The sequence below is a fragment of the Plutella xylostella genome, chromosome 14 (genome assembly GCF_932276165.1).
Source record: "Plutella xylostella chromosome 14, ilPluXylo3.1, whole genome shotgun sequence".
NCBI lineage: Eukaryota > Metazoa > Arthropoda > Insecta > Lepidoptera > Plutellidae > Plutella > Plutella xylostella.
The window spans coordinates 2,926,745-2,998,833 of NC_063994.1; the positions used below are offsets into that span (position 1 = coordinate 2,926,745).

A 72,089-nucleotide genomic window follows, 5' to 3' on the forward strand; every position below is an offset into this window, starting at 1 on the left:
TAAGTACCTGCACCTAGCTCTCTTGTATATCCCAATGAGCCTTACCCAACTGAGCTACCACGGGTCCTAATGAGACTTTTAGGTCGGACTCGGACCTCTCATTCCATTATTTAGGGGTATAAAGCATGAATAAGTCCCCGTGATATTTTTAATAATATCTAAATTCGATGTTTATATTTTATCTTAACGATTAACTTATCGAGTAACAAAATCGTTAATCGCACGGCATCGTTCCCATCCCTAGTTTTCGAAGTGGGAGAAGGAGCTCACAGAATAATGATTTCTTTGAGTCTCCTCTCTATTTGAAGAGCTAGCTATTACTGTTCCTCGGATTCGTTTGTACTTGTACTTAAAACTCTGCATTATTGTACCATTTAAATTTCCCGACGCCTTTGTAGGTAAATGAAATTTTGGCCCCCCCTGATAATTATTGAACATTTTCTCAAAGGCGAATGACAACTTCTTAAATGTTTTATTGTTTTGATTATTACTTTCATTGCATGAATGTTTCTTTTTAAATTGTATTTAACGTCCCCACTTCACATATTATCTGCGTGGCAAATTGTACTATTGGTAAAAGTAAGTACGTTTTTTTTTGTATGATGAATTTGATGATGAACTAGCGGTACTTAAATATACAATATTTTTTTTTTTATAATTTAGTGCATAGTCATCACCCTGTCATCATAGTACTATGTCCTTTTCACTAATACATAACATGAAAAATACAGCATAAATCATATAGAAAAGTTATTACGGCATATAATTGAGTGTTCTTTGTCGGCCCGGAACGCGTTTGGGGAAAATATCATGTTTTTTTTATCCATAAATTAAGCGAAGGGATGTAATGAGTTTTTCATATATGGGAGTCGGTTTGAAACTCGACTTTATACATTGCGAAATTAAACACATAAATTACATACATGTGAACGCTTTTTCGAAACTTTCTTATTCACAAGTACCTACTTATACTAAGTATATAATATACTCGGTTTATTTTTCCGGCAATAAAGGGACCTAATTCTTTATTTTTGCATGTGATGATTGTGGACGTGACAGACTAGACACAGTGCCTTACCATCAAAACTTAGACACATCTAAACGCTGTCAGTTGGCCAAACGCCTATTAAATGAGTTTTTTTTTTTCTGTTTTCTGTTAAGTGCAAGTAAAATGTTTATTTATTTCATTTTTAAATCAAGTACAATAATAAATAAATACATATTAAGTTCATGCACAGGTGAATTTACGTAAGTGACAAACTGTGCCTTCGGGATTAAAGTGATGAAACCTTTTCAGTAAGTAAACGGATCACAGATACAAAGCTACCTCTATTATTGATACCCTGTAGCCCTGTGGGGTATCACGCCCTTCCCGCATCTGTGATCGACAGGCGACTCACACTCAGATTTATTACAAAACTCTTTTTACTTTGACGGTACGACTTGTTTCGTTAGGTTTGGGATCATGGTGGCCTATCGCGAAGTCAAAACGAAATTACATTTACGAAGTAATAGTGTTAAAAATACAATACCGTTTTGGACCCGATAATCGTTGTTAAAACAAGTTCACGGTAGAGAGACATATTTTTATGATTCCAATTTAGAGACATTGCATAAGCACTTGTTTCTATTAGAAAGTTAGCGTTAAATACTAGGGGTAGTTTTTTTTATTCTGTCACTATGTGGGAAGGTAAAGTTTACCAAGCCTTTTCAAAAAAATCTTTAAATGGAGTACTTAATCGTCACGATTCTTGCATGACTTCGATGCATCGCTTCGTTTTTTATCAAATCTAATTCATTGCTTCGTAATTTTTGTTGCCTCACTAGTTTATTCATCTAACTCCTTTCGTTAATTATTTCATTCATTTTGTGCTCCGTTGCAAATAAGCAGTGTGCGACATTATACATTTCCGATTCCATTCCCTATTGCAACGAGTTGTACTACACAGAGGACGTCCATCTTCGTTTCGTTTCGTTTGAATGTGTCTCTTACGAATGACGGCTGTTTTTATTTGCAATTTACCAACTGCTATCTTTACCAACTCATTCATCTTATTGTGTTCCTTTCAAACGGTGGAAATTTAGTTACACTTTACAGCATTTATGTTAATGGTTAAACATGAGTAAAACAGTTAAAACGAGATCTCAAATGACAAAGTCTATATAGCTAAGTTAACAGGCTGGAGTTAGGTTGATAGAAAATCCAGTGGAATCCTTTGTGAAAAACTCAAAGGTATATTGTTTGCATGACAATATACCTTTGAGATTTGAAAACAAAACTTTCTTTGAGGTTCAGTTCAAACACCATTGGTGGGTATAGCTATAACACATAGTGGGCCGGCCAAATTAGAACCTGGCAAAACCGCATTTCGCATAAACATAATAATACCTATTGTAAAAGTCCTCAAAACGTAGGTATAATTTTGTAATGAAATTTCAACAGGTTTATGTCGGTATAGTTGCGGATTGATGATTATAAAGATAGTTACTCCCAACGGCTAGCAATATGCTTCTTCAATTGGGACTGACATGGGCCACTCCTGCAAGACATTATTATTTTTCTTTTTGCTTCACACTAATATGTAGCATTCTACGAGTATACAATTTATATTTCCAGTCGACCGCCAACTTTATCAAAAACAAAACACGTCCACACAATTTCAGCGCCGAAGAGTAATTTAATTCAGTGAGCGCGCACACAGATTTAAATCACACGCCTGGGACGCGATCGGTTACTTAGCGTCCGCCATTTTCATTACTCTGTGATCGATGGGACTGTTTACTTTGCAAACCATGAATATATTAGTAAAAATGGTTTTTTCACTCGAAAAAAACCTTAGAAATATGTGTTTTAAACTGTTTTTTTTCTTTGAAAATTTAAAGTACCTGTGTTGGCGTGATAAGTAAGACCTCGGCCTCTCAACCAGGGATAAAATCCCACTCGATAAAGACACTAACGCCAATTTTAACGTAACTGACGACGACGGCTTAATGAGATTAGGCATTTACACAACACACGGACAGGCCAGTGTATAACGCAGTTCGGGACTCAGGTGCGTGTGTGGGCTCGGTTTAACTAGATAAATGCACGGGTGTAGAGGTAGATAGTTTGCTTCATTGGTAATTATAATAATGAGCAATGAAAACGTTCCAGAGGGAAACTAATTTAGTTATACTCCTTAACGGGAAAGGCTAGTTTAATGACGCCGTCTGATATTGTATATTTAACAGCGCATCGAAATTTTGAAATTGGAACTTTTAAATAAGAAAATTTTACTGTGGAATAGATTTAGAAGGGAACCCGGGGTAAGACGGGGTCGCGGGGTAAGACGGGTCCACCCACATATATGCAAAACTATACATCTTAGGAATCTGAGTAATGAGCGTGGAAAAACAGTGGCATTTTTGGTAATTGTGTGTTTTTATTTATGGTTTGGTACGCTTTGTTTAAATATGTGCAAAATCACTTTAACATTGAAAGTATTTTTTAATGAATTATTTTTATAAAATATATAACGTGGGCCAAGACAGATAAAATTTTTGGAGGGGCAAGATAGGGTACGGATCTAGCTTGGTTAAGTTTTTTTTTCTTTAACCCGAGTTTTGACATTGAAGAAGGGCTCTAAAAGGGCTACAGGGAAGTTGGCTAAAAGGACAAAGCAGATACTGCCTACAAAGAAGAATAGCAACGAAGATGACTGTTTCTACCTCTACTTAAGAATATCAACCGTCCTACTTTAAATCTAAGGAAAACTGGGTCGGATGTCAAAGGTGCAGGCGTTGGGCTCACACTGCTACAGGTGCTGGTGTTGACGATAAAAACACAGAAATAGCGTTGTTTGTATGTTTTGTGCCCCACATAGTATACTTACCTCATCAGGACCATGAAGAGAACAATATTTGCTGCTATTTGCTGGTTTATATTCGAGTGAGAGGGAAAAATGAGACTCGCGCCGCTAGGTACAACTTGTCGTGTGTTTTTATTTTTACTTTTTTAAATACATATTGCCAACAAGGCAAAGATAAATTATTCATGTTGCCAACACCATCTTACCCCGTACATGGGGCAATATGGTTTATTTCCCATTTTTTACATTTCTTAAAATAAGTAAATTGTAATGATTACTTTTTTGGCAAAAGCTGTGCCAAAGTGTTCGTCATTAAGTTCCTAATGAGCCATAAATAATTGATAACGTTCTGGTTAAAATACAAAAATAAATACCTGTTGTTTTTTTTATTTTCCCTTAGCGACCCCGTCTTACCCCGGGTTCTTTCTACAATATTCAGTTACAAACTAGTGACCATAGCCATACTTGTAAATTGAAAGAAACCTGTGTCAGTTAGGTCCAATCAAGCTAGATATATTTTTTTTAGATGGCAGGTATCACCCGCATCCTACAGCACGAATAGTATAGATTAGGTAGTGAAATTTATGGGGTTATCGCGAAATAAAAATTAAATAACATTTATGAAGTACCTATTAGTGTGAAATTCAAAACATTTTGAATCCGAAATTCGTTGTCATACTAAATCTCTGAAGCGGCCGCTGTTCGGTAAAATTCCCATTGTAATATTTTTTTTCCCGTGACCCATCTGCCCGCTCCGCTGTGTCCGGACTGCATCAGGTGCGCGCGGCCATTACTGCCTATGGCCACGAATATATCCTCTAATGAAAACGCGCGAATAGATACCAATTAAACTAAGATGTGCAGCGGGAAAATACTCACGAAATTTCCATTTTGATTGTATGCACGAATGCATTTTATGTTTATAGTGTTTGTTATTGAGTTAATCAACATAATTATTAAGTCACCATGATCATGATCAGATCATGTATGAGACTGAGCCCATAGTCGCATATATTAGATCGTAACCAGGGATTAGTTGATCAATTATATTATAAGTCATCTCCATTCTTGATAGATGTGTCAAAAGTCTACCAATAATCCCTGGTTAGGTATGCTCTAACCCGCTATGGCGAAATAGGCACTAGAAAATAAAGACATACGTACAACCCACCTAATTACTTCCGTGTTTGGTATAAAGGAAATGGTTACTGCATGCCTTGACAGTGAATCATCATCAGCCTATAGCAGTCCACTGCTGGACGTAGGTCTCTCCCAAAGCTCACCCGATCTCTCTCCGCTCTCCCGATCAGCGGATCCCATAATTGTGTGCGTATAATTAATGTCCTATTAAGACCCGTTTTCACCATTGAAGAATAAGACTTATACTTGTATAAGCAATTTTTTTATTGTGAAATCGGACCTAATTCATATATTAATCTAAATATAGGAATTTTACGAATAATATTCAATGACGCAAGATTATTGAGGGTGGCTTTGCAAAACTAAATTTTAGGAGCTCTATCGAGTGAGGATGCTCCTCGAATATTCATATTGCCTGTGTTATAATATGTCGGCTATTAGGTACTATCAATATAATTATTGTTAAGTATTTGTAGTTCTTACAAACATTTAAAGAAACGATGAATTCTAATTGGGCTGCTGACTGAAGTTTTCGTGTGGACTATGTGTAATTATAAAATATCTAAATGCGTGTACTACGTGTCTAATCTACAATTCGACAAATACGGAACATTATATATTTAAGTTATTAAATAAAATAGTCAGCTTATTGCAGTGGTGGTGCTGTTCTGATTTTTCAAAATGGGTTAAGACGTGTAAGTATTGTTCAGTTTTGAGAGTGACAGTGCAAAATTATTAAAAGGTGATTTTTTCATTTGAGAGAGAGGACTCGATTTTATTAACACGAAATTAATTACACGAACTTAAGAGTTCAATCATTTTTACACCACAAGTATGTCCTTTACAGTACGTGATTATACTTTCGACCCATTCACTTGACTGGCCCAGTTCCCCGAGAAGACCTGCCGAGGCATAATGCGACAGTGGCGCCCTCCGACGCAGCGGAGTGGAGTTGAGCGTACTCGAATATTCATTAGTTGGAGAACTTGATTTAGTAAGCGGTCGCCCTTATTATTACCTCCGAGTTGGCGCATCATTAAAGGATAGTGATGAAAAGTTGGTAATATTCTGATGCGCTGTTAAACGTACTTCAATGTTGCAGACGGCGTCATTAAGCTAGCCTTTTCCGTTTAGGAGTAATTTGGTGCTATATCACTGGAACTTTTTCATTGCTAGCAAGTGTATTTCCTGTATGACAAAAAAAATATTTTTCATAACTACCCTATTGGAGAAACCTTACATAGACTACAGCTCTACCTTATTTCGTAATTTCAGTGAATTTTACTGTCAAGTCACAACGAAGTAACATTTACGAAGTAATTAGATAGTCAATATAGAATCCAAAGTTCGCTACTATAGGGAGTCTGATAGAAAAAAGAACCCTTTAAGAATTTCAAATGCCAAGTATTGTGACTATAGATAATACATTAAAATGCCAGTGTTGAACAAAAGGCTTTGTTGGTATCGGAAAAATCGCAGTCACCCAACATCAGACCCATTTACACCACCATACCATTACCATTTGTGAAAATACGATGTACTTAATAAAAAAACAAACTCTTCACCGTTAATTGATATAAGTTTATAAATTCTTTCCGGAAAAGCTACTTAATACTATTATGTGACCAGAAGATGAGAACAATTTATAATTTGGCAGAGAGGGACAAAACAGTTCAATAATTAAAAATCCTATAAATTTTCTATGAATTAGGTAAGGGGTACCGTCAGTCAGACAACTATATTATGATAGAGCAGTAGTAGTTCCTCAAAGTCCCATTGTAGGCTGTCGTATGTACTAACATGCGACGAATATCTACAAAATGGTCCCCACTCAAAGAGCCCGCCAGTCAAAAGGCAATAGGGAGAATTTTTCTATCTGGAGATGTCTTGGTCTATTTATTTAGAGCTGTTTCGTTAGAGGTGCTGCCTGTTTCCATAACATTTGGATACGAAAGGCTGGAAAGGTGAAACACCGCATCTCTATCTCTACCCACGACTTGAAACATGGGTAAGTATACTATAAGAAACGTATCGATAAGTTTATATTATAAATGGCTTTTACTTAAGTAATTTCTACAAGCCAAACTTATTAGTCGACGTATAAATCTTTCCGTTTGGGTACTTTACTATTTATACGATTTATCAACTACGTATAAAGTATGTTGGTACTAAATGCTATCTACTAAAATGTCTTTGATCAAATAATAAAAAATATTACAGTCGTGATAGGTAGGTATGTTTCAAGCCTTTTTAAATACCTAATGAATATTGTAAATAATAACGTCACTGGTAGAATATTCCACCCTGTATAGGTAGTAAGTATATAGAGGTAGGTCTAATGTATGTTTTTCAAAAAAAAATAATATTTTTATTTATTACCTATTTACTCACAAATTAAGCGAATGGAACCGCACCAACACTCTTTGCATGTACGACTTGAAGTCTTCGGCAAATATGGACACCGCGTATGAAGTCAAACAAAATTACGTATTCCATAAAAATATACCCCTTTCCTTGCACGTGACTGTAGGGTGCCCACACGTGACCCAATAGAATATCTACGGAACGTGTTTCGTATTTATTGACACGATTTTTGGCATAAGGATTTACGAAAAGCGCATGCAATTTTATTCAATTCGCGGCACAGCCAAGACGTTTTGTAAATATTTTAGGGTTGCAGTGAGAAAGTTTATTTCATTGTGCTTAGTTCACCTAGATGTAGGTAACGTATTAGGAAACTTTTAATTTGGATAAAAAAATCATGTAACGTTCTCAGCATTGCGATTCTATAAAGCAATTGTCAAAACTCGATTCTGAATCCGGAGTGAGTTTTCAAATTGGCATTCTGTAATTTCCGTAGACACATCGAATTTCGAGATTTTGACAAATAATGTATGAGATGACATATATAATATCATAACTGTTCGAACGTGAAGTGAAAGGTGAAGGGAAAATGAAGATCGAAGTGAGATGTCTGATGTTACAGAATCGCAATGCTGGTCGAAATTTAACTATGCTATATATAACTACGTTAGCGGTAATTAGCTACGTACATTTATTTTCCATACTTATTCATAAAATAAACTTAGACAGTAGGTACTAAAATTAAAATAGCTTTCAGAATCGGTTGCGTTGTATAACATGAGCATAATCATATACAATGTTCTACTTATAGGTAGCTAGCATAATAAAGGCTTTGTATCACATACGCAGATACCATATTGCCTTGGACAAGCTTATTATTGCCCATCCTATTCAATAAGCCATTGCTTCAGTGGCACAAAGGTAAGCTACTAATAATTGTTTCTGGGTTGAAGGTAATCATGCCTGGAATATCATCATCAGCTAATGAGCTTCTACGTCTAATCTACTCAAACCAATTAGTATGGACAATAAAATTAAGAATAAAGTTTTAAGGTAAAGCAGGCATTATTTTTTTTTATAAAAAAACGTAAGGTTTTTAAATTTTAAACAAATAATAACCTAATTCATAGAAAAGTTCCAATTTCTCACTGGAGTAAATCTATTCGAGTTACTCAACGTCTAATCTACCAATCACAGCAGCGCGTTCCGTGCTCAAGTTCTGTTTAATTTGATTTCATCCAGTATGAAACTGATTATTAAACATAGGGAAAACAGCATTTATTTCTCTCTTTAGATGATTGTCATTAGGTTGAACTTAAAAAACAAAATGCGGACTGTTTTTTGCTTTGTTTTTTTTTTATGTGACACACCATCTTCATCGTTAACTTATTTACATCTACATAATTTTACTAATCCCGCTTATATCTTAGCAACCTCAGCAACCAATTATCCCGGCGACAACCACAACGATGTAGCCGAGACAGCCGGCAATCGGCAGAATCTGAAGTATGCGAACAACGCCCAATATTCGCCGGCGAGTCCACCGGAATTTCAATAGACCATCCTTAGTTAACCGGGGTATACAGGAGGATGCCGAGTAATTATTTTGTGGAAAGGAGTAATGATGAGCTTAGAATTTAAACAACTAAGTAGGTAGGTACTTTATAAGTACTACAAATTTGGTGTATTTGTAAAAGTGATAAAGATATTAAAATAACAATTATGACGATGTTACTTTTAGAAATAAAAGGTATTTCATTGTGGAGTTTTAAAAATTGTACTACATGAGGTTATAACGCTTACTGTTAAACGAATCACAGTCTTTGTACAAAAATATTTTTGCAACATCCTGTATAGGGCTTAAGATGTTATTATCAAATTGTTACATAAACGATGCCGCAGGCTTTATTGGATCAATATTTTGTAATATCATAATTATATGAGTTTATTACAGGCTCTCTTTAGCTTTGAGTCGGATGGCCGCATGTGATATGTCCCCACATATTTTATTATTATTATGTTGTGTCGTTACCGTCTCGGGACCATGGGGTCCCGGGCATTTGGAAGGCGTGCTTGGGGCCGAAGCCAACATGTAGAGGCCCGTTTGACAACATTAATCTATATGAAATGTGACACCAACCGACGATTTTCCCTGTGAAAACTATAGAAGTAAACCCAAGGAAAATCCCCGGTTAGTGCAGGACTATTGTACGAGTAGGATATGGAGAAAACTAATACAGGGTTATGGAATGGGGTGCTAAATGGACTGGGTATCTGGGACTATGGAAGGACTATGGCCCCTGCCTGGACCTATATGTTTCACATACGGATAAAAACGGATAAAAAGGCAGGGGGTTACTCGCACACACATTAAATGGGCCCCCCAAAACAGTCGCTAGCACATTACAGTGACGTAGCAACAAGGGGGCAACATGGCACGAGGTGCTGAGGATGGAGAGGTATACCAAGGCTCTCAGAGCAATCGCGGACGCCGGTCAAGACCCCTACAAGCACTTACTGGATATACTTCCTTCCTCCGAGCATTTCTGCTCTAGCGGTACACCACTCAAGCCAGCCAATAAAGGCAAGCAAGAGGTGGGAGATCCTGTTCCTCGTCAGAGTTCACTCTGGACAACCAATGAAGGCAAGCCAGAGATGAGGAACAGGGGTTCTCCCCGGCATCGGGTGGGTGGGGCTTCTAAATTTTCAGCAATGTCTGCCACAAATGCAACCAAGTTGGTAGTCACAGACTTACCGCGCTGAAAACCATGCTGCTTTATGCTTATCATAGATCTAGTATGATTGGACATAACGGGACAAACTAAAGATTCGAACAATTTGGAAAAACAGCTAAGTATGGAAATAGGCCGATAGTTTCTAACATTTTCCAGTTCGCCTTTCTTATGAACTGGTACAATACGGGTCTCCTTCCACCTGGATGGAAATACGCCAGATTTTAGAGAGGTATTGAAGATAAAGGTTAGTGGATATGTAAGCGCTTCAGCACATCGTTTGAGAAACAAAGGAGGAAGTCCATCTGGACCAGACCCTTTGCCGGGATCAAGTTGTTTGAGAGCTTTGAGAACGGTGGCCTCATTTATTTTGATGTTGTTTAAAATGGCATCCGATATGAAATTTTGTGGAATGGAAACATTAGGAGAAACTTCTAGGTCATCTTAAATTAAGGCCTCTATCTCAAACTTGTTTTAACAACGATTTTGGGATTCAAAATGTATTAAATTTGACACTTATCACTTCCTTTTGACTTCACGATACCCCTCAGGTACCTATGCCTCTTCGATATAATAAAATTAATAGGTATAACTTTGAAGTACCACAGAGATACACAACCACAATAGTTTGTAAAGTATTTATTCCCTATATAGTAAAGTAGTTAGTGGTAGTTGCACAGGTTCCTCTTGATGATGTACTCCTGGATGGGCCCGGACCGGGACAGGAACACCTCCTGGATGACCGTCAGGATCCCGGTCTTGATCTCCGCGAGCACCTGGTCGAGCTCGCCGTCTGGAAGTGGATTACTCATTAGTCTTGTTTGGTTGGTCAAAGTTATGGGAATCCAGGAATGGCGTAAAAGTTTATAGTAGAAGTATTTAAAATTTTATTATCCAAGATAACAAGAATTTGGTACTTAGATGATTTTAATTATATCACGGAAAATCAGCTGGACCAATTTTTATGAAATTTGGCACGTAGGTGGTAATGCTGACACCCTGAATTAATATGGGTTTTTCCCAGAATTCCCACGGGAAAACCTTCAAGACAAAGGCAAGGCTACGGGAAAAGCTAGTTTGGAATATCAAAAATATAATATAAATATAATTATCATGCGACTATTTTTAGTATGGAGTTGTTTGAGATAGAGAAAAAGTAATTACCAGCGTTGTCAAGGCATTCCCTTTCAATGGTGTAATCGATCTCGCTGAGAGAGTGGATGTGGATGGCGTCCTCCCAGGCTGGGTTGTTGATGCCGTGGACGTAGGTCGTGATGTTCAGATCGCCTGTAGAATAGAAGAAATGGATTTGATTAGGTACGATAATTTTGTGATCTTCATACTCCTAAGCCTGGACCACTTTCCACTGATCCACTGCGAGTTTCCGCAGAATATTTTTCCCACCGTGTTATAATAGTTAATATTATTTTAACTTATTTACGCCTCTCAAAAGGAAAATAGGCATCTTACTAGTATCTGTTACACCCTTAGCTGTAGGGCGCCACAGTCAAGGGACACCGTGGTATAGTAGTACCAAGATTTGAACCCACAGCCTCTTGATCAGAGGACTGATCGTATCCATAACGTCACAGCTCTCTCAGACACCTTAGTCAAGGGATATAGTATGTACGGACCTTTGCACTTAGAAAGCAGCGTCGCTCGCCTGTCAAATATCCGTCAGACCAAGTTACCTCAGATTTGACAAGTGAGGGAGTATTAATTTCTTTTACAGTGGTGGTAACATCACTGGTAGTACGAGTCACAGCTCTCACGAACACCTGTCCAGGGATATATTATTTACGGTAACTCGGCTTAAAGGGCTTGGGCTCCTTGTAGTGGTACTTACGGTAGGTCTCGTGGCCGACTCCCTTGAAGTGCTTGGGTTCTTCTCCGGGCTGGTAGTACGAGTAGTGGTAGTGGTTCTCCAGAGTCAGGTTCAGGTACTCCACGGCGAACACGAGCAGGTCCTTCTCGGGGTTGATGCTGAAGAGAGACAGGATATGGTAAATACGGGGTGTTGAAAAAGGTGGTGACTTAGGGAGTCATCGGCACGGTCTCCTTCCAATGCATGAAGGGTTTATGCCAAGTCCATCACGCTAGCCTAGTGCGGGTTGGTGGACGTAGGGAGTGAGTCTGAGCTAATTTTTTAAAGACTTTTCATAATTTACTTCACTTTTTGCCACACATTCTATAAGGGTCTGTTCACAATAACGAAAAAATCTTATCGTAATGATTCAAACATATTTTTCTTACGAGATACAAAGTCTGCACTCCTCTACCAGCTGATATGTTGGAGCCTAAACATAGGATGACAAATGTATTGCAAAAGTGGTATATTAAGTAGCGTTTCTACAACTTATAGCTCAATTCAACTATCTCCACCGTAAGAGTATTTTCATTAAATTCTAGTATTGTCACGGGCTTCGAACCCGTACCGTCGTAAAAAGCGGACGTGTCCTGTTACTGATTCACAACTTCAACTAAATAGGAAGACTCGATAACATTACTCACGTGAACTCGAGAATGTTAACCTGGCGCAAGTTCTTGGTAATAACGTTGGTCTGGATGGCGCTCAGGTTGAAGGCAGGGGCGTCCAACTCGATGGGCTCGGAGACGAAGCTGTCCCTGTCATCGTTAAAGTTGAAGGGCTTGCAGTCGGAGCGCAGCTGCAGGTAGTTCCTCACACAGGGGAGAGAGAGGGTGGGGCAGGGGCGGTACGCGGCCTGGTCGGTGGGGCCGCAAACTGAAATATGCAGATTGAGACTTTTATGAGATATGATGTTGATTAAGTATACTGGTATTGATGATAGAGAGTCCCTGTGTTCTAGGTATGGATGGTTAATAAAATTACAGATAAGAAGCTTATCTAATGTCTACCAATTTTTTTAGATTTTCTTCTATCACCTTTCACGCTAACATTGCATCCAATGGACACATTTTTTAAATGCTGCGTTGATGTTGTTGTCTTGTTCAATGCTCAAATGAATTTTGTTAGTGGATCGCCATTATCATTTGTATCTTGGATGATGATCTTGACAATGATAACTTTGAGATGAACTAGTACAACTACGTCGACTTACCCTCCTCCTCGCCCCTAATCCCGGCGCTCAAAGCTAAGATACTGAACAAAACCAAGAAACCCTTCATTGTGAGGATTTATCTATAACGAATAGCCGTGAGCCAGCCCAGTGTCTGTATTTATACAATTGTTATCGTAATCTTTAAACTTTTATCGAAGGAATGGCATAACACCCAGTATCACTAACATTGTTAGATAATAATTAGGCTTAATTTTTATCAGAATAACCTATAAATCGCCATAAATTAAAGGTTGATCTAATTTCAAGATTATCGTTTCAATGCCGCTACCTTGTTTAAGTGAGCAGCTGGATTCTTTTTGAACGTTGTTTTATAGGTATTTACTTGCTGGACTACTTCTACTGCACTTTTTTGCATATCTGCACTTAGAATCTGAATATTCAACATAGGTAGTTATCCCAAAGTAAAACAACTTGATGATAAAACTAGTTCTGGACATATATGGGTTAAGGAACGGATGATGATATTAGTTTATATACATAAAAAATACAAATGGTTTGCAGTTTTTTTTTTGCTTTCGTCGTTTTTAAGTCACTTTAAAGGTTCAATATATTTATAGGATGTATCGGTGGATTATGGATATGGATTCGCGACTTTCCCATTTTTTTTTATTATAAGTAACTACCTACTTTTACTACTTTAGAAATATCTAAAGTAATCCTTTCCACATGTGCTACTGACGTAGCATCTATAAATAATTCAATATTATTATGATATAATCCATCAATTGGACGTATTTCCCAAGTAACCTACTGAGTAAGCTCATTAATCTACGGGGGATTATTATTTACTTAATGATAAAAAATATATCCTAATCCTGACAAAAATATGGTTAAGAATGTATTTTTAGAAAGTAAGTAAATACTTATTTGTTTTTGTTACATAATTAATCTCCCATTTTGTTTTATTTACACCACGCACGCATTTATTAAATAATGATTTGGTAGTTTACTGTTTTAAACAATTTATTGTAATTGTATAAGAAGAAATTAGTAAATTGATCAGAATTTAGTTTAATATGTACGTAACTACATACATTGTCTTAGGTACACACTGCACTGTTTGAGATCTATGGCAGTCAAAAGAAACATCCTGTATAAAAATTACATAGCGACACCTGCAGATGATTAGAATATAATAAAACTATTAAAGCAGAAACATAGTATTGTGTAATCATTACATAATATATTATAAATGAATTATCTACGATAATTCCTGAACTAGTAGTTGTTGATATTAGGTAGGTATTATTAGAATTTGATAGTCAATATATTATCTGATAACGTTTTTATATATTAGTAGTGTTTCTATAAAAATCTCATTTATTCAGTTCGGTAGTCAAGCTGAATTTATAGACATCAAAATGAAGTCACAGCTATTTTGTTGCGCTTTGTTGCTCTTAAGCTACGCTGCGGCCGACGAGGGTAAGAAATGATGCTATACTTTTGGATTTCTAGTTAATAAATACAAGTTTTGTAGCATTAAATTTGGGATCATTAGTGACTAGTTGTAGAGATAGTTATATTCTATACTAGCAGATACTACAACACACTTTAACATGGTACTAATGTTAGTGATGTCATTTTATTTTCAACTAGCTTCATCCGACAAGATTCATTAGAAAATTCAAAAGGTTTTCCATAAATGTTTCATATGGGACTCGTAAATAACAGTTGGTGATTCATTTCTGAAGTCTTGATGTTCAATATTTTTATATTCCACAAATTTCATTCCAGTTTGCACCCCCGACAGCGAGGGTGTGGAGCCATGCCCCGGCCTGGAGCTGTCCTGCGTCCAGGAATACTTCCAGAGCCAGGTCGACTGTGACATCGCCACCGTGGAGAGCAGCAGCATTGAACTGGGAGCCGTTGACGTCAACCTTCCTTCCTTCCAAATGAAGGCTGAGCTTCTGTCAACCAAATTCGACCAGTTGGACGGCGAAATTGTGGCTTTTACGTAAGTTTTAGCACATTTATAATATATGTACTTATCTAATGCTAAGCACTGATGCTTTATTCTGGAGAAAATATTTTTTGACAGTGTTAGTGCAAATAAATTAGTTGTACCTAGATGATGTGATAGAATTATTGGCATTGGCGATTGAAGAATTTATGATATTGAGAACATTCGAATTGAACATGAATCAGTGTGCGAATCACTGCTTCATCCTTTCGCCAATCAAGAGTTTTCATATCTATACTTATGGCATACTTTTATGTATCTTTCAGCGTGAACAAGCAGGAGAATTTGGCCGTGCTGGCCGTCCAGTTCTCCAACGTCACCACCGACACCGTCGGAGTGTTCGAGTACTACCCCACCGGCAAGGAACCCAGAGTATTCACCCTCACCGGCGAAGAAATCTACCGTGAGTTCCTGTTACGATATACCTGAGAAAAAACTTTTATAATGCTATGATTTTAACAATGGCAACAGTGAATTCAAAAAAAATTTTGGACAGCCTTATAGTGTTTTAAAACTGTTTAGGTACTTAAGTTGAAACATTTATTAATCTATATTTTTCGATTTTATTACAGCTACCCTCACCATCACCACCTACTTCCAGTTGGAATCTACTGTTGACAGCTCAGAGGAATCTTCTGAAGAATCTTCCACCTCATCTCCTTCTGAAGAAGAATCTTCTTCGTCTTCTTCTTCGGAAGAATCTTCTTCTACTGAGGAAGAGTCTTCCTCTGATTCTGAGGAGTCCTCTACTGATGAATCTTCCTCTACTGATGAATCCTCTTCATCCTCCTCTTCCTCTTCTTCTTCCTCCGAAGAAGAAACCGCCAAGCCTCTGCCGCTGTCCACCGCCAGACACTTTGTCTCCTGGGGCTCAGACCCTGCTGTTGAATTCGGTGGCGACTGTCTCGACACTCAAGGTAAATAGTTTTTTTCTCTTCTAAGTAGGTACCTACCTAATATAAAATAGCTCTCACATATTGTAAATGACAACATACATTCTTTGCGGTTAGCTCATAGCCACTACTACTATGTTTTATGATTATGATAATTCGAATAAGGAACCCTATATTTCAGATGATATCAAATATAAAGAGAGAGACCTGTGATGCAATCGGTAATTTTAATGCAAGGAAACAGAGCTGTGGTTAACGCTTAAGCGCTTCCAATCTTCTTAATTAGCCAAGCAGGAATAGCCACCAAAGATTATTTTTTAAAATTTTCATCTAATATTTTTTCATGTTTTATTTCAGACGAGGTTCTGTCCGCCGTTCTGGCTGACTTCCAGGCTAGACTCGAGATCGGTCTGAGGGAGTCCTGGGTGACCCGCGGCACCCCCGTCGCCGAGTACTACATCCAGAACAACATCTGCAAATACAAACAATAAATCGATATAGGATTGACAATAAAATAGTTGATAAATTATAAGCCTATCGGTTTTTTATTTATTACTTATTGGATTCCCCAGCATTATAAATATTCACTTTGGTATCTCGATATGTTGTTAGGTATATTTTTATTATCTACCTACTATTTTTAGGTCAACAATTTCAAATGCATTCTTAAATATTAATAGGTATCAGGCCTAAATGCGATAAATCTTTCAGTTGAAGATTAATGTATTACCGTAAAATATTATCCAAAATATTATATAACGATGATTTTATCAGATAAGGTGTTTATATATGAGCTGTGGGTGCATACAAATCACACTCATTCAGTTCTTGTTCAGGCTGCATTTGTTAATACAGGCATCAAAATGAAGTCGCAATTATTTTGTTGTGCATTGTTATTCTGCTATGCTGCAGCCAACGAGGGTAAGTTTGTTTTTATCATCACGTATCTTTCAACTTTAAAATCGAAATCCCGAGACAAAGGTTGCTTGATAAAAAGATGGGTAGACGCACTACAAAATGATCGTACAAAAGTTCCGTTTTACAAAAAAATATATTAATTTGGTAAGTATCTAAAGTAAAAAAACTGAGATGGGGAAGGCCAATAAAAAGCTATTTTGTCTTACAACTTTACATATTATAGCATAAGTCAAATGAGTAACAGTAGATCTTAAATGGCACTGGCAGACCGCGGTTAAGAGATCTAAATTCTAAACCGACAGAGATAAAGAGACAATTGCAACTTTACACAACATTTTAAAGAACAAGGTCAATAACTACCACCAGTTATTGTTAAACCGACAGATAGAGAAAGATACATAAAATACCTAATAAAATTCTCAAAACCTCTGTTACAGTTTGCACTCCTGACAGTGATGGTGTAGAGCCATGCGACGGTCTGGAGCTGTCCTGCATCCAGGAGTATTTCCAAAAACGCGCGGACTGCCAACCAGCTGTCGTCGACAGTGATGTCCTGAACCTTGGAACCATTTCCATGTCACTGCCATCGTTCCAAATGAAAATCGATCAGCAAAACACCACCTTCGATCAGTTGGACGGTGAAATCTTTGCGTTCACGTAAGTTTTTTGTTGACTCTACAACTACAGGTTTAACAAACTTGACTACTGAACTTATATTAAGTGCTTTTTGAGGATAGGTATGTTTCTTTGGGATAGTGGTTCCCTTTCATGGGCAATGTCTGGTTTCAGTTTTCATCATACACCCTGTATGAAATTATTATTTTCACTTCCAGAGTGAATGAAGCCGAGAATCTAGCGGTATTGGGAGTAAAGTTCTCAAACTTCTCAATGATCTCCAACGCCGTATTCAAGTACTTCCCCACTGGCAAAGAGCCTAGAATCTTCTCCGGAATTAGCGATGAATTCTATGGTAAGTTTTCATATTTTTTTATAAATCACATTTTGATAAAGTTTGTTGTGTTACATCTCCAACTCACTTGCCAAGCTTGATTGCATGATGAAGCGAGATCTTATGATCTCGCTTCATCATGTATTGCTATCAATACAAATAGCATTTCAGCCATGAAGAAGGCCCATGTCCTATACAACTGTTTTTACAGACTATGTTATACGTATAAGTAAACAAAATAATTCGCATCAGATGCAGTGTTTTCAACAATTCATGACATTGCTGTAAATGTAATTAATTATATGTATTTTTTTATTACAGGATCTGTTAAAATTACCACCTACTTCCCCTTGAAAACTGTAGTCGAATCGGAATCTTCAGAGTCATCCTCGGAAGAGGATTCTTCTTCTTCTTCATCATCCTCTTCATCGGAAGAATCTGCTTCTGTTACGGAAGAACCATCTTCGTCTTCGGAAGAATCATCTTCGTCTTCGGAAGAATCATCTTCTACCTCGGAAGAATCATCTTCTACCGACTCTGACTCAGAAGATTCATCTTCTTCATCGTCATCCTCCTCTTCGTCATCTTCTTCAGAAGAATCTTCTTCTACAGAAGAAGTTGTAAAGGGATTGGACCTCGCCTCAGCCAAACACTTCTCCTATATTGCCGAAGAGCCTATCATAGACATAACTGGCGATTGCTTGGACACTGACGGTAATTTATTAGAGGGTCCATTTTACACACTTTTAGAGTAGACATAATTAGCAAAAACCAAAAAAGTACATTTTCAGTGGCAAAATTCAAATATATATTTTATTACTTTATAATCGCCCTAAAAATTTATAAAACTCTGAATTTTATTCACAGATGAGGTCCTAGCGGCTGTGCTGGAGGATTTCAACAACAACATCAACAAGGCCGTCATCGAAGCCTGGAAGTACGTCGGCAAGGCTGTCGCGGAGTACTACATCCAAAACAACATCTGCAACTACAACCTTTAAATTATTACTTATTAGTTGAAGAATAAAGACTTCCTATTGGCTAAGCACTCAAGTTTTTTTTATTTGGTACGGCTTGTGTTAAAAAGATGTAGATGTCGGACTTTTCGTGGCACTATAAATTTACGATCAAAATTCAAGATAAACAAAATTTTTGAAATACTTACCAATTTATAAGTCCTGTAATGCGAAATGGTGTGTTTCAGGACAACACTCGGGAAATTTTTAACACTTTAAATTGTATTAAACTAAAAAAACACACCATGTAGTGGTCGCAACGTCACGACGCTTCGAACCGGATACGACTTTGTCGAAAAACGAATGTTGTAGTAGTGCTTGGTTAGTGAGCATACCGAAAGTCCCGGGTACTATCGCCGACCGGGCAGATATTTTTTTAAAGATATTTGTGTCGTGGGTGTTAATAATTATATCCCTTATCTGTGTAGATATATCAGCTATCCGCTATTTTACAGGATGTGCATAGCTTGGGGTCGGAGGGCCGCCGTCCGTTTGTGAGATGTCGCTGGGGGGTCACTCTTGTATAATGAAAAACTAAGTTTCTGAGCGCTGCTGCGCGAGCCACGACTCTATTTCGTTGCATTAAACGTGCTTTTGCACAACAGCTCTCGTTCGTTCATTTTTTATCGGTTTAATTATGAGTAACCCTTCGACGTCGTCCGATACCTAGGTAAGGCCTGGGTCTCCTATTTTATGCTATATGCGGCGTCTGATGCGGTCTCCCTCACACGCCGACGTTGGCGCGTAGACGAAGTGAACATCGTGACGCGGCCTACGGCGTGACGCTGGACGCGATCTACGGCGAAAAATAGGAGACCCGGGCCTTGGAAAAACGGAAGTGCGAAACCGGGTGAAAGACCGTTATATAAGTATTAATTCATATTCATGAAAGTCCATTCCGAATTAAATAAGGTCCAGCATTAAATAAATTACATGTGCTCAATTTCTTTCTTTATTCTGGGACAAAAAGTAGCCTTTTCGTTAATTCAGGGGGTCACTACATGACAAGTTACATAAAAAAATATCCAGACAGCCGGTAACTGCCGGTAACAGAGTGCTTCTATCAATCAATCCTTACAAGCTTTTACGTTTATTAAGAAGGAAAAATTAATGAATCAATAAAAATAACAGTCCAACTAATGTTTATAGATAGATTTTATTAGTTAAATAGTCGATGATTACTGCAAGAAGTTGCACAGGTTGCGCTTAACGAAGAATTCCTGGATCTGCTGGTTCCTGTAGAGGAACACCTCCCGGGTCACGATGTCGATGTTGGCCCTCACGTCCTTAAGAACTGCGTCCAGGACACCATCTGAAAAACAAATTTTGTTTGCTTAGAAACTGATACTATTGTAGTGATAATAAGTGATAATGAATGGTTATCTGTGCTATATACCTACAACATTTTACTATAAATTTATGATTCAGGCAAATTAAGCAGGCAGGATTTAAGGCTATAGACAGATAGCATGAATCGGGAAGGTTGAGAACAGATTGTTAAGTTATATAATAGCTTCAAGCTCCATTCCTGAGTATCTGTTACCCATACGCTAAGATAAATAACCACCAACCAGTACTAGGCCCGCGTGGTGGACTATGTCTAAAACCCTTCCTTCATAAGAAGGAGACCCGTGCCCCAGCAGTGAGGGCTTGTTGGGTTGTGATGATGAAGATGAATAAAATAAGGATTTAAATCATGTATTCACCATTTTCGTCGACGCACTCTCGCTCGTAGCTCATCTCGACGGTCCCCTCCTGGTAGTGAACGTGGTAGGCGGAGGCCCACTGCGGGTTGTTCACTCCACTGATGTAGGAAGTGATGTACAGGTGAGCTGTAAATAAATTAAAATAAAAACTTTTAAGAACGTAAAGAGGATTGGTGAGAGTTTTGACTATCACGGCCACATTGCAATCAGTACCTTCATGTCGTAATGCAATCATCAGATTATTAAATAGTTGCTACATGTGTAAATAATAGGGCCCTTTTTTCAATTAATTCTAACACTCAACTTAAAACGCCCTCCAGTCCCCTGGACCGATGACTTTAGACAAGTGGCCAATAGCCAGTGGTAGTGGCAGACCAAGGACAGAGTGTTGTGGTGCTGCTTGTAAGAGGCCTATGTCCAGCAGTGGATGACTACGGGCTGTTCATGATGCTGATGACTCAACCCAAACGGCGGTAGAGAATTGGGAGCCAAGACTTTTCCTACTTGATGATGATTGGTTGTGTAAACTTACGGTATCGCTCGGTGCTGTATTCCTGGAAGGTGATTGGCTCCTCAGAGGGCTGGAAGTAGCTGTAGTCGTAGTGGTTCTTCAGGGTCAGGTTCGTGTACTCTACGGTCAACACAATAAGGTCCTTCTCTAGGTTGACGCTGTAAATAAAACATGACATGAATTACATTATGCATAAAGCTTTTAATTAGTATTGATAAAAGAGCGGTGGTAGCTCAGTCGGGTAAGCGCCCGCTTCTCACGCCAGAGATGCGGGTTCGAATCCCGGCGCTGACATGTACCAATGAGTTCTTTTCTGAATTTAAGTACAATGTATACCATCGCTCTTACGGTGAAGGAAAACATCGTGAGGAAACCTGCATATCTAGATTTAGCACATCTAGGTATGTGAACCCACCAACCCGCAGTGGACCAGCGTGGTGGGAAATGGTCCAAGCTTAGGAAGGCAGTTTAGACCTTGGGGATATGCACAAAGGTTCCATTCGAGAGAGCCAGGTGCAGGTACTGACACCCCCACAGAGAATAGAATAGAATAGAATAGTATTGATAAAAATGGGCTGCGGGATTTCCATTACGCCAATCTTCATGACTAATCATGACAAAAGGTTTACTTAAGAGTTTATGGGTTATATTATAAAAAACTGTATGTCTTTTAATCATCACCTTCATCGTATCACGGTATCTCTGTATGTGGCACCGTAGCTCCAATATGTTTGTATCGATACCTAATCGATACTAATAATTGAACAAGTAATTAGGTACTTTAACACTGAGTTGCACTAAGGAACTTTATGCTAATATCGGAATTAAATCTATTGCTTTTTTATTCTTGCTTTGACAGTATACAGATAGAAAGACACAGAAAAAGATTTAATGCAAACATAAGCTTGATGCTCCTTTCTACAACTCGGCATAATACAGTTAAGGATTTCCAATAACTCACGTGAACTCAAAAAGCCTAGCGTTGCTGAAGCCCTCAGTGAGAATGTTGGTCTGGACAGCGCTGAGGTTGAAGTTAGCGGCGTAGAGGTCCACGGGGGAGCCCACGAAGGAGTCCCGGTCCTCGTTGGAGAAGGACTGGCAGGCGGAGCGGACTTGGAGGTAGTTCCTCACACAGGGCAGGCCAACGGTGGGGCAGGGGCGGTACGCCGCCTGGTCCGTGGCTCCGCAGACTGGGGGGGGAAAGGTGGGTTAGAAGGGATGTACAGATTCATAGATAAAAAGATCGGTTAGCAGGTATGAATGGAGAGGAAAAGGTTAAAGGTTACATGGGGATGTACAGATTCATAGTTAGTTGGGTAAAGATGGGTTAGCAGGTAACAGGTATCTAAGATGCACTGATTGATGGGGAAAGTTTGTTATGAAGGTTGGAACTCTCTGTAACAAATGCCACCGTAGCTCGTGTCTAGAGTGACGTACAAATGCTCAATATGGTAATGCAAGCGTTTAGGTGACTGGCGTGTGGAAGAGAACACTATAGTGTATTGCCATAGTAAGCATTCGTAAGTAGAACAACGGACGTGACCTAAGGCGTTTGTCGGCGCGGTATTAATGTGGGGTAGGTCAATTTTTATTTTTGGAGCACGTCAACACCGGAAAAGAAATGACTTAAAACTTACAACCTATGTATACGAAAAAGTTTCCCGTAAATTTAAATGATCCTTACCATCATCTTCTGCGTGAATTCCACAAACTAACCCTAACAATAATAAACCAACAAGGTATAGCGGCGACATCGTAGCTTTCATTTCTGCAAGATATGCTTCGCTAATAAGAACTGATTAAAATTACGTGCATTTATATAATTTCTTGAATCTAAGGCTATCATCGTATGATTGATAATACCTATTGGGCGGGGTAGCAATAATTTAGTGATACTGATCTATCAGGCCTTTGGCAGGCATGATAGATGAATATCGTTAATATGTATAAAAATAAACAATTCAGCGTGGAAACATTAATTACCTAATTCATTATATAATTATGTAATATCACGATATTTTTAGGCTTAAAAATAATTAGGGTTCTCACTAACGATACGTTAGAACTTATTTCAACGCCTACAAACCATTCTACTCTACTAGACCCTCAAGTTCAAGCTTATAAGATCCAGTTAGAATGTCACTCAAGACGGGAATCCGAGACACCAAAATCCCATCCATGCCCTCAGTGCCTGACGATCTTTCTATTCCTGACTATGGCATTTGTCTAATAGGCAACGAGGATATAATAACTTAAAAACCCTGGAATACCATCAGCATTCGTTGGTTACCCTGGACTACACCATCCTATCTTACAGCTTAATACTTCTTCTGTTGGTTTTTTCCGCTACTGATTTTCCTAATCTATAAATTTTCTACGACAATACCTACAATCTAATTAATCTAATTAAAGATGCATTATTAGATTTGAGCCTTTATCGTTAGGCAGCAGTTACAGTGTTACATAAGAAGCAAATCTAAATTACACTTCATGCTGGTTTTTATCTTTACATCTAATCTAGATTCAAGAATTAGTACTGCGGAAAATTACTGCACTAATTTTGCTGTGGACAATAACCAATAATAACATAGTTTCATATATGATGTTACAGCGGCCATATTATATGCCGATCTAAAAACCATGCCACGTTTCGCCGTCGTTTGACATCAAGACATGTCGTTTTTTCAGGGAAAGTAGAGCTATACACATTACACACGCGTGTAAAATGAAACAAGCTTGCATGCTTGCTACTTGCCATGGAAGCTAATAGGGATTTTAGCCAGAGCCAGATATAGAGGAATGCCAGCGTATACGCTTCATACTGAAGTAGAACTTGCAAGAAACTGGTATGCAAGTGTGCCAGCCACGGGCAAGTGTGTATCCACCTTTATATCACACGCATCGATCTTACTTAGTAATAAACAGGTGCCCGAGCGCGGTAGCTAGTCAATCGCAATAGATAAAGTTGCGGAGCGTTATCACGATCACACACACGAACAATAAAAGCCAGCACTGACACCCAGTCGTTTCATAATGACAATCGACAGCGCCAAAATGAAGTCGATTCTTTATACTTTGGTTGTTTTATTCATTACATCTCAAGTCTCGGCCGATGATGTTGGTGGTAAGATTATTATCATTTATTTGTGAATTCAAACCTTAAGGTCAGGAAAGACAGGCTGGATCAAGGGGTTGGATGTAACAGAGCGATTCATTTCTTTGTAAATATTAATTTTATTGTATTTTTTAATAATAGCAACAGTTGCTCTGACGTAATTCAATAAGATCAACCCAAAAACTATCTGTGGTTTACTTTTCTCGCTAAGAATCCCCCTTATTCTTCACATACAAAGTCCATTCTAGAATCTAGAACCAACCCTTTCATTTCAATCGGTCTTGCTTTAGATCCCCCCCCCCCCCTATTCTTACATTCAAAGATCAGATTTAATTTAGTGTCTTGCTTTAGCCCTCTCAAGCCTCTCATTCCATTCAAAGAACCTTCTAGAACCGACCCTTTCATTCCAGTATGCCAGCCCACCGGCAAGCCTTTCAGGCCTTGCGAAGACCTGGATGAGACATGCATCAGGGAATACTTCGAGGAACACGCCGACTGCGCCCCCCACGCCGACGAGCCTTACGAAGAGTTCTTCCTGCCCACTGTCATCCTGTACCTGCCCTACTTCAACATGACCTGCGACCAGCAGAACGGGCTCTTCGGCAACCTGGAGAACCATAAGATTGTGGAGTTCAAGTGAGTTTGGTCTTCTTCTTGAAAAATTGTTTTATCTAAGACGAAGTAGCAAGTATATACGCATAGGTACTCAACTTCAACAGTTTTGATAATCTGAGTTTCAGAATGCGCTGCCTGTCACACTTAAATCATGCTTTGATACCTACATTTTATTAAATGAGAAACTGGGCCTTAATCTTCTATAAAAGGTTGTCTGGTAGAGTATGCTGTAAGCAATAAGGCCGCCTTTTTGTACTGTTGTTATTTTTAAGTTTTATTTTGTATTGTTTCTGTTTTTTGGTGCAAATAAAGTGGATTGTATTGTATTGTAAAGAGTCTCGTGAAATGGGCTAATGAATGTCCTAAAGGCACTGACTATGGTTTTCATCCTGAACATTTTTTGTTCAACGACTTTAGGCGGGTCGTAGAAGAAATTTTTTCAGAATCGTCCCGTATATAGATGTCGATGACGGTTCAATGTTTATCAAGATTTCATTCAAATAATAATTACATTAAATTCCAGAGTGAATCCCGAGAAGAACATCACCATCCTGTCCGTGGAGTACACTCGCATGAGCCTCACCGCCGACCTCAAGTTCCTGTACTACCAGCCCGGCAAGGAGCCCCGCGCGTACAACGCCACCACCGTCGAGACCTACCGTGAGTTAACAATAAAAGCGATGCCGTAAGGTGGACGCTTACCTTAAGGGTGATGGGACACGAGCGTTGCGTTAGCCCTTCAACGCATCACGTGCCTGATTATTTATATCAGAACTATAGATAACCTAACCAAGTTAGAAACCTCCGACACTCAACACTAGAAGTAGCATAACTTTGGCTAAGAATAACTGGGGGTAACATTACCTATGACCCAAAAATAAATCGAATTCAATCGTTTGATAGCTACGCTACTGCAAACAGATACACAGTCACGCTAAACAAGTGAATTTTCCTACCATGTAAAATTCACTCTAATTGTAATTGTTTTGTGTGCAAACAAAATATATTATTATGTTGTTAATACGCAATGCATTAGCTAGCGTTTTCCGTTTAGGAGTATTTTGGTGATTTTTATCCCTTGAACTTTTTCATTGCTCGTGAGTGTAAATATCATTCTATTCTCCATTGCAGCCGGTGTCATCTTGACCACCACCTTCTACAGCGTGGACGACCTCAGCATTGAGAACAGCTTCAGCGTCTCCTACCTGACCGAGTCCATCGAGTACAAGTTCTCCGGAGACTGCCTCACCACCACTGGTAAGTTAGAGAAATTATTTATTAGTTAGTCAAGTGTTAGAAGTGGTACTTAGTGTTTATAAACACGAACTTTGTTGGTCAAGTGACTTTTTAAACTCGAGCACAAAGCGCGATAGAGATAGAAGCGGCGTCGCGGTGGCGGCGACAAAGAAGCGCGCTTACCCAATATTTCATGTGCGAGCCTAGTTTGACGGTCGAATGAAGAAGCATTGTAAATGCCGCATTATTCTCAAGCTACCGCGACGCTGCCTCGACTCCGCTTCGACTTTAGCAGTGAGCGGCACGCATTATCCAACAACTAACGACTGCCTGTTTAATGTAACAGAGTACAGTTGCATGTCGACAAAATCTTACTTATGAGTGCTTAATTATCCCACAATTCTCACTCTTAAGTCTATTAACAGACTTAGGGCCTGTCATCTACATTATCACCTAATAAACAACAATTTTTTCCTTCATTCTCTCCCAGACCCCATCTTGGCGCCGGCCATCGCCGCCTTCGACTCGAACTTCAACCTGGTGCTGCAGGAGGCGTTCCGGTACAAGTCCACGCCGCTCGCCGAGGACTACGTCAGGAGAAACATGTGCGATTTCAACAAGAAGAACTAAACTGTTTTGGTGATAAATTAAATTTTAATGTAATTAATTCAAACGACTGTTTTCTGATTTTGTTTACCCAGTCACGGCATCATTTAGTTTAGTGGTCTTATAATTCAGGATGGCCAATCAAATCATCTTAGTTGTCGAAATCAATATAGTAACATTTGTCTAAGTAGATAATCAGGCGGTTCAGCGGATACTGAATGCAAATGATCGAAAAATACGTCTCGATGATACTGATACAAAACGTGAAACTTACAATATCTGTGTTTTCTCTGCAGCCTTAGCATAATATATAGCAAAACCAGCACTTTTTTTAATTAATTTGAGAGATAACAATCCAAAGTAGTCTAATCTTAACTGTAGGGATTCGTTACATTTACATCCGTTATCTATTTTATGTTCTCTATTTTAACACCAATGTACATTTACATAATGTAACCTACCGCGACTGGCGCGTAAATCTCAAAGATGCATCACTACCCCCAAAACTGATCTAACGGGTCTTTGTCATTGACAATGCCCCATCCTGCATATATCACCTACACACTACACAACCTACACACCGTACTCTGAAAGGATTAACTGGCTATCCATTTGATGCACTGCGCCTATTGTCCAGGCGAGACCGATGTATTTACCTAAGCTAGGGAGGTAGGCTCTACACTACAGCTTCAGTACTTGCATCCCTAAAAGCTTAGATTAACGATATAGAAACTACATGGTGTGACACATACAAAAACAAAGGAAATAACTGACCGCATTTTGGTTACTGCCATACCGTGTTTTAAAGCTCAAGCCAAGCCAAGCCCTATAAGTTCATGCAGTAGATTTACTCAATTGAGAAACTGGGCAACGGGATCTTTGTTTAAATTATGTGAGCAGCTTGAAAACGCAACCAATCTTATCAATTTTATAAGTTAGTTACATCATAGACTAATATTCCAATTTATTAAGAGACTCTTTTCGACCACCACCTAGTTATAAATATACCACAAAAATTTAAATAGCGGAAGTCCGACTGAATTCCTATTAAGTAATTTGCTAATTTGTAAATGTTAATTGACGAACATAGGCATCCCTAGTTCACACGCCACAGCAATGCTACCCTAAGACGCAGCGACATTCTCAATTAAACCTTATGCTACGGTAACTAAGGTGGTAGTCGAGGAGCACGAGTAACTATGTGTATATTTGATCAGTGGTTTACGGAGACTTGGTGACCACAAGATTGACTGACATGAGGGGTGTGCAACATATAGGTATACATGTCGCACATGACAATCCGAACCGTCATATCTTGAAAAACGTAGTTTCGAGATATCGCGTTTTGAAAGTTTGGTGTCTCATAATTTAAAGAATAATAAATAAAATAAATATATTTCTTTTGTGATTGGTAGATTAACTCTTTGGCAATAAAAACATATAGTTCAATTGAGCCTAAGTCATTTCATTTTATATCTACAAGTGTTTTTCTGAGGCGGTCCGAAGATAATACGGTCTTGCCTGTCAAAATTTTCGATTTTCATATTTATGACTGTATAGCCCGTTTTTTTGCTTACATACTTGCTGGTAATTTGTCATATGTCGAGATAATACATACTGTTTATCTACTTTTAGGGAAAATTAAATAATACAAAGCGTTTGATATATTTTTTACTATGGAAAATCGGTCCTTTTATTGATTAAACACGAATTTTAAAAACGAGAAATCTCACTTTTAGTACAATATTTGATATTTTTAGACTTAATTACAAAAAAACAGCATTTAAACCTTTGATTATCTAAATACTATGTACTCTTTCAATGAAATTATTAGGAACTTAATAGAGTGCATAGTTTCTTAAGCCGTAGCGAAGAATGATACAAAAACAATTTTATTATTTATTGCTTTCCATAATAGATAATTACAAACTATGAGAGCAAATTGTGAGTAACATTTCGTCAGAATAACAGGCCCTCACCAAGCGTATAAAGAAGCTGATAGGAAAAGACCTTCGTTGCTACAATACAGTAGTTATAGAAGCAGCTATAGAGCTAAATCGCGGGTGAAAGTATTCGTCCAGCAGCATGGGAGATCGTCAACAACTGTCTACGAAGTATCATACGAAGACACTGGCCGAACACCATCACCAATATCGAGCTATGGAAGGTTACAAACCAAAAGCCTATAGACATAGACGTCCAAGAGCGAAAATGGCGATGGCTGGGCCACACACTGAGAAGACCTGATGATCATATCCCGAAAGTGGCCCTCCAATGGAAACCCCAGGGCGGTTCAAGGCGACCCAGTCGACCAGCTCATACCTGGAAGCGGTCCATATTCAGCGAGGCCCAAGAGAAAGGGAAGACGTGGCCAGAGCTCAACTTGCTGGCCCACGCAGAGAAGTATGGAAGCGCCTGGTGTCAGCCCCAGACTCCTTGGAGGAGTAGCGGGATTGAAGAAGAAGAAGAAGCATGGGAGAACCACCAGACGAAGTTGAAAACTGAGGACAAGATTTGAATAGCCCTTGAGCAGCTATAAATCAAAAATAATCCTGGTGCAGACAGCATGAGCTATGAGCTTCTGAAACCTGGAGGTATTACTAGTCTCGAAGCCTCGGACAGCTCAAGAAGTAGTGCAAGTCGGTTGTATGGTGACCGTTCTAAGGAACTTTAAATAAAAACCGTTCTAAGGAACTATAGACCGAGGCTATATAAGTGAGATTTATGTACGTTCTCAAGGATCATTTAGAACCGTTTCACTAATTAGTTTGCCGAGTTGCAGCCCCCAGAATAGGCTAGATTTCGAAAATTCTTAATCACCATAGATCATCAAACAGTAAGGCTATAAATAGTGCCCGACCGATGGTCAGCGCTGACCGTCGCTTGACGTAGCTATATCTATGCATGCAAGTCTATGAGTGCAGCTACGCTGACGGTACGCGCGTGATTTCGTGTGACTCGTCGGTCCAGCCGTCGGTCTGGCTCGTCGGTCAGCGTACGTCGGTCGCCGACGAGCTATGAGTTTGTAGGGACGCGTGCAGCGCTTCACTGACGGAGCGACCGACCGCGTGACCGACCGCATGGATTCAACACGTATCGCAGTTTGCCGTCAGCGAAGCACTGAATGCATTTTGCCACCGACGCGACGGTAAGCGACATTCAGATGGTACGGTCAGGACGTACCATCGGTCAAGCACTATTTCCAACCTCAGGCAGAATATACAGAAGACCAAAGATTACAATTAAACTTGGTGGCCTTGGTTGACCAAAAGCTTTGGATATTTCATCGAGACGTGGACACTTCTGGAAACCTTGCAGAGATGTGTTGAGGTATCTGTAAAACGCCGCTACTGGCATAGCATCGACTGTGTGCTTGTCTAGGACCACAAATCAAGACTGAATTGCAAAAAGTAGTTCAACAGAGGGATTTAATATCGCCAAAACTGAACAGAAGTGCACTGTAATATGTATTTAAGAAATAAGTCTTATTTAATTGAATGCTTACATTTAACCAAATCCGGTGGTAGTTGCATGGGAAGCCAAAGATCAAAGTTGCTCAGGAATTTGTCTAACTTGAGCAGACTATTAAACTAGGCAGAAGACAAGCATACTATAAGTTGACCTGCATACGGTAAACTTCGTCACACATTCACCTTGAGGCCGTTTCTAAAGTCTGAACTCAAAGGTCTTCAATCAGTGCACCCTGCCAGTGCTGACGTCTGGTTCAGAAACGGCTGTGACTGTTGGACTCCCCAATGGATTAAAGTCGCTTATCGAGCAATAGAAACAGCTATGCTCGGCGTTTCTCTGAAGAACTACATCAGAAATAAGGTAATTCGTAAGAGATCTCAACCAAGCTTTTAAAATCTACCTCAAGCTGAAAAGCCAGTGGGCCAAACATTTAAAGCAAACATCAGACTTCAGAACTGCTATGGGCGTGCTCGCAATGTTGCTGTTGTTGCTCTGGAAGATTCGGAGAACTTGGACAGAGTCACTATTTCTTCGACGGGTTTATACGTAAGTAGGGTCAACCAAATCATCGTCAAAGTCTTTGTCTGAAGTCTTAGGTTCCTTATCTGCAATACCCTTCAGGTTCCAAGCCTTTTGTTCGGAGGAATTGCCGTCAAAACTAGTTTAGCAGCACGTTGATGTAGCTTCATGATCTTACTACAACTCAAATATTCCATGAATAATTACAATAAAAACCGTACAAACCGTATTATTTCTCTTATGACATAGAAAAATAATTGATTTAAACTGGACAAACAGTATTATCTTGACGAATCCCATAGCTAAACCGTCACATAAAAACATACAACATTCAAATTAGTAAAAATTCAATAATAAAACAGGCAAGATAGTATTATCTAGAAATAATACAATAAAAATTCTACGTGCGAAACAAGCAAAATAGTATTATTTACATTATAATACGTTTTGATTCATCACATTGTGCTTATTTCGTAACTATACTTGTCTTAACTTAAGATAAAACGACCGGAGCCCGCGCTTCAGACATGGTCAGCGTATTAAACTAAAATATGACTGTTTGTCCATCGACAATGCGTGTGCATCACAACAGGTAAGACAGTCGTATAGGTCCATATCTCGGCCCAGAAATGAGCTACAGATATGACTGTTTTACCAGATTGTAGAGAATGATCTGTAGAATGCAAAAATGTAATAAATTTTTTTTGCGATTTTTCAAGATATGACGGTTCGGATTGTCATGTGCGATGTATAGGTATAGTTCACATTGTACATATGTGTGTGTCGTCACAGTCAGTTATTATTTACTAATGGCCGGTTGGTTGGACATATACGGTGTACCATAACCGCATAAAGTGCACAAGTTCAACAAATGTGCCAAATTAATCTGACTGTACGTTTTTAGATTTATAATCACATTCATACTTGGTCAAAAAGAAAGCTAAAGATCGCATCCAGTGGCGTGCTTTGGGAGAGGCCTACGTCCAGCAGTGGACTGCTATACGCTGATGATGATTAATTCTTAGTCAGATTATGTGATTCTGAAGGTACTGAGTTCAGTCGTTAAAAAAACACAAATTTAAAAAGGCGCCCTTTTATTATTTACTTACGTGACAAATACCTACACATCGCACTCAATCTGAAGATAGCTCTCAAATTGCTTGTGATGGTGGAGGAGGCGTGACGCACATGAGGTGACGACCTAAAGATAAGTCTAAAGATATACGGCTGCGGGGTCGAGAAGAAAATTTCTTTTACAAGGCAATTTGCATGGCATAAAAATATACCTACATAACAGTGGTGTAAGCGAATAACATTTCCCTTTACAGAGTTTTATAACGTAAATATATAAAAAAAATATTTAACGTTTTGTTTTTTGTATGTCTTAAAATATGATAACAAATTAGGTACTTAAGTATAATATGAATTATGTAATTTAGCTTTTTTACTTGAATGACTGGGGTGTAAAATTAATGCTTACCACTTTATAAACAATATTAAAATTACCTTGTACTTTCTTTACATGGCCAATAAAATTCTCGTCAAAAGAAACTCTGTCAAATTGTATTTACATACAAAATACTCTACGAGTATGTAGGTACAGTGCGCCCTTTGCTCTAGGTAAAACGTGAATAGTAAAATAAGTACCTATTAGACAACTTTATAAAATATTTACATAAGTGATCATAGCTTTTTCGGTTTAAGAATGTTACTTAATAACTCTTTAATTAAGATGAACTGATAACATGTGAACTCTCCAACAAGGAGTGGAAAGTGGTTTTCCCAAAACTGCGTTTCACGCCCTCTTCATGCCAATTCTATATATTATTATAAAAAATAGAATTAGATATAAGGAAGGCATTTGCCCAGCAGTGGGAAAGCAAGAAGTTGCTTTCTAACGGCGTTGAAGACAAAAAAAAATTGCCGTGATACTGCTGAAGTTTTACCTATCCTATCTCTTGAATGTAGCCTTTGGAAAACCGTAAAAAAATGGTGCGGGTAGGCAGCCACTTCAGGCTATGCTTTTACCGCGTAATGCCTTTGAGAAAATTAAATAAACTGCAACGCACTCTTGTGGGGCGCACGCGCGCGTTCCCATTGCCATCTTGCCTTTATATTCCGCTAATATCAAAATCAAAACTCTATTTATTATCCCTTAAGCGTCCGTAGTCGAGCTGGCTTCAGTGATCGTAACTGATCACTGAGGTTAAGCAACAACAGGCACGGTCAGCCATTGAACGGGTGACCGATTTCAAGTGGTTCTTTTCTGGACGCTTCTATACTTCGGACGGCATGTTAAGCCGTGGGTCCCGGTTGCTGCTTCAGCAGTAGTCGTAGTCGTTAAGCCTAATCAGAGGCCTTCGAGCAGCTTAAAACCACTTACCCGACAACTTCTGTGCATTGTACTCGTTCAAAAACGGTGATACAGCTCGATAGGTCACGAGTCATATCGCTGTTGTTCAATGAGTGAAATCATGTATTTTATCCCACAGGGTATTATCCAGACATTGTGAAACAGGCCCTTAAAATAATGTCATGGGAATGTCGTCCCGTACTATGGACACGCGTCGTTATCTCGTGGTACCGGCACGAGGATGTGCAAGGAGGTTTTGCTGCTTCGTTTTTATTTTTGCCGCAAATATTATGATTTCAAACTCCATTTCTTGCTTCGCACCGCATTATCTGTGTGTTTGTAAAAGAATTTTGTACTTGTATGTGTAACTTTATGAATGTAATGCTGGTTTGGAAAGTTCTTGCTACTTTTCTTACCTTTTCAAACCAGGGGCCCTATCGCGAAGTCAAAACAAAAGAACATTTACATAAGTACTTCATTAGTTTCAAATTCAATAAATTCATTTTGCATCCGAAAATCGTTGTCTATACAAATTCGCTATAGGTACATAGGTTCTTACTTCGTACGAGCTTCGCATGGTAATTCCACCCTTTTTAAACTACAGTTTTATTTTTCCAAAACTCCCCTATTTAGATTCCAAACTAACAAAGTAAACTGCCACCCATTGAGCACATCAGAAACACTCTCGAAAACAACAACGCATTCAACCACGTGATGTTTGTATGTGAAGAGCTCTCGGGCTGCAGGCGAACAGCGGAGCACACTTGGATAAACGTGTTTCCCATTGATTGCACTAATTACAGCGCGACTGGATTGCGCTTCAGCTGAAGTAGTTTGTCGCCAATTATTTTTTTGGATCGAAGCCAAACGGCGCAACGCGAGTTCTTAGAAGTTGCGAGTTTTGGCTTGCGTTTTTAATTAATTAATTTGATCTTATTATATCTTTAATAATAATACATATGTATATAAGGTTGTCCGACACCAAGCTACGCTGAGCTATGCATTTAGGAGTTATGTATTAGCTATACGCAGTTATATCTATAAATTAAATTATGTATAACTATCAATTCAATATCTAGTAACAGCTAACAGCCACACTGTGTGTATTCTCAAAAAAGCGATCCAACGATCCAACATTGTGAATCAGTCTTTAAGTTTTTAAAGACATCTATGTAACCAGCGCGAGCTATTTATGTTGGAGCAAAGACGCCAAAATTCATGGGAAATGCTAAAATTACCCCACAATTTAGGCAGTCGGGCAGTGTAATCAAATAGCCAGTCAAATGTTTTAATCAAACGTTGTCAGCGGAATTATTTTCCATAATTCGGGGACAGTTCTGGGGCGATAATAAAAAATGCAAAGACAGAAATAAAATAAGTTTACCTCAGCATTCGTCTCCCTAGATTGCGCGAGTGGCGGTTTTTTTTTCACTTCCATTTTCAGGATTCTTTAGTCAAATATCAACTCTACATAATGTTTAAAGGCATAGTAAGACAAAAAGGAAGTGACTCAGGAAGTCATTTTGAAAATTTTGGTAATTTGTAGAACTAAAACTTTTTTCGATAGTAAAAATTCACATATTCAACAATGTTCCTGTGGATAGATTTTTTGTTTTGCGAATGTCAAGATTTTTCTAATGGTAAATGAATCCACAGCCAAGAAAATAATACTTCATGCTTTTCGTTTTACAAAAAAATATCGACGGAACCATTTCCAGCTGTCTATATTTTATCTTAACCGATTTTATTATTTAAATGAAGTAGAATTTGCTGACTTGCCGGCCCGAGGTGATAATTTTATATTCAAGAGCTATTGGAAAAAAAACGGTCAAGTACGAAACGACTCGCTACGGTTTTGCATTTTTTATATTAGGTACCGTGTGTTTGGATGGTGATGGGAGTTATTTTGATATGAATTTACTCTATTTCATCGCATATCCTTCCACTCTAAGGTTGTCTGGAATAAGTGCTGAATTTGTAATCTGTTTTGTGATAAAATAAAGAATGATGTTAGGTAGGTACATTACATTCAATTAATAATACAGCTTATATTAAACCTACGATCTTTTATCCGCCAATGCATCATCAGTCATTCTTCATTTAAAAAATATTAAGGTAGAGAGTCCATATTTCGCGGTATTCAAAATGGCGTCCTTATTTCGAGTTATATTTATTTTCATGATTATTACTCATTTTAATAGGTGATGTAGTAAATATGTTTAAAATTGCCTAAAATTACTAAAAACTCATGTAATGTGCCGTGAGGGCGACGCCGCCATGTTTTTCATACAAACGCGACCCGGCTTACGTAAGGCCAGCAATATTTAATAATTGTGTTTTTTAATATTTATACGACGTTCAACTTTGTAAATAGTTTATATTTAGTTTATTATATTCTTATACTTACATTAAATTTAAATTTTAACTCTTTTTAAACTAATTTAACCCTTTTAAACTCAAAAACAAAATACCTCGGTATAATGGCCTGATTTTTATACGTTGTTCCTAACTCCGAGGTACCCTCGGTATAAGGAAAAATACTATGTCATGATTTTTAGCTTATAACTTTACAAATAATAACATATGAAGTATATGCTTGATTACATAATAATAATGATAAACGTGACAAGCTTATAACCTAATTCGGCAGTACAAAATATCCTCTAGGAATCTTAATATGACACGATAATTATTGACGCAAAAATCATGGTTACCTAGAAAACCTTAACTTAGTATGTATATTTGAAATGATAAAAAACAGTGTTATTTTATCGCTATTTACGTAAGTGATACATATTTTTACCAATATTTTATGTAAGTATGATTTGAGTAACATATCTATGTTGTTTCTAAATCGATAATTTGATAACTCGAAATATGGATTATTAAAATACTTGCTGAACCCCAAATATGGAGTATGACATTTTACATAGGTAGGTACCTCGGAAATCGGAATATGACTCTACATCACACCTTCGCAGTGTCATCCGATGCCGTCATCAAACCATAAAATCAAGATGAATTAGCGACTTACATACTAAATTTAAAAGGGGTCTGGATAGATATGCCTGACTTTACAAAACTACTACTAGATACTACTTATACTTATTACTCTTTATAAAAGAAGAAAGAAAGAAATTTGTAGACGTAAAACTTTATTTGGGTGAATAAAATAACACACACGACGGTTGAGTTTTTATAACACTTAAATACACAATTGCCTAATTTCATTTCTGTATTTTATTTCCATTATCCTTCTACTTCGTGGTCTGATGGCCGTTGTAATATTGTTATCCCAGAATTCCCAGATAAATGAATGTCCTGTATACTGCATTATTTAAATGTTTGGTTTAGGGGTCTGGTTGATCTTTTCATTTTCTTGTTGTTGTCACTGAAAAATAAAGTAAGTAGGTAAATTGTATGGATAGTTGACAGAATTAAGCTTATCCTTATAAGTAGGTACCCATTTTCACAAAAATTAGTGAGTTTAGAAACGAAAACGCTAGAACAAAAACCTAGGTTAGTAACTAAACTGATGCAAAATTACTGATAAAAACATAAAAATATTTCCATTTTACGTAATTTCCTAAAATAATTCGCACACAAGCTTACCTTATCGATTTTCCAATTGCATATTGCAAATACAAACATAATAATTTAATAAAAGATGTTTGTTTTCTAATGTAAAGACTTAACAAAAATACTTTCAAAGAATAGCGGCAAACTTTTTGGCGGAAAATTGAACATGGCGTTGGCGCCGGCGCGCCTCCAGTCCAGCGCGCATGCGCCATAGAGATGTACCTAGTGCAATGTTCCTTGCTTCCGACCTATGCTTGAATGAAAAAATAATCGATGCTAGATCGATTCCTGGGTAGATACTTTTATTATAATCATATTCGTTTATCATCATCATCATCATCAGGTCCTGGGATCCCTAATCAGGGACATAGGGCTCGAAGTGTAGATTTCCACTTTGACCGGTCCTGTGCCACGCCTTCGACTTCGTGCCAGCTCATGCCGAGGGCGGCTGCCTCCTGCACGACAGTGCGACGCCACGTGGTTTTTGGCCGTCCCCTCTTTCGCTTGCCAGATGCAGCCCACTTTGTCAGGGCGATTTTGGGTGGATGGTCTTCGGATCTCCGCAGCGTATGGCCAATCCAGCTCCACTTCTTAAGCCGGATTTCCGAGTCAATTCTCCTCTGGTTGGTCAGTCTCCATAACTCCGTATTCGAGATGGTTCGCGGCCAGAATACCTTTAGTATCTGTCTAAGGCATTTGTTGACAAACACTTGTAGCCTTCTTGTTAGGTCATCTCTTACGAACCACGTTTCGCAACCATATAAGAGTACTGACTTGACGTTTGACTCGAAAATCCGAACTTTAGTGCGGCGAGCGATGACGGAGGAGTCCCAGACGGGCTTGAGCTGCGCAAAGGCTGACCGGGCCTTGTTGATGCGGGCGTCGATGTCGGCCTCGGTTCCGCCGTGTGGGTCCACGACGCTGCCGAGGTACGTGAATTTGTTCACTCTCTCCACGGCCTCCCCGTTTACATGCACGGCGCTATCATCCGACGTGTTGAGGCGCATCTCTTTAGTTTTGGAGCAGTTTATGCGTAGTCCATCCTTTTCTGCTTCTCTGGCGAGGTCGTCAATTTTGGACTGCAGGTGTTGGCGTTTAGTCGATAGCAGACAAAGATCGTCTGCAAAGTCGATGTCCTCTAATTGCTGTTCCTGTGTCCATGGCAGACCTCTCTGCGATTCGCATGTGGCTCTACGCATTACGTCGTCTAGAACCGTTATAAAGAGGAGGGGTGATAGTAAACAGCCTTGTTTGACGCCCGCGGTGACAGGTATAGGTTCAGTGAGCTCGCCACAGTGCAGAACTCTGCATGAGGAACCTGTGTATAGGCATCGTATCATCGATATGATTTTCTCCGGGATACCTTTCCTCTTTAAGATTTTCCAGATGCTAGACCACTTCACTCTGTCGAACGCTTTTTCAAAGTCTACGAAGAGAGTAAACACTTCGCACTGCATTTCGCTGCACTGTTCCAGAACTGTACGTAACAGGTTTATTTGGTCAGTACACGATCGACCTGCCCTGAAACCAGCTTGCTCCTTGCGCAGTCCTTCGTCAATAGGAGCCGCCATACGGTGCAATAGCACCTTGCACAGTATTTTTAGGCATGTCGGCAACAGGTTTATGCCTCTCCAGTTTCCACAGTTAGTCAGGGCCTCAAGTCTGCTATTGGTTATAAAAAATATCAATGCAGATATCCTATAGAGACTCAATAGAGACTCCATTGTGATTGGCCCAAAAACGGTAGTCCCTACGACTCACGGCCAGTCTCGATAAAATATAAATGCTATTGACACAGAGTGATCGTGACGTCATCTTGGCATATTATCAGTGTTGCCGCTTTTGTTAGAATTGTAAAGCCAGCATGCACGGATCGTCCGACTTGGGCTTAATTTGAAGATTTTTCACACTATTTATTTAAAAGTATAACTGTTTTATCTGATTCGATGCTTTTTAAAATCAATAAAAGACGTGTTATGGCATTTAAATATATTTTTCATATATTAAACTGGCTGTATAATTAAGACCATAGGCAAAAAAAAAACTCTATTGTCGTGTCGATTTGTTTGTTACACAGAGTAGGTAATATATATGGTTTTGTTTCTTATGTCAACTTTAACATTGTATCGTTTTGTTTTGTTTCGGTTTTCTCTGTTAGTTGTGGATAAAAAAACATACAGACGAATTCGTTCATTTCCCTGTTGAAAAGTGATCTCTTCGCGAAATTATCGCAAATATGGATTATTTATCGATGAATGTGCAGTTGTGCACGCTTTGAAAGCTGAACTAAGGAAAAGAGGCGCATAAATAAGAGGTCTCAAAGAGCACCTAATTCGGAGGTTAGTTTGTTTACTGTTTACAAACTTATTTTTTACCAAATGTATGCTTGTTTGCTTAGATAACAGGGCCTCAAGTCTGCTATTGGTTATAAAAAATATCAATGCAGATATCCTATAGAGACTCAATAGAGACTCCATTGTGATTGGCCCAAAAACGGTAGTCCCTACGACTCACGGCCAGTCTCGATAAAATATAAATGCTATTGACACAGAGTGATCGTGACGTCATCTTGGCATATTATCAGTGTTGCCGCTTTTGTTAGAATTGTAAAGCCAGCATGCACGGATCGTCCGACTTGGGCTTAATTTGAAGATTTTTCACACTATTTATTTAAAAGTATAACTGTTTTATCTGATTCGATGCTTTTTAAAATCAATAAAAGACGTGTTACGGCATTTAAATATATTTTTCATATATTAAACTGGCTGTATAATTAAGACCATAGGCAAAAAAAAAACTCTATTGTCGTGTCGATTTGTTTGTTACACAGAGTAGGTAATATAATTATTATATGGTTTTGTTTCTTATGTCAACTTTAACATTGTATCGTTTTGTTTTGTTTCGGTTTTCTCTGTTAGTTGTGGATAAAAAAACATACAGACGAATTCGTTCATTTCCCTGTTGAAAAGTGATCTCTTCGCGAAATTATCGCAAATATGGATTATTTATCGATGAATGTGCAGTTGTGCACGCTTTGAAAGCTGAATTAAGGAAAAGAGGCGCATAAATAAGCGGTCTCAAAGAGCACCTAATTCGGAGGTTAGTTTGTTTACTGTTTACAAACTAACCCCCTTATTCATAGAGAAGTTACAATACGTTTTAACTAATAAACTGTTTTGTCCCTCTCCGACAAAGTACAATTTGTTCTTTGACAGAGAGGGACAAAACAGTTTATTAGTTAAAACGTATTGTAACTTTTCTATGAATAAGGGGGTTATTTTTTACCAAATGTATGCTTGTTTGCTTAGATAACAGTTATGTTTTTTCTTTTTACAGACACCAAGACTATGACCGTAACAGTAACTTGGTTGGAAACGTAGAGGACAGCATCATACAACAAAATGATTCAGTGTATACTGTTGAGTGGCCTTCAGAAACTTTGTATAGCAGTGTGAACACTAAAAATTAAACTCCAGATCTAGATATTGTCACCAATGAGTAACTACTTTGGAATTTATGCACAGTGTACGGTGGCCTGCGCCTAAAAGTATACAGGCGGAGTTTTTAAAATAGCGATCCCTGATGATGAAGGGACCAGCTACATCTGTTATAAATCCGGGGACGTGTTGTGTGTGATGTGTGTAGCAGTGGTGTTTATGTGGATGTGCTTGAGCAGCATGTGAGCTTGAGATCGCTATTTTAAAATCTCCGCCTGTATACTTTTAGGCGCAGGCCACCGTACATACCATCGCTCTTACGGTGAATGAAAACATCGTGATAAAACCTGCATATCTAGATTTTCGAACCCACAAACCTGCAGAGGACCAGCGTGGTAGGAAATGGTCCAAGCTTAGGAGTGGAGTTTAGACCTTAAGGCGATATGCACAAAGGCTCCATTCGAGTGAGCTAGGTGCAGGTACTGACACCCTCACAAATAATAGAATACTTAGTATACTATACTACCATTATTTAGTTTCAACTAACAACTCAACCAGCATTCATTGTGTGGATTACTAATGTGTTATATTTTTTGTATAGCAGTGTGTTTAAACGGAAAGGATAAATAAAAGTTAAATCAGTGTGTAACTCTTTTATTTTTATTGTATTTATTAAATGCCTAATCCATATTTACATTATGTTCTTTCTGAAATTGGTTATAATGATTTTCACAAACACGAGATTGTCGGATAATAATTATTTCACAAGCCACTGTTTTAGAACAGTTTTATTAATTGGTAACATATGTCCTCCTTTTCTTTCCGAACATAACGGATCTGCACAACAATGCGGGATAGTAACTCGATATGATGATAGTTATTTTATAATTAATAAGATTCAAGATTTTAAAACTTTATTGAGAACCTGCTCCTTTTTTCGGAGTATGTTAAAAATATGGCTAAGAGAATAATGCAATGAGTATCTGAAACGTATAATAAGTATACCTAAGTATTAGATAGTCTTCTACCATCCAGTTCAGAACAATTTTTTGCCAAATTATAGACGGCTCCAAACCTTCATAGATATACCATCTTTCCTGCGTTCTTTGGCTATCAGGGGAGTTAAATCCGCGGCAATCTCCTTCACCACATGCTTACTGAGGCGAAATGTCCTCACAAACTCCGAGTCCGGCAAACTCACGAGAGGATCGACATTCCGGCTCATGAAGGCGCGATTTCGACGCCGCTCCTTCAACTCCCGCCGACCTCTGTCCACTCTGTCTGCTAATATTAGCATTTCCCACCGCAAATTTAAATTATAATTCCGATCCATTATGACAACATCTGAATAATACGTGTATATTAGGTGTATCTGCTCAATGGCCTCAGAATGGTAATTTTTGACAGATAAACCGTAATGAAGCAACTGACGGAAACGTCAATAAATAGTGGACTACGCAAATTGTCACCCGAGAGACGATATCGGTGTGGCACTTGTCAGTGGACTAGCGTGTTGTTCAATGTATTATGAGTGGCTTCATGGTGGCTTCCATCCAACTTCCATCGAGCTGACACTATGGTCTTAAAAAATACAAGACTGCCAAATGTGTAATTTTGCGCTGTCGACATACAATCGACATACAATTATACTCTAATGCATTTAGTAGACTTGGGGCCCAGTTATGTTTTTTCTTTTTACAGACACCAAGACTATGACCGTAACAGTAACTTGGTTGGAAACGTAGAGGACAGCATCATACAACAAAATGATTCAGTGTATACTGTTGAGTGGCCTTCAGAAACTTTGTATAGCAGTGTGAACACTAAAAATTTAACTCCAGATCTAGATATTGTCACCAATGAGTAACTACTTTGGAATTTATGCACAGTGTACGGTGGCCTGCGCCTAAAAGTATACAGGCGGAGTTTTTAAAATAGCGATCCCTGATGATGAAGGGACCAGCTACATCTGTTATAAATCCAGGGACGTGTTGTGTGTGATGTGTGTAGCAGTGGTGTTTATGTGGATGTGCTTGAGCAGCATGTGAGCTTGAGATCGCTATTTTAAAATCTCCGCCTGTATACTTTTAGGCGCAGGCCACCGTACATACCATCGCTCTTACGGTGAATGAAAACATCGTGATAAAACCTGCATATCTAGATTTTCGAACCCACAAACCTGCAGAGGACCAGCGTGGTAGGAAATGGTCCAAGCTTAGGAGTGGAGTTTAGACCTTAAGGCGATATGCACAAAGGCTCCATTCGAGTGAGCTAGGTGCAGGTACTGACACCCTCACAAATAATAGAATACTTAGTATACTATACTACCATTATTTAGTTTCAACTAACAACTCAACCAGCATTCATTGTGTGGATTACTAATGTGTTATATTTTTTGTATAGCAGTGTGTTTAAACGGAAAGGATAAATAAAAGTTAAATCAGTGTGTAACTCTTTTATTTTTATTGTATTTATTAAATGCCTAATCCATATTTACATTATGTTCTTTCTGAAATTGGTTATAATGATTTTCACAAACACGAGATTGTCGGATAATAATTATTTCACAAGCCACTGTTTTAGAACAGTTTTATTACTTGGTAACATATGTCCTCCTTTTCTTTCCGAACATAACGGATCTGCACAACAATGCGGGATAGTAACTCGATATGATGATAGTTATTTTATAATTAATAAGCTTATAAGATTCAAGATTTTAAAACTTTATTGAGAACCTGCTCCTTTTTTCGGAGTATGTTAAAAATATGGCTAAGAGAATAATGCAATGAGTATCTGAAACGTATAATAAGTATACCTAAGTATTAGATAGTCTTCTACCATCCAGTTCAGAACAATTTTTTGCCAAATTATAGACGGCTCCAAACCTTCATAGATATACCATCTTTCCTGCGTTCTTTGGCTATCAGGGGAGTTAAATCCGCGGCAATCTCCTTCACCACATGCTTACTGAGGCGAAATGTCCTCACAAACTCCGAGTCCGGCAAACTCACGAGAGGATCGACATTCCGGCTCATGAAGGCGCGATTTCGACGCCGCTCCTTCAACTCCCGCCGACCTCTGTCCACTCTGTCTGCTAATATTAGCATTTCCCACCGCAAATTTAAATTATAATTCCGATCCATTATGACAACATCTGAATAATACGTGTATATTAGGTGTATCTGCTCAATGGCCTCAGAATGGTAATTTTTGACAGATAAACCGTAATGAAGCAACTGACGGAAACGTCAATAAATAGTGGACTACGCAAATTGTCACCCGAGAGACGATATCGGTGTGGCACTTGTCAGTGGACTAGCGTGTTGTTCAATGTATTATGAGTGGCTTCCATCCAACTTCCATCGAGCTGACACTATGGTCTTAAAAAATACAAGACTGCCAAATGTGTAATTTTGCGCTGTCGACATACAATCGACATACAATTATACTCTAATGCATTTAGTAGACTTGGGGCCCAGGTCCCCTTTCTTGGGCAGTTTTATAATCAGGCCTTCTTTCCAACTTTCTGGCACCTCTTCTTTCTCCCAGATCTTTTGGAAGAGCGAAAACAGGACATCAGCAGACACATCAGCATTCGCTTTAAAAGCTTCTACTGGAATTCCGTCATTGCCTGGTGCTTTGCCATTCTTCAGTGATTGTATCGCTCTTGCTATTTCAATCTTCGTAGGTGGCCTTGTCTCAATGTTGAGTAGTGCCTGAGATTCCTCTGCCTCGCTTTCAACAGATGAGCCTGGAGCTTTGAAGACTTCGGAGAAGTGCTCGTACCATCTGGATAGCTGGTCCTTAACTGTGACTAGGAGATGTCCATCTCTGCCTCTAATGGGTTTTGTGACTATAGGTCTACTGCATAACTGTTTCGCGGCTCTATACAGTTCTTTCATGTTCCCTGTTGACGCAGCGGTTTGTGCTCTTCGTGATATGCCATCGGCCCAGGAGCGCTTGTCTTTCTTCAGACTGCGTTTGATATCTCTTTCACACAGGAAATATTCGTATGCCAGGGACTCTTTCACATGATAGTCAGTTTCGGCATTTAGACTAGCCTTGATGGACTTTCTTACAGCTATCTTGTTCCAAGTCTCCCTTGACATCCACTCTTTTTTGGAATGTTCCCTGTAGCCCATCAATTCCTGGCAGCAATTCTGAAGTGTGTCCTTGACGTGTTCCCAGTGAGTTTCTAGCGTGGAGTCCTCCACATTGAGCTGATGGTACCTGTTGTGTAATTCGACACTGAATGATCTCCTGTTATCGGCATCCTGTAGCTTTGTGATGTCATAGCGTTTCGAGGGGGCTTTTGCTCTTGTTTGGACCCTTGCTATTTTGAGGTGGATTTTCGCGACTACTAGGTGATGATCACTGTTGACATCTGCTCCTCTTTTGTTCCTTACGTCTTGTAGTGAGTGCCTCCACTTTCGACTGATCATGACATGGTCAATTTGGTTCTCTGTTTTGCGGTCCGGAGAGACCCAGGTGACCTTGTGGCAGTTTTATGTGGGAATATAGACCCACCAATGACGAAGTCGTTCTGACAGCAGAAATCAATCAGCATGTTTCCATTTTCAGTTCTTTGGCCAATGGCATGTTTGCCTAGCCAAGATTCTATACCTTGGTTATCGCTCCCGAGTTGCGCGTTGTAGTCACCAATACATATCACTATGTCTTGTTTCTTGACAGAACGTAATGTTGCTGTAAGCTGGTTGTAGAATGCTTCCTTCTTCTCCAAGTCCGCCTGATTAGTTGGTGCATAGCACTGGATCACGCTAATTTTTCTTATTCTTGAGTCGAACCTTGCAGTGATGATGCGATCGGATACAGGTTTCCAATCCAGGAGGCTTTGTTTGGCTCTTTTGCTCAGTAGGAAGGCTACTCCTGCTTCGTGCTTGTGGTCATTCCCGGAGTACAGCAGTGTCAGATCTCCCACTCGGTCCTCCCCAAACTCCTTTTTTCTCGCTTCCGATATACCCAATATGTCTAGCCCATATTCGTCCATGTATTGTGCAACTTGGTTAACTCGGCTGTCTTCACGCATGGTTCGCACGTTCCAACAGCCTATCAATGTCCGTGTTTTCGCGCCAAAGGTCGTTTTTCTTTGATCGGTCCGTTTTGCTATACTTCGAGTTTCTGTAATAGTTTTGTTTCAGGCATACAGGTTATTAGCCCATAGTACCCTAGTCTGATGGTAGGGCTGCTACCAAAACGTTCAGACACGCCGGTTTAGTCTCAGAGTACCTTCTCCTATCAATCCTTTCTAGGGATATTTAGTCCCTAAGGCTGTTGAGAGCCTCTTCTAGCCGAAGCTAGGTGTATGGTTATCCCGCCATCGCTCGGGCGCCAGAGCCTCGTCAGTTGTCTAGCAGGGAGCACCACGGCTGTGCAGCGTGAGCTACAGAGCCGCCGCCGGCTATTCGTACGAACCACCGGCGCGTGCAGGTGAGGGTGACTGTAGGGTCGGCTAGATGTTGTTACCGTTCTCCCCTTACTCCCCCTATATTCGTTTATGGTAAATACATTAGGTACTCATCGGAAATTAGTACTGATAAGGTGCAATTTGTGCAATTTGTGCTTTTGTAAGTATTCGATACTTTTCCTCATCCCTTACACATCTACTTTTATTACGTATCATCAACTATTAAACATTTAAGTAAGAACATAAAATATCGTGGAAAAAATTTAGACCTTACTTAGATAAAAACAATAGTAAAAAATGTTTAAATCATTCGAGTTCAATAATCGATTATATTCGATTACCGTCACTATTTCATCAATTTACCCCATCTCTACTCTATTATTATTTTTTAATCGCTTGGAAAAGTCCATAGATCATCATAGAAGCATTATGAATATTTTTTCTAGCCAATGTTACCAGTTGCAATAATGAATTATGAAAATGTTACATAAATAATAGAAATTATCACGAAAACCATTATAAATGGAGAGTATTTAATTCTCTTCATTATTTTCAACTACTATTTAGAATAATTAAATTTATTTTGAGTACCTTAAGGTTAAAAAAGTATATCGATATTTTCGATTGTAATTTCCTTACGTTCATGGCCACACTCATGGAGCCACTGACAGGACTAACTCGGAATATGGAACAGGCTACCTCGGTATATGGAAGAAACCATAATCCTACCTCGGTATTAGGGTAAATCGACATGTGTAATAAATTATATTTTTTTAAGTATAATAAATGTGTTATCAATGAATCTGTGTTAAGAAATATAAAATTTAACGTATATTCTTACAGAAGACAATATTTCACATCAATATTGATGGTTACAAATGCTTATTTTTCTTACTTACTTTCAAATGTTGTGATTTACCTCGGAATATGGACCCGTTACCTTACGTATAACCTTACATACATTACAATAATAATAAGGCTTGTTAATTTCGTAGCGGTGTAAAATATGTTTCAGCGACACTATAAATTCTATGAAATAATAATATATATTAGCTACACCTGAAAAAACTACGTGGTAAAAAATCTAAGTTATTGTAAAACAAAATACACCCTTTACGTTTTGTGTTACAAATGACTCGGAATCCGGTGTTGCCATAGAATTAGGTACAGAATTAACCCTAAAAAGATTAAGCAACAATCCTGAAACGGTACCCCTAATAATCTTCAACCTTGTCGTTCATAGGGATGGGATGAACACCCCTGCTCTTATGTGTTGTGTTGATGTTTTATTTGCAAGTAATTTTGCCGCAAAATTACTTGCAAATAAAACATCCGCAGGGTTATTTTAATCCTGCAATAAAAACGGAAAACCTTCTAAAGTCAAGTGGAACTTCGCTGAGAAACATTAGTAATAAATTAATACAATACTAATAAATAAAGTCATGAAAACAAATGATAAATAAAGATTAGCATCCCAAATTACTAATTAGTTATCAATCAGTGAAATCGCAATTCAACTTTCTATTTACCTGTGTATCCGATTACATTTTTAATCGATGGCCGTATTATTCTTATCACCGCTGCAACTCTATAATCATAAGTACGAAGTCCAACATCGGCTTCAAACCAGAGTAATTTTGGTCGTGTATACATATATTTATACGGTCAAAGAACTAAGGTTACCGACATCGCTGTCAAAATATTCAAGCTGAAGTGGCAGTGGGCTGGTCATATCTGCCGAAGAACCGATAACCGTTGAAGTAGACGAGTTCTCGAGTGGAGACCACGATCAGGCAAACGCAGCGTGGGACGCCCTCCTGCCCTGGACTGACGACCTTAGGTAGGTAGCGGGTAGTGGTTGGATGAGGGAGGCGGATGGATGACCGAGTGTTGTGGCGCTCCTTGGGAGAGGCCTATATGTCCAGCAGTAGATGATTATTGGCTGATGATGATGATGATGATGTATACAGTCGTTGGAGCATATGCGCTAACAAGATCGTTACGAGCGTTAGTCGTGAGCTGCAGTGCTCTCTATCGCACCCGTGCCTAGGCAATGAGCGCACTTGCGATAGTAAATGTTTTCCAAAATACCTATTGCGCTCTTAAACTAACCCCTTATTTATAAGGAATGGATAAGGGGTAAGTTTCAATCAATCTCGCTTACATATACCAGCTTAGAAGAAGCACGTCAACGCTCAAGCGAGTTGAGCGCTACATTAAATACGCTCTCGTTCACATCCCTAGTCGTTACATTCTCAAATAGGGTGTCGGGAGAATGCTCAAAAGTTTTAAGTGTTGCCAACATGAAAATGAAATTTAAGCCTCGACAATGCGAGAGACGGTTCGATTTAATTTTAATTATTCGCTAATAGGATAAAGTCAGCCGATGGTCGTGGAGACGCCAAGTTTTGAATTAAAGAGTTTGAGGGTTTAATTCATGTTTTGCCAAAGTAGGCATTTTAGGGGTAAATGATGTCTGCTTAAGATTAACGAGATGGTAACATTTAATGTTTAGTTGTATGTTTTGATAGGTATTCAATAAGGCCCTGTAGAGTGATGTAGCTCAGGAGATGAATGAGTTATACCTACTTTTCCGTCTGAGAGCACACAGTATGGCTTACACCTTACAGGGTGTAGCAAAAGTATCACCAAAAAAAGCTGCTCCCGTCAGTCACGTGACCCAAAATATGGAGTAGCAACATTCAGGGTGTTGCAAATAACGTAGGTTTTGGCTTAGTATACCCTTTTTGCAACTGCCTGTATATTTTTAGCATATTTTCAAAGGTTGTTCGGAATGACCCCTTGACTCACCCTCTTCCGACTGATTATAATAAAATTTCGCTTACTATTTTTGCAACACTCTCTCTGTATAATGTCCCCGGTCTGGGGCCGTGTCTGGTAATTTCTCGCCCGCCGCCGACGCGTCGATGCTACGTCTCTACGAGGTCCGCCGAGCGTTAAATGAATGAACTTTTATAACTTTTGGGGGGGCTTTCTGGTATTCAGTTTTGGATATTATTTGAGTTATAGTTCTCATCTTTATTGTATAGGAAGCTAAGACTTCGTAGTTAGTAAAATATGATGATATTTTATAGGGAAATAGGAAATTAAATAATTATGAAACTTTCAATTTAATCATACATTAAACGGAAAATATACTTAAGTAATAGTAGCTTATTATACTTAGAAAGTATGAAAATGAATTTGAATTCTAATAAGTTTGTTCTCTGTCAGAGAGGGACAAAACAGTTCAATAGCTAAAGCGTTCAGTATTTTTTATGAATAAGGGGCTAGTCTTAAATAAGTTTTGGACACTTTTATGAACTCAAAATCGAATGTAGTCTAACCTTACTGTACATTTTTTTCATAACAAAAATACTAGAATAGCCTCTTACAGAAACCGCCAAGTCCCCTTAATATCGACTTTGAGCCCCATGATGAACCGGCCTTAGTTTAATGACTTTCTGCTAATATCCACGGCAGAACCATTTCACGAAAAAAGTTTGGGGAACCCTGATTAGAAGGGTCCAAGTTTTGCCAATTAAAATTGAGCGTTTTGAAAACGATGTGGCGTTTATATTATCGTTTATGTTCAGTCATAAAATGAATCTGTTCGTATATAAATTACAGCTTTAGCTACTTATATGGTCTTTACCCTTCTATACAAACTATTTATTAGCTAACTAGTAGTTTTAAAAGTAAATATCTGAATTAGCAACAAGTGTTATAAATAATAAAGAAACCCAGTCTTATTTAAAAGTTTTGTTAAATCCACAGACATAAGTTTTTTTCATTACGTCCTAATATTAATTTCTTATGTAGGTATTTCAATATAATTTAGTTCGGAGTTAACAACATGAGTAAGTAAGTACACTCTATTGCGATTTAATGTAGAAGAATAATAATTTTATATTTTATGTATTTGTATATTTTATGTAATTTTATATTTTATGTATATATATACTTGCACCACAACTACCTCACAATCATATAGACTTACTCTCTTCCATCCAAAGGTTGTCTGGTAGAGATTGCTATAAGCAATAAGGCCGCCTTTTAGTACTGTTTTATTTTTAAGTTTTGTTTTTTGTAATTTTTTTTTTCTTGGTGCAAATAAAGTGTTTTGTATTGTATTGTATTGTAATAATTAAATTTTCTATTTTCAAAATTCATTTAACCCTGAAACACTTGCCATTTGATCCCCAGAAAGTTTATTTAACTTCTTATTCACACTGAATATTCCAATTTAGTTCCGAACACCATTTAGAGTTTGGAATATTAAGTTGTTAGTTTCTTATGGAACTGCAACTTTTACCGGCAATATGTGAACTGCAACCATTTAAAAAAAAGTTCTTGTAAATCTGATTCGATTTCTGCTAGCTGAATCAGTACGAATTTCATCAAAAGCTAAATCGTTCAATATTTTATCGTTTTCAGCGTTTTTCAGCGGTTGTAGGTTGTTGCATTCGTATTCTGTAATGATTCATAGTAATTCATTCATTCTACGGCGTAGCATCGTAGCTAGTGCGGCCTGCTACGACGCGACGTAGCAACGTTGTTCACAATCAAACCGTATCTAGATATCTAGCTTTTCTAGTTAAACACTCATGTCATGTGCTTCTATATCCCATACCACGGGGAAAGAGATCTGATACAAACAAAAACCACGTATAATACACCAATGTAATAAGGATTCTGTCAGATGTCTTTTCCCGTGAAATGAGATATAAGTAGAAATTCTGTTCCTTACCTCACTATAGAAAGGCTCTGCGTGCCATACATCAAATTTAAAAGTACAGGCATCAGATGGAGCTAGGTTAACATAATTTTATTCCCAATCTTCGTAATATTAACTGTCTAACGGGGCTTCATTAATAAGATAACGTAAACAAACACACGGCTTAACGTTAGTGAAGTTTTATGAATATTTATCCGACTCAACATAATTCGATGAGCATAACTTACCCGCGTCATTGTAATGTAAACCAAGCCGCTCCGTGTTACCGGGTGTTGCGGAGGTACAGTCGTCCAGTTCCGTACGAGATGATGTACAGGCTGCCACAGAGATAGCTGTCCCCCACGTAATTCAATGCAAGTTTATTTTGCTGAGAATCCCAACTTAAAGGCTTGCACGGTAGAACCACCAACAAGCCAAGCAGCTGAACCTATCGGATTATTTTTGGCTTACGTAGCTACGGAACCATACAAATCTGATATATGCATGCATAATTGTATATACTAAAGTTATAATATTAATGAAAAGTTCAAGATCTCATCTAGTGGCGTGGAAAAGGACCCGAAGTTCAGCAATGTATGACTGAAAATAATTATAGTGGTGAAGAAATGATTTATGATTTATGATATGAAGACACTTTATATATAATTATTAACTTATTATAATTACCTATAATTGTTTATTTCACATTAGTTTTGCATACAAACTGCCAAATAAAATTAAAAATATTAAACTTGTATCAACATTCTTTGTCGCCTACCAGAAGCGCTTCACTTAAAAGAGCATTAAAAGTAATACTTACAAACCATAAAAAAATAAAAAACCGACTTTAAAAATTACTAAAAAGTAAGAAATAATAATGTTGGTGCGGTGACAAAGGAATCTGAAGAAATATGGCACCAACTTCAAAAAAGAACAGTTCCTGCTATTATTATTATTTCTTACTTTTTAGTAATTTTTAAAGTCGGTTTTTTATTTTTTTTAATTATTATTTTATTTTATTGTTTTTAGTTTATTTGCAATTATAAATTGTCACTCAAAAGTAAGATGCAAATGATACCATTACGTCCTACAATACGAATCATTCAAGCCTAAGCACGAGGTAGTTGCTATATACCGTTGAGGAGTTCCCTTGACTGCCTTCCGTTTCCATCATCAGATCAGGTCAAGGTCACCATCATATTTTTTAATTATGAGAACTATATTAACGTTCTAAATTTCATTAGAATCGGTTAATAGGTGCCCAAAATGGAAATTCATACCCTGTTTTTACCCCTTTACCCACCCTTGGGGGTGAAACAAAATTCTGAAAAAAAATTAGGCCACTTGGGAGCTCAACCCAATACATCAAAAAAGAATTTTCAAAATCGGTCCATAAACGGCGGAGTAATCGGTGAACATACATTAAAAATATAAAAAAAAAAACCGGCCAAGTGCGAGTCGGGCTCGCGCACAAAGGGTTCCGTAGTTAAATCAACCTATCTCAAAAACTATAAGAGATACTTTGATCAAACCAAAAATCGTTGAAAGAGTTAATTAGCATGCATCACCTCTATTTTTTTTAGAATTTTATACCCCGTAGTTATAAAAATAGAGGGGGGGGGACATACTTTTTACGACTTTGAGAGCTGATATCTCAAAAACCGTTCACTTTAAGAAAAATGTTTTTTAGAAAACTTTATATCATTTTAAAAGACCTTTCCATTGATACCCCACACGGGTATGTACATCGAAAAAAAAAATTTCATCCCTCAGTTACATGTATGGGGGGCCCCACCCCCAATTCTTTTTTTTACTATTTAGTGTCATATTTTTGTAGCGGTTCATACAACACATATTCCCATCAAATTTCATCACTGTAGTACTTATAGTTTCCGAGTAAATCGGCTGTGACAGACGGACAGACGGACAGACGGACATGACGAAACTATAAGGGTTCCGTTTTTGCCATTTTGGCTACGGAACCCTAAAAAGATCCCGACGAATTGAGAACCTCCTCCTTTTTTTGAAGTCGGTTAAAAATAAGTTTCCCTCTTGATGGGACCCACACTTCTGTACCTCCTGAACCTGTCGAAGCTATGCAAATTCCTGAGACAAGTTGTCACAGGATCCGAGGCGACTAACAACAGCTGTTGAACACAACCCGGCAGACAATGCCGGGACCTGGCGCTTCAGCGTCTGTACAACGCTCTACTGATGGAAGATTATCTCGGAGTATAGAGCGTCTTGCTCTTGACTCTCTGTGGAAAGGGGTCAGTGTTTGGATTGAAGGTATAATATAAAAAAATAGAGGAAGATCAGGCATAGGTATCCCAATGTTGAAGCGTTCGTTGAAATAGGTACTGACTGATTAATTAAGAGAAAAAAATAACGTTTGGTTTTTATTTTGATTAATGGCAAATCTGTTAGAATGGTCTATGTTATAAAATAAAGGTATGTGGTATTGTAACTAATAAGGTAATCCGAATGCTGTTAAAGTTTAAAACGATGAAGAGCGAAACGTATTGACTGCACTGAGTTCCATTTAGTACATTACCTAATACCTACATCTCAATGATAGGCTGTGAATGTGAAATTCAGATTTTGTGTTAGCACTAGCAGTATTTAGATTCGGCTTATTTTTGTTGTTAGCAAAACATAAGCCATTCACGTTTGTAAAAGCAGAATATCAGTACTCAAAAAAGGGGTTAAATAAAAAATATTGTCTATGGTAGCACAGGCACCGTCCGCTCGTCTATTTTCCGGCATTTGCATACCGACCGCGGCGCGCGCCGGACGCTCGCCAAACACGCTCCGGACAAAAACATATTTAATTTTCTATTTAGTTTAATTGCCACCGTATCTCGCTTTTTGTCCACCATGTCTCGCTCCGGATTTATTATAACCTGTTTTTGTGGGACAAGATTGAAACGAAATTTACCTAATTTGTAAGTTTAAAATTCAAACAATCGCTAAATTTTGACATAGCAGCTCACTCAGTAGAAATGTACCTAATGTTATGTTGTACATAGAATAAATTAAAACTTTTCAGGAGGATTATAATGTAAGTATAAACTTAGTTACACAACACAACTTAATAACAAATTAAAATAAAACCGTCTACTCGACAAAACATCCAATTTAAAACAGCATACGCTCACTCTGATAGTACTTTGAGATCCAAAAGACAGCTTAACAAGATTAAATTAAATTAAGACCAAAAATATTTCGCTACACTGCTACCTGGACTGTTTCTAAATAGTTAAGCAGTCTGATCCTCTTAGCGACTCTCTGCTGGGCTCTAGAGGTGCACCGACACGAATACCTGTGATGAATAAATATACAGGTGTTGCAAAAGCGGTATAGTAAGGCGGAAAGGAGAGACTCAACTCTTTGGTCTGAACAACTTTTATTCTTAAGAAAAATCGAATTTCTTTTCACGGGCCAACTAACTTTCAAGGTGATGAAAATAGTTTTATAGCGAATTTAATATAGGTACTTATTCTTGGAGAAAACAGCGATTAGTGAAAATTCATGAGCCTTTTTGAGCACGAGCACATTTAAACTACCTACATACAAACCAAATCATCGGCCAATAATCATCCACTCCTGGCATAGGCCTCTCCCAAGGAGCGCCACAACATTCGGTCCTGGGCCTTCCTCATCCAACCAATACCGGCTACCCGCCTAAGATCGTCAGTCCAGCGGACAGGAGGGCGTCCCACGCTGATATACCGAATAGGCCAACGATATTTACAGACGTTTGGTTTCGTCACAGTACATCCCTACTCCTCATTATACTAATCGAATTTAAAGAACCGTCGAAAAAGATAATTATTTCAATTATGTCGGACTCTTGTCGGCATTGGAAGGCTCTTTTTAATTTCACTTCTTCAGTAACATATCATTAATTTAGTAATTTAGACATTGCTTAGATTTGTTTTTACTGTAAGTGCTATCTACCTTCTTTGTTAATATTACACTTTTTGTAGCCGGTACACCGGCCATCCACGACACAGGCCGAGCCTAGTGTGGAAGCTATAAAAATTCGTAAATTTGCTGACACACATACCTACTTCCAATATAATTTCATACCAAATAATGTACTTACTAATTTAAATTATTCTAAGGTGTTTAATTTTTTTTTTCACGATGAGTCCCGATGTTATTAACACCAATAATCACCATCAGCCCGTTATCGTCCACAGCTTGATATGATACATGCATGCATCTCCCTATGAGCGCCACACAGACCTACGGACAGGCTATTATTTGCTGTTAAATTTCAATATTTGTTGGACATACCAAACTGCTAACCGTGGACCGCGAACAAGTTCTGACCAACTGCAGTCGCCTCAACACGTTAGACCGCGTAAGCGACTTCAATTATCTCGGATCTCTCATCACTAACGATGGAAATTGCGATAGAGAAATCAAAAGACGAATTCAGATTGCTAAAAGCGCCATGACCAAACTTGAGAAATATCACCAAGCGTACCAAAGTGAGACTCGTCCACGCACTTGTCTTCCCTATTTTCTTGTACGGCTCCGAAACATGGACAATCAAGGCCAATCTAAAAACAAGAATCGATGCATTTGAGATGTGGATCTGGCGCAAGATGTTGCGCATACCATGGACAGCCTTCAGACGGAATGAATCAATCCTGAATGAGCTCAAAATCTCTGTGCGCCTGTCTGATATCTGCCGATCCCGCATGCTGAAATTTCTTGGGCATATCGCACGTAATGGCCCAGAATCCCTTGAAAAACACATTTTGATGGGTAAAATGGAAGGGAAAAGACGAAGGGGTCGTGCTCCTGCAAGATGGTGTGACCAAACCCAATCATATCTGCAACTCCGCCTGCACGAAGCTCTACACACTGCTGCAGACAGGAGCACTTGGAGGACACTGTCCCGGCCCAACCACAATGCTGTCATTGACTGATGATGGTCACGATCCCCATTCATTGGGGTACCGACTTTAATGATGGACATAAGTTGTTCAAATACCCTGTAAGTTCTGTCGACAGCAAATGCACTTTTTATACCTTGGCAAACTAACAAACCGAGTATTCACTCTTTCAAATACAATAATAATATAATACCTATGTGGGGACATCTCACACACGGCCATCCGACCCCAAGCTAGGCAGAGCCTGTGTTATGGGTATCGGAGAGCAGATATATGTATCTACACAAATACAGGTTGACAGGTTGTTTAGTTTGACAAAGCACAAAATTTTTATCGCATTCAACTTTACGAACTATCTAGTAGTTTCGACCAAACTGTACTGTACTAATTAGCTAAAATCTAGTTCGAATTTATCTTGCATCTTGCACGACTATAGGTAGTAGGTATAATATATATTAAGTATTCGGTTGGTCCTTATTTACTTCACCTGAACATAACGAACAAGCATAGACTAAAAGCAGTGACATCAAAACTAATTAAGAAGTTTGGTGTTTCGGTACTGTCGGATTCAAGATAGATAACACATTTTTCATACACGTACCTTCTTCTTCTTCTTCTTTCGTGTCAGTGAAATGCGATTTTACGTACCTTTATAAAAGGGTATAGTTCGCTGAGTTTATCATAATAATAAGTAGGTGTATGTTCTTTAATATACGAGTATTATAATTGTTTTTCTATTCGAAACTTACTAACTTAAAAGCTACAGCTTAATTTCGGATTATTTCTTAAAATATTATTAAACTCAACTTTATTACGTGATAAGAGTTTCCTGTAACTACAAAATTTTCTAGATATTCTAAAATAAAACATGTTTATCTATGTTTTTTTTTAACTTAACAAAAACTTAAACATCCATCCACAACCACATGAGCCTCCTCCAATACTGGTAGGTTGTAGGCATGATCTCCACGCCTGGCAGACAGGTTGGAGATATCACTGAAAATAACAGGACATCCTGGAGCTGACTGTACCAGCTCCAACAAGGTTTCGTTAAGGAAATGCTTACTTTTGCCCAAACTTTGCTGTTAACATTTCATAAGACACGGCATAACGTTAGTTACGAAGCGAAAGTTTTTTTAACCGCCTTCGTAAAAATTAGGCCTTCTCAATTTTACTTTCTTTGATTTGTCGATTTTGATGATTCATTTTTATTTGAAAGCTGGTGTTTGCTGTGTAGTACCTACATTGGGTATAATAATTATAATTATAATATTTCATATAGGTAAATTTATTTATATGAAATATTAAACTTATAATATTTACAAAACAATACTTATATGTAAGTAAACAGTCTTGCTTAAAAAGTCATCCCCTGTTGCACTTCTCAAATAAAACCGTTCTCCAAGCAAAAATACAATCAAATTCATCCGCCAAATAAAAAGTACAAGGACGCCATTTTAAAAACCCAAAAGGCAAAGACAAAGTAGACGGTGGAAACTCTTTTATCTAGAGTCAATCGATTCAGGGGGTTACTCTATACTGGCGAAAAACGAACGAACAAGAGCTGTCGTGCATTCACCACCTTCAATAAATAATACGTGATATGGTCGTGGCTCGCGCAGCAGCGCACCAAAACTTGGTTTTTCGTCATATACAGGGTGTTGCAAAAAGGGTATACTAAGCCGAAACCTATATGTGCAGCATGGTATATCTAAGCCCGAAACTGAAATCAAAATTTCAAAATTCGAATAAAAAAAAATATCATAGAAACTATGTCTGTCACATAAGCGGTGGTAGCTCAGTCGGGTAAGCGCCCGCTTCTCACGCCAGAGATGCGGGTTCGAATCCCGGCGCTGACATGTACCAATGAGTTCTTTTCTGAATTTAAGTACAATGTATACCATCGCTCTTACGGTGAAGGAAAACATACCTGCATATCTAGCACATTTAGATATGTATACCAACATTACCAACCCGCAGTGGAACAGCGTGGTGGGAAAATGGTCCAAGCTTAGGAAGGCAGTTTAGACCTTGGGGATATGCACAAAGGTTTCATTCGAGAGAGCCAGGTGCAGGTACTGTTACCCCCACAGAGAATAGAATAGAATAGAATAGAAATGTCTGTCACGTGACTTTTTTACTATGGAGAATGTTTTTTTTTTTCGCGAATTTTGGTTTCAGTTTCGGCACGACAGCTCTCATAGATATACCATGCTGCACATTTAGGTTTCGGCTTGGTATACCCTTTTTGCAACACCCTGTAGAGTGACCCCAGTAGCTCCGTCTGCCGACTGCCGACTCATCGCAACGTCAGGCCCGCCCTTTCCATGTCTGTGTAGTATCGCTACTTTTACAAACGACCCGTCCGAAATACTCACGTAAGTACATAGTGACAAGGACCATACTATTACCGATCGATTTTCAATTTGTAAGTAAGTACTTTTAGGTTTTTCCACGACGATGTAAAAAGGGCATTATAGATGCAAAGGTTACTGACTAATCACGAACGTCCCGGGTTCATTTCTCGACCGGGATGTCTTTCGAAACACTCGACGCGGAAATTTTCTCATGATTGTCTTGTCAAAAAGTAAATCTGCTACCGTATAGTGCCACAAACTTATCTGTTCCGGTGACAGCTCACATAAATGTCTAATATTTCATAATTCTATAAGATTTTATGTTTGCTCGTATTGTTAATTCGCTCTTGCGGTGTTAATAAACCCATCTGATCTTTTATAATATACAATTCATTAGTAAGTAATGAGATATGGATCAATTTAGTTCGCTCTCACCGGAACAGATAAGTTTGTGGCACTGTACAATAATATAACATTAATAAATAACAACCCATCAAAAATTGCTGCATTGGTAAAAATGGGTTAGTTACTTTTTCTTGCACGATAGGTACCTACTCTTTTCCTTTTACTCTCTACTGGAGATTTAAAAGTAAAAAAAAACAACTTTCGCAATTGTATTATCAAATATAGATAATACAATTAACCAACATCCGTAACATTCTCGTATTGCATACGTAATTTCAGAGTATTTTTCATATCAGCATTTCTGTTGTTAATAAAACTACCGGAACGCACAAAGGCAATCAACAGCGACAACGTATAAAAACTCGATTTAGAAACGCTCCGCCACAAACTAACTGTAAATTCCACGACTAAGCATGAAGCCCCAATGGTGCGATGCGCTCCTTTGCGTCGCGTCGTTGTCGCAAAGGAACGGTCATATAAGGGCGAGGCTCCATTAGTGCGTTGCGTCAGCGACGTCGCTACCATAAATTTTTGAGACGTTTGGACGATCGTTCCTTTGAGGCGACGCAGCGACCGGGCCTCGCACTTACATGGCAGCAACGACGCAACGTACGAATGGAGCCTCGCCCTAACTGCATCTACTACTGGCGCTGCTGTAGATATAATTTTACAAGCCCACAGCCACATAAATTGCCAACAAAACACAATCACAGACGCACAAAAACCACGAGAGGTGTTTAAACAACCTGATATTGTCCGTTCACTGTAGCTGTACCTCACTGAGGTATAATGTAGGCTTCCTGTCCACCAGAGCTAGCGGAGTGCTGTGCGAGGTAAAAATCAACCAAATTTTTATGCAATAGTTATTATGCTAGCTGTTCCCGCGAGCTTCGCTTCGCCCTACAATGTTTTCCCGTGGGAATTCCGCGATTAAAAGCCTATGTTCTTTCTCAGGGTCTAGACCATCTGTATACCAAATTTCATTCAAATCCGTTTAGTAGTTTTGGCGTGAAAGAGTAACAGAAAGACAGACAGACAGACTCAGTTACTTTCGCATTTATAATATTAGTTAGGATATTAAATCAATGAATCACTGGACAATCATTGCCTCGCACACCGCTTCGCTACCTCGCTCTCCTCTGGGTAAAAATTAAAATTTACTGCTAGACATACACATTTAAAAAAACATCATAAGTGCATATAAACACTCACACCTTGTACTAATGTACTCCCTTGCGGGGTAGGCAGAGGTGCATTGCTGCACCCACTTTTCACCAGTGTTTATGTTAGTCCCAATGTAATAGGGGGCAGGCCTATTTCCATTTTACGGGCACATCCAAGACCCGAGAACAAATATTTGTGTTTAAACAAATATCTGCCCCAGCCGGGAATCGAATCCGGGACCTTCGGCTCAGTAGTCGGGTTCACTAACCACTACGCCATTCGGTCGTCGGTGTGTTTTTTGTTTCTTGTGACTATGAATAATACGAGCCGCCCTCGGCATGAGCTGGCACGAAGTCGAAGGCGTGGCACAGGACCGGTCAGAGTGGAAATATACACTTCGAGCCCTATGTCCCTGATTAGGGATCCCAGGACCTGATGATGATGATGATGATGAATAATACGTGTTTTTGACGTACAGTGTCCTGTATTTGCATATTTATTTGCTTTCATCACATTAGTGCATATTTAAAAAGATATTACTGAGCCTAAGAAATATATTAATTTATCTACAAAATTACCCCTCTATCCTCTCCTGACAACGCAGCAGTGACTGGACAGTTCAGTCCGCATTTTGTATTAATGGTGTGTCCACAGAGTCCCGCGCCGTATCTATTCATCATTTAATTTACAACGGTCCACTGCTGGACTGCTACTGCGCCAACGTAAAACTTGGTAGCTGCTTTTTAAAAACTACACACACACACGAGCTATGAAAAGGTTCCAGTGACATTATGGAAGTTTTTAAGTGTCCGTGAATTAATCATAATTAAAAATGATTACGCGTCGTTATTGTAAATATGTATGTACTTATGCTTATTAAGCATAAACATTGCTGAAATGTTAAAACTACTAAACGTTTAAATGTACCCATAATATATAACATGCTTAATAAGTTTGTAAATGCAAAAGCCAGTGTGTAAAAAAACAATAAGGAATTAATACCTACGGTGGCTTTTAATTATTATAACAACAGGAACAAATCTCAAGATTTGAGTCTTCTAACTAAGCTATAAGTTACTAGAGTAACTCTAAGCTCACTGCCAAAGATGAGTAAGGCTAAAAAGCATTTTTGTGCAACAGTACAGGATTATATTGACTGTTATTGATAAATGGACACATACTTATACATACGCTAGTAAAAAAAAATACTCTATGTCGTACCTATATAAATGTAAACGTTTTCGGAATTCGACTTATTTTTTTGCTATTATTTTATAATCCATCTACCGCAATTTATTGCAGTGCAACCGCACTGCCGGTGTTGTTATCGAGTTTTTGTTTCTACATGAATGTGCAAAATATTAGTTGGAAATTGATGGTATTGCGTTTTCATCTTTGTAGGGATAGCGTGTGAAAACTGCCTCGAATTCATGCTGAAACATATAAGTAAAAACGAAACACCCATTCACGCTTTGTACTAATGCACTTACTCGCAGGGCGAAGCCTCTAAGTAAGGATTTTGCAATTTACGAAAACTAAAAAAGCTTCGATTTTCTTCTTATCTGTCAAAAGTTTCATGTTAGTTTCCGCTAGAGGTGCCACTTTGTATAAGAGAAAACGTAAACTGTTAAAGTTTTCGACTAACTATCACACTTGTACTAGACATACAGAGATGCGTTGTTACGTTTTCAATTTAGAAAACCACTTGAATGACGATTCCGGTATATCAAACATGATTGTAGTCTAACACCCGTATTTATAAAGAAGTAAGTGATTACTTGAGTAAAAGTAAATACTCAAGTAAAAATTTTCACACACGCACTCACGCCTTGTACTAATGTACTCCCTTGCGGGGTAGGCAGAGGTGCATTGCTGCACCCACTTTTCGCCAGAGTGTTATGTTAGTCCCAATGTAATAGGGGGCGGGCCTATTGCCATTTTACGGGCACATCCAAGACCTGAGAACAAATATCTGTGTTTAAACAAATATCTGCCCCAGCCGGGAATCGAACCCGGGACCATCGGCTCAGTAGTCAGGGCACTAACCACTACGCCATTCGGTCGTCTAAAAAATTTTCAAGTAATTGCTTAAAGTTAGACCTGTCAATTCTGATAGTTTCTACTGAAGAATTCTTAAGTATGAAGAATTCTTAGCTTCAAGTAATTACTTAATTAAGAAATTACTTAGCAACAAGTAATAACTTATTTATAAATACGGGTGTGAAACGTGCCATGGGTCAGAATCGATCATTTATTTTTATAAGTATTCATCGGAAGCTTAGGCTATTGAAACTTGTCCTTTCTGAGTAGTAAATAGATCCCTTTTAACTTGGTACGCTGTTGGCATTCTTCTGCTCTATAGAGCTGTGAAACTTACGGCGGCTCACTCCATTTCTATTGTTGAGTCCATGGAAGTAGAAAAAAAGACGGAAGGAATCTCGCTAACTAAAAAGTGAAGCACCCAAAGTAAGTCGATTTCATTGTTGTGACGAGCCCGACACACACACATTCACACCCAAAGTAAGTCAGTTTGCCGCCGCGCCAATCACGTCGCACCTACGCACCCACACACTTTCATGTCGCCGCCATTGTTTTAGAATGCCAGATTCCTTCAGCCTTTTTTTCTACTTCCATGGTTGAGTCCGTCCATAACTAGCTAGCATTTCTCTAAGTTTGCCCTCTTTACAAGGTATTAAAAACTGAAATAGGGTCGCAGTTTTTTGTTTTACGACTGATTTACGATCGTAACTTCGAAAATGAAAAGTTAAATTAGTAAGGTGGTAAGATAATGAACGATGAATGAAGAATAAGGGTATTCCAATATTACTTATGTGTTGATGTATGACGTTGCTTACTGTCTAGCTTTGGGTCTGATACTCTGATAGCCGTGTGTGAGATTATTATTACTATTTCACCCAAATTACATCCTGACATAGACAACAAATAAACAAAAAACCCGCCTGCACGCTAAAAAGATGAAAACAAGCCCCAAATGTTAATGGAAAGTACCGCAGGCGGGGACCAGCAGAGAGTTCACCATTTAGCTGAATGTTACTTAGATAGGTAGACCTTGTGTGGCGGTCAAGTTGGTCCCCGCCTGCGATACTTTCCATTAACATTTGGGGCTTGTTTTCATCTTTTTAGCGTGCAGTCGGGTTTTTTGTTTATTTATAATTATATGTTTTTATTTGTAACTTTTTCGTTGTTTTATATTTTATGAAATATTATGTCAGTTTTTTTGTGAACATTTTTTTTTATGAACATTTTTTATTTCAATAATTTTGGTGTTGTGATTTAAATACTTACCTACAATATGCATATTTTTGTAATGTGCTAATCAAGCGCTTTCATTTGATACCGCACACGGCATAGTTGGAAAAGTATTATTTTTTCGATCTTCACTTTATGTCCTCTAGAGGGCGCTATATACATTTTAATGTAACGTCACATAGCCTATAACCATCGCGCAATTAAGACGCTTCTAACGATACCTCATACATCAAAATCTATCAAGCCGTTTAGGCTACAGGAGGGAACAAAGAAACAGACAAACATACATACATACAAACATACAATCGAAAAACATTACCCTCCTCCTTCGGCAGTCAGGTAAAAATATTTCCACTCATCATTTTTATTTACGAATTTATGACTGTGCAAACTTGCGCTAGCGTATCTACAGTCAATTTCTAATTTATTTTCAAACTCTTCCCATACAATAGAGAACAATAAATTCAGCTAAAGGTTAAAGCAATAACTGAAATCACATGTGCCTAATCTTAAATAATAACTACACGTACACCTATAATTGCGACCATTACAGTGTAAAATTGATAATGATTTTTTATTTTACGCTTGATTACACTCAACATTGTACGTAATTTACTTTATACTTTTTTTAAATTAAGGGCCGATTTTTCAATACACGATTTACATAATAAATATTATGTTAGATGAGGAATAAAATTGTCGTTGTCACTGTCAACCTCAAATACAAACAAACTTTTGGTAGAAAATTAACTTTATAATAAGGTACCTATACAACTTTTACTCGTATGCATTTGTACCGCTGTATGGCTTATGCCCAGCCTTGCGATTCTGTAAAATCAGACATCTCACTTCGATCTTCATTCTCCCATCACCTTTCACTGTGTATTATACCTATATGTCATCTCATAAATCATTTGTCAAAATCTCGAAATTCGATGTGTCAATTTGAAAACTCACTCCGGATTCAGAATCGAGTTTTGACAATTAGCTTTATAGAATCGCAATGCAGTTTATCATTTGAAATCATGTCAAATCCGCCAGTCACAGTGCTGCAATTGTCATATACTTACTCAAGTTCTGCTCAACTTACGTTCTCAGTTGTGAACCGGTTGTTCTTCCACTTTTAACATGTACTTTATTACAGAAATATAAATTAATGGTATAGCGAGAAACTATTAATAAGTACGGCTGCCTCATTAAGACATTGCGTTATGTGCTAACAGTCGCCGAGAAGGCGTCTGCAGTGTGGACGACGCTCAACGCAAGTGAACGAGTAAACGGAAATAGTATATTATTATATTTTTTTTAATTGAAATACTTATGGTATCTCTTTGAGGCACAGTTCTCGGTAAAACTGTCGTAAAATATAATAAGCCATCCAAGCTGGTGGAAAACCACCTTTATACACGTGTAGATTCTTAAGGATAGGTATCTTCCAACACAAACATAGCAATATTAGGATACATGCTACGGTATAATTCATAAGATTACTGGAAAATTTATTCAATTTCATGGCATATGTTACTTTATAAGCGAAACATTTTAAAAGTCTTGGACTCGTTGTGTACTGTGGCTGCAGACAGAAAAATATTACAACAAATCAAAAACGTTATTTACGGAATAAACTTTTGTCAATTTTTTTTTTCGAGAGCAAATAAAAGTTTTAATCACACAAAATGGCAAGGTTTTTTAGTATCTTATTAATCACGGTATGTATTTTTAATAAAAATATATAAATGGGAGGTTTTTTAACGAATCAGAGATATTTTTAAAAGTATTTTAGTAATAATAATTAATAACAAATTCAATCATAATTCTGTTGAAAGGAGGCCAGTTAACAAAACGAACCTTTCCTTAGGTTTAATAATTTTGACCTTTTCCGGGATAAAAAGTAGCTAGTGTTATTCCAGGATTTCTGCTATCTATGTACCAAATTTCATTGAAATTGGTTCAATGTTATCCCACGAAAGAGTATCAAAGATACACACTTTCAAACTTCGGCTTCCTATTAGTATTAGTGTGTTTTGCTAATTATTTTCCTCGTTGCAGTTGGTAACTTTGACAATGCAGACACAGGCATCACCGCAGTTCGAATCGTCTACGATAAAAGCTTTCGATGTAGTCTCAGACAGAACCATATCAATCATTAATAATGAATTAGATCACAAGGCTAAAACGCTTGCTGAAATATTTACAACTCTCTTAAGTAAGTATTGGGACAAGGACGCAAAGCAACATAAAGGTGTTAATAACAATAAGTAGCTGAGCGCGCGATAAATTTCCGGTCACGGCTACCTATCTACCGCACTGACAATGGTAGATAGTTATGAGCTTTTTTTATCACAGCTGCGTCCGCTTCACGGGCTTGTTATCGACATCGATAAACTCTTTTAATCTGCGTTTCACCAATCAGAGCACCGTATTTATGGCTAAACGCGATATCTTTATCTACGTGTCTGCGTCGATAACCTTCCCGTGTAGCGGCAGCTGGACGTTTGCTTTTAACTTCGGCTACTATCATTTTTTTCACGTAGCAACGTAAAGAAGAAAATAAATTTAATGGTGTCTGTCTAAACAAAACTTTCTTCATACTTCCTCCTCCTAGTCATAAAATTAAGTTCAAATAATTTGTGGTTTTCAGAGGCTTTTCAAGAATTCAAGACAAATGGGATACTGAGTTTTAATAATAATTTAGTAGTTGATTTAGTGCAAATTTTTGAAATTGTGAAGGAGTATTTTGCAAAGTCAAACTTAATAAGAGATAATAAGAGCAAGCACGAGTTGGCCTTTGAGGAGCATGAGGAGCATTGGGAGAATGTGGCTAATAATTAAAAAAAAAGATCTAGTTATAAATAAGTATTTGTCTGCTGTAATTCATTTAGTCGTCCGCCGCACTTGAAATAAACACAAATAACCATGTACATATTTGATATCTTTTTAACCGACTTCAAAATAAGGAGGAGGTTCTCAATTCGTCGGGATCTTTTTTTTATATTTTTTATGTATGTTCACCGATTACTCCGCCGTTTATGAACCGATTTTGAAAATTCTTTTTTTGTTGTATTGGGTTGAGCTCCCAGGTGGTCTCATTTTTTTCAGAATTTTATCTCCCCTTCAAGGGTGGGTAAAGGGGTAAAAACAGGGTATGAATTTCAATTTTGGGCACATATTAACTGATTCTAATGAAATTAAGAACGTAAATATATAACAAAAAAATATGATGGCGACCTTGAGCTGATCTGATGATGGAAACGGAAGGCAGTCAGGGGAACTCCTCAACGGTATATAGCAACTACTTCGTGTTTAGGCTTGAAACTGTTCTTTTTTGAAGTTGGTGCCATATTTCTTCAGATTACTTTGTCACCGCACCAACATCAAAAAAGAACAGTTCCTGCTTAGGTATATTTGTACTGTCACATATACGAGTAGAATTTGTGTAAACCTTAAATTATTTCTTACATTTTAGTGGTTTTTTGAAGTCGGTTTTTTAATTTTTTTAAATTATTATTTTTATTATATGATTTTCTGATAACCCAAAAAACCCTTGTATGCTTTAACTGCCAATCTGCTATTTAGTTTTGTTAGTTAGTTTGGGAAGTTACTTGACTAAGCTGTTACCTTTGTTGCACTCAGAAAAACGTTTCTAACTTTATTATAAATAGATAGTTTTGTAACTGTTAAGCTTTTAGTTTTTTAGACGGCCGAATGGCGTAGTGGTTAGTTACCCTGACTACTGAGCCGATGGTCCCGGGTTCGATTCCCGGCTGGGGCTGATATTTGTTTAAACACAGATATTTGTTCTCGGGTCTTGGATGTGCCCGTAAAATGGCAATAGGCCCGCCCCCTATTACATTGGGACTAACATAACACCCTTTAACCCTTTGATCTGGCAAGAAAAACCGACACCGATGCCGAACACTGGCGAACACAAACACAAACAGGCAAACAACGACAAACACCCATCCACACGTCAGTGTTTGCTGTTTGCTGTTTGCTGTTTGCCATTGTTCGCCAAGCGTGTGGATGGGGTATTACATGATATCACGTAAAATCCGCCAATCACAGCGCATGTCTAGATGAGTTCTGCCCATCTTTAATTTCTCAGTTGTAAACCGGTTGTTATATTGATATTCCACTTAACTTCTAGTTTATAATAGAAATATAACTTAATGGTATAGCGAGAAACTATTAATAAGTACGGCTGCCTCATTAAGACATTGCGTTATGTGCTAACAGTCGCCGAGAAGGCGTCTGCAGTGTGGACGACGCTCAACGCAAGTGAACCAGTAAACGGAAAAACGGAAAAACATTATGGGCCTTACCACAAGAACTTAGACAGTATTTAACAGATGTTTAGCGCTGTAAAACGCCTACAAAATCTGTCAAAATTCGTTTTAAACGTTTGTTAAACAGTGTTTATAGTTTTTATGGTAGCACAGTATATTTTTTAATTTTAAAACTTAAAAAAACTGGTTTCGGTGACTGTAACATAAAATGTAATAAATGGTTCAGTTACATAATGTATGTTGTTCCAACTATACAGGGTGTTGCAAAAAGGGTATACTAAGCCGAAACCTACATGTGCAGCATGTTATATCTAAGTCCGAAACTAAAATCAGAATTTGAAAATTCGCGAAAAAAAAATTCATTTTCCATAGAAACTTTGTTGGTCACGTGACTTTTACTAAGGATTTTTTTTTTATAACATGCTGCTCATGTATGATTCGGCTTAGTATACCAATTTTGCAACACCCTGTATAGAGCATGGGTGCCGCAATCTCACCCTCCTAGCACATCTTTCAAATACATATATATATATTTTAAATACATTATTTTCTCATTTTCCAAGCCAGTGGAAAATCACCTTTATACACGTGTAGAATTTTAAGGATAGGTATCATCTAACACAAACATAGCAATATTAAGTTACATGCTACGGTATAATTCATAACATTACTGGAAAATAAATTCAATTTCATGGCACAATGTTACTTTATAAGTGAAAATGTTTAAAAGTCAGACGCATTATAGGACTGTGGCTACTGAAAGTAAAAATATTACTTACAACAAATCAAAGACGTAATTTGGGAAACAACGTTTTGTCGAATTTTTGTTTTGTCGCGACCAAAATTAAATTGTTATCACACAAAATGGCAAGGTTTTTTAGTATCTTATTAATTACGGTAAGTACATATTTCTAATAAAAATATATAAATGGTAAGTTTTTAACAAAGCATTTTTTTATATTTTTTAAAGTAGGTATTTGAGAAATAATAATAACAGATTCAATCATAATTATGTTGAAAAGAGGCCAGTATCCCTACTCTTGAAAGGAAAAGGTATTGCGTCTGTCTTGCGTTCTCTACATTACTTAAATAACTTTTCAAGAGCAGGGGTACGGTTAACAAAACGAACCTTCCCTTCGGTTTAATGATTTGGAACTTTTCATACCAAATTTCATTGAAATTGGTTGAGCGTTATCCCACGAAAGAGTATCAAACATAACTCTCAAATTTCGGCTCACCTATAATAGTATTAGTTTGTTTTGCTAATTATTTACCTCATTTCAGTTGGTGGCTTTGACAGTGCTGACACAGGCATCACCGCAGTTTTCTGAAAAAAAAACAGTTTCCGATAGAGTAACAGGACAATCGAGATCACTCATTGATACTGAATTAGATCCCACGGCTAAAACGCTTGCTGAAATATTTACAGTTCTCTTAAGTAAATATTTTTGATACATAATTTAAAAAAGCAGTTTATCTGCTAATTATTGTCATAGAACCTAGATTGAAGACAAATGCTATAAGGCAAGAACACAGAGCAACATAAGATGTTAATAACAATTTATAAGAAGCAGATCGTGCGATAAATTTCCTATCACGGCTACCTATCTCCCTCATTAACAATTACCGCACCCAACAATTACGTTATTTATACACAGCTGCGTCCGCTTCACGGGTCTGTTATCGACATCGACAAACTCTTTTAATATGGGCTCCACCAATTACAGCACCGTATTTATGGCTAAACGCTATACAGTTACGTTTTTCTACGTCGATAACGTTTCCGTGTAGAGGCAGCTGGACGTTTGCCTTTAACTTTGTCTACTATTTTTTTTTCACGTAACCAAATAGATAAGAAAATAAATTTAATTGTGTCTGCCTAAACAAAACTTTCTTCACAGACCTAATCATAACAATAATTTAAATTCATGTGTGGTTTTCAGGGTCTTCTCAAGAATTAAGGACAAATGGGTTACTGAGTTTTTTGAAAATGAATTTAGCACATCATTTTCTGCACATTTTGGAAATTGTGACAATGAAACATTTTGAAAATACTCCTACTACTACTACTCCTTATTTGAAAAATACTGATTTATTAACAGATAATGAAAGTAATTCTAGTATTGAGTTACAAATGTAAACGTCACTAATGTCACTATATCACTTTTTTGCATTTTTATTGATTAAATACTAGTTAATTAGCTTAAAATTAGTGTAATTGTATAGATGTATTTAAAATAAGTGTGTAACAAGTGAAGTTTGAGCCTCAAGACAAGTTTTTAACCAAATTGATGAGGTTGAAATTGGAACCACCTATAACCTGTCAAACTTCAAATTTCCAACGAATTATCAGGCGAGTATTGTGTAAAATTATCTAGTTTTCCCTCCCTTTAGCCTTTATACTTAGTTTAAATTAAGATACTCGTATTCTAACTTTCTTTGCCGTTTTAATAAGTAGGTATTTAACTTAGTTTTTTAGTTATTTTTATTTCTCTTCTCAATCTCATCTTTACTATTTAAAACCTAGTAACTTAGTTTATCCTAAACTAAACTGTAGTCTCCCTGTCCCGTCTCATTGTTTAATTTCAAATTTTACCACAATACATAGGATCAAATTGTTCAAACAACATTTTATAAGTAAATTTTTTATTTAGGAATATTCCCTTCTAACATTACCAGCTCCCCATCCCTGTAGTCTAGTAGGTAGTCCTGGTTTAGGAGTTTAGGAATAGGGAATTAAATCCTTCTATGACTTGTGTGCTCGGTTCACTTGACTTATATGTGGAAGTGAATTTGAATGCCTGTACTTGTTACATAGATAACTAACAAAACATCCTTTTATTAGACTAGTCAACAAATAACTAAATTAGGTATTTTTAGCTTACTCAAAGTATTATATTATTATTTAGAAAATAATAACAATTCATTAGTGAAAATCAGTTACAATTTGAATTCTACTACTACCAAATTGCTTATAAATTATCAGTAACTTCATGAATAAACATTTGTTACTGTAACATTTGTTCTGTAACTAAAACTCTGAAAAATAAGCCCTATCTGGTGCTCTGACTATTCACCCCATATCCTATACCGATATACTAACGTAGCACCCCGTGTTTTTTCAGACAAAACCAAGATGATGTCCCGAAGCAAGGCACATACCCGTGACCTGGAACTCCGGCTGAGGACAGCCCTGGAGGACCTCAAAGCATCCCGTGAACTGACCGACCAACTCATGAAGGAACGGGATGAAAATGAAATGGAATTTGAGTGCATCTTAAAAAAGAACACAGTGCTAAAAAACCAATTAGTAGAACAGGATATCCAGTACCAAGATCTGCAAGGCAAGTGTGATGAGCTCAATGGTCTACTGAGGTCATACCAGCAGTGCCAGAACATCCATGAAGCTACTCTGTCGCAAATCCACAGCCTGGAACAACAGCTGGCTGAGGCCAACGGAGAGCTCCAAAGACGGAATGAAGAGCAAGAGCGGGATGAAAATGATAAAACCATCGCTTTGTATGAGGAACTGATCAACTCACAATGTAAAGCAGTACCTACCATAGACCTCACTACACCTTGCAAAGAACCCTGCGAACACAAAGTGACACCCAAGATTATCGGTGCGAATAATCGGAAAAAATACTGTAAAATCAACAGATCTATAAAGAGATGTCAACATACTTTGAGAAAGTTCCAAAAACCAATGAAATCTATAAAAGAAGAAAATGTTAGACTTGGACTACTGATCCATAAGTATGAGAAGGATATTTTAGTCCATAGGCAGGACCTTTCGGAATGCAACAGCTACTACGAGATGAACATGGCAATGTTGCAGCGCAGACTGGTCAACTTAGAGTCTGCCCTAAATAGTACCCGTACGCCATACTCTGGGGATAAAACCACCAGTCCCCAGTTGTCGGCACCTCTTTCGGGGTTCAACCAGAGTGCTTCACCTGAACAGCACCAGCAGCCAGCAGACAGTGTCCTACCAACTGACACTCAGCTACATCAGCTGCCATCTGCCTGCCCCCCTGATGAGATTCAGCCACCTACTACAACCTGCGGAGCTTCTTATAACCAAATTGTAGATAGAATTTTGTCAGGACAATACAGTGCAAACACTACATTAGTATTGTTAATTGGAAACAGCTTAGATGTGACAGAAAATGACTTAATAAGATGCTATGACGCCTTTTCTACCATGGAAATCAAGAAAACGATAATCTGTGCTTTTCCCTATTCCGCTTCACGGTCTCATAAGCAGAACACTCAGATACATGAGTTAAATATGTTGATATTTAACATGACATTTGGTCATAGGGAACAGATGATGTATTTCGATACAAATAAATTTATTCACAATTTTATTTTGACCAAGAGTACATTATTTGTACCTAAGTTTTATAAGCGACAGATAGCTAAATTGTTAGCTTACAATATTTATGACCCTGTTATAAGTAGTATAACAGAAGTAGGACCAACTGATACGATAGTTAGTAGTAATACTAATGTAAATTTAAACTGCCATGCACGACAAGAGCAAGCAGAGCAATTCGCCTCAAGCTTAGTCTGACTAGTCAAAGATGCCGCCTCGTATCGTTCCTGGCTCGAAAGTGCCCAACAAGCCAGCCACATTACCGCGCTGTATCGCCAACGAAATGCGCTGAACCAGGAACGACCCAGAGCGAGCATCATGACCTTTTTCCTTCAAGCTCTTGCCAAGCTCTCTGATGAAGCATAAAGCCTCTGTTCCCCAGGAACCTAGATGATTATATATATGTAGTTAGTTAAGTATAAATAAGTGTTTGGAAGTTTAATCTACTGCCATTCATTTAATCGTCCGCCGCACTTGAAATAGACACAAATTACATAAATTATTATTAAACTCCAGATTTTAACTCATTTATGATATATTTTTCTGATTACCCAAAAAAACCTTGTATGCAATTAGCAGTCTTTATTTGATGGACAAATATAATATTCAGGGAAGTAGAATGTAAAATACAAAAGAAAAATACGAGAAAAAAAAACATTTTTGTAGTAGGTAACATAACATTTTTGGAACGAATAAACTGTAGTAAGTAAGAGAGTTAGTTTTATCCACTTACACTCCTGATGATTGTATGTAACTTAGTTAGTTAGAAACAATCATACCTAACTTATCTTTAAAATCATTTATACCAAACCAGTTTGTTCAGCTAAATGATACATATTTTGAAAACCAACAAGGCAATAACATAATGCCTTAAATTTAAGAATTCAAAGTAACTCCAAAAAAAAGGCTGTTTTTGACGAAAACTAAGGTACATTCTAGCTTCTAAATATTAGCTTGAGGAACATGTACCTATTTATTTACACTTTTTTGAAAAACTATGTTGAAAAAAAAAAGTTATGATTGATTTAAGTAATATTGAGAACGTAAGACAGACGCAATAATTCTTAAAATTTTCAGATAGTCCCAAGACAGTAAACAATAGTGTAAT

The 72,089-nt window shown here is 38.0% G+C and overlaps 5 protein-coding genes across 5 annotated transcripts; 3 read left to right on the forward strand and 2 right to left on the reverse strand.

Annotated features, from left to right (window-relative positions):
- Window positions 1-10,708: 10,708 nt before the first annotated feature.
- On the reverse strand, window positions 10,709-13,323 carry LOC105385793. Its single transcript, XM_011556228.3, has 5 exons — window positions 13,165-13,323; window positions 12,596-12,827; window positions 11,931-12,067; window positions 11,249-11,371; window positions 10,709-10,877 (listed from the first exon to the last, which is right to left on the reverse strand). Exons 1-5 carry the CDS (start codon window positions 13,229-13,231, stop codon window positions 10,747-10,749), a joined length of 690 nt encoding a protein of 229 aa, XP_011554530.3. The 5' UTR covers window positions 13,232-13,323; the 3' UTR covers window positions 10,709-10,746.
- A 1,123-nt stretch (window positions 13,324-14,446) lies between these two features.
- Window positions 14,447-16,570, forward strand: LOC105385792 (zinc finger CCHC domain-containing protein 10). Its single transcript, XM_011556227.3, has 5 exons — window positions 14,447-14,607; window positions 14,920-15,139; window positions 15,412-15,548; window positions 15,718-16,062; window positions 16,396-16,570. Exons 1-5 carry the CDS (start codon window positions 14,547-14,549, stop codon window positions 16,527-16,529), a joined length of 897 nt encoding a protein of 298 aa, XP_011554529.3. The 5' UTR covers window positions 14,447-14,546; the 3' UTR covers window positions 16,530-16,570.
- A 259-nt stretch (window positions 16,571-16,829) lies between these two features.
- LOC105385790 (location of vulva defective 1) lies at window positions 16,830-18,953 on the forward strand. The gene is made up of 5 exons (XM_038120520.2): window positions 16,830-16,959; window positions 17,394-17,613; window positions 17,790-17,926; window positions 18,227-18,619; window positions 18,773-18,953. Exons 1-5 carry the CDS (start codon window positions 16,902-16,904, stop codon window positions 18,904-18,906), a joined length of 942 nt encoding a protein of 313 aa, XP_037976448.2. The 5' UTR covers window positions 16,830-16,901; the 3' UTR covers window positions 18,907-18,953.
- Window positions 18,954-20,058: 1,105 nt separating this feature from the next.
- Window positions 20,059-22,976, reverse strand: LOC105385789. Its single transcript, XM_011556224.3, has 5 exons — window positions 22,823-22,976; window positions 22,100-22,328; window positions 21,160-21,296; window positions 20,628-20,753; window positions 20,059-20,233 (listed from the first exon to the last, which is right to left on the reverse strand). The coding sequence occupies exons 1-5, from the start codon at window positions 22,902-22,904 to the stop codon at window positions 20,100-20,102; spliced, it is 708 nt and encodes a 235-aa protein (XP_011554526.3). The 5' UTR covers window positions 22,905-22,976; the 3' UTR covers window positions 20,059-20,099.
- Window positions 22,977-24,106: 1,130 nt separating this feature from the next.
- Window positions 24,107-26,777, forward strand: LOC105385788. The gene is made up of 5 exons (XM_011556223.3): window positions 24,107-24,262; window positions 24,664-24,889; window positions 25,392-25,528; window positions 26,000-26,125; window positions 26,595-26,777. The coding sequence occupies exons 1-5, from the start codon at window positions 24,172-24,174 to the stop codon at window positions 26,732-26,734; spliced, it is 720 nt and encodes a 239-aa protein (XP_011554525.3). The 5' UTR covers window positions 24,107-24,171; the 3' UTR covers window positions 26,735-26,777.
- Window positions 26,778-72,089: the final 45,312 nt, after the last annotated feature.

Bases quoted from the DNA above. Each gene is read 5' to 3' on its own strand.
- LOC105385788 (XM_011556223.3), top strand. From the start codon at position 24,172: ATGACAATCGACAGCGCCAAAATGAAGTCGATTCTTTATACTTTGGTT. The intron at 24,890-25,391 runs GTGAGTTTGGTC...ATTAAATTCCAG, and splicing joins CATAAGATTGTGGAGTTCAA to AGTGAATCCCGAGAAGAACA. The intron at 26,126-26,594 runs GTAAGTTAGAGA...ATTCTCTCCCAG, and splicing joins AGACTGCCTCACCACCACTG to ACCCCATCTTGGCGCCGGCC.
- LOC105385790 (XM_038120520.2), top strand. From the start codon at position 16,902: ATGAAGTCGCAATTATTTTGTTGTGCATTGTTATTCTGCTATGCTGCA. The intron at 17,614-17,789 runs GTAAGTTTTTTG...TTTCACTTCCAG, and splicing joins GGTGAAATCTTTGCGTTCAC to AGTGAATGAAGCCGAGAATC. The intron at 17,927-18,226 runs GTAAGTTTTCAT...TTTTTATTACAG, and splicing joins AATTAGCGATGAATTCTATG to GATCTGTTAAAATTACCACC.
- LOC105385789 (XM_011556224.3), bottom strand. From the start codon at position 22,904: ATGAAAGCTACGATGTCGCCGCTATACCTTGTTGGTTTATTATTGTTA. The intron at 22,329-22,822 runs GTAAGGATCATT...TTCCCCCCCCAG, and splicing joins AATTCACGCAGAAGATGATG to TCTGCGGAGCCACGGACCAG. The intron at 20,234-20,627 runs GTGAATACATGA...TTTGTTTTTCAG, and splicing joins AGAGTGCGTCGACGAAAATG to ATGGTGTCCTGGACGCAGTT.
- LOC105385792 (XM_011556227.3), top strand. From the start codon at position 14,547: ATGAAGTCACAGCTATTTTGTTGCGCTTTGTTGCTCTTAAGCTACGCT. The intron at 14,608-14,919 runs GTAAGAAATGAT...ATTTCATTCCAG, and splicing joins CTACGCTGCGGCCGACGAGG to TTTGCACCCCCGACAGCGAG. The intron at 15,549-15,717 runs GTGAGTTCCTGT...ATTTTATTACAG, and splicing joins CACCGGCGAAGAAATCTACC to CTACCCTCACCATCACCACC.
- LOC105385793 (XM_011556228.3), bottom strand. From the start codon at position 13,231: ATGAAGGGTTTCTTGGTTTTGTTCAGTATCTTAGCTTTGAGCGCCGGG. The intron at 12,068-12,595 runs GTGAGTAATGTT...GTCTCTCTTCAG, and splicing joins GTTAACATTCTCGAGTTCAC to CATCAACCCCGAGAAGGACC. The intron at 10,878-11,248 runs GTAATTACTTTT...ATCCACTTCCAG, and splicing joins GGAATGCCTTGACAACGCTG to ACGGCGAGCTCGACCAGGTG.